Source organism: Malaclemys terrapin, chromosome 1, assembly GCF_027887155.1.
Source record: "Malaclemys terrapin pileata isolate rMalTer1 chromosome 1, rMalTer1.hap1, whole genome shotgun sequence".
NCBI classification, from domain to species: domain Eukaryota; kingdom Metazoa; phylum Chordata; order Testudines; family Emydidae; genus Malaclemys; species Malaclemys terrapin.
The window spans coordinates 94,080,008-94,142,277 of record NC_071505.1 but is presented as its reverse complement, the minus strand read 5'-3'; the positions used below and the strand labels follow the sequence as shown (position 1 = coordinate 94,142,277).

The 62,270-nt window shown below is 54.7% G+C and overlaps 2 protein-coding genes across 2 annotated transcripts; both read left to right on the top strand.

Annotated features, from left to right (window-relative positions):
• Window positions 1-4,107: 4,107 nt before the first annotated feature.
• On the top strand, window positions 4,108-21,178 carry GGA1 (golgi associated, gamma adaptin ear containing, ARF binding protein 1). The gene is made up of 17 exons (XM_054031873.1): window positions 4,108-4,372; window positions 7,092-7,176; window positions 8,890-8,965; window positions 9,693-9,791; window positions 10,368-10,491; window positions 11,076-11,176; window positions 13,064-13,144; window positions 13,720-13,857; window positions 14,030-14,111; window positions 14,603-14,710; window positions 15,064-15,219; window positions 16,320-16,375; window positions 16,983-17,155; window positions 17,279-17,568; window positions 17,774-17,943; window positions 18,681-18,791; window positions 19,021-21,178. Exons 1-17 carry the CDS (start codon window positions 4,342-4,344, stop codon window positions 19,129-19,131), a joined length of 1,992 nt encoding a protein of 663 aa, XP_053887848.1. The 5' UTR covers window positions 4,108-4,341; the 3' UTR covers window positions 19,132-21,178.
• Window positions 21,179-25,357: 4,179 nt separating this feature from the next.
• Window positions 25,358-61,826, top strand: SH3BP1 (SH3 domain binding protein 1). Its single transcript, XM_054010954.1, has 20 exons — window positions 25,358-25,806; window positions 27,896-27,938; window positions 28,738-28,842; window positions 30,076-30,152; window positions 30,469-30,580; window positions 30,808-30,884; window positions 31,483-31,618; window positions 32,627-32,695; window positions 32,986-33,076; window positions 33,649-33,791; window positions 33,878-33,989; window positions 34,376-34,457; window positions 44,060-44,140; window positions 44,632-44,748; window positions 45,737-45,834; window positions 47,416-47,545; window positions 48,824-48,924; window positions 50,051-50,472; window positions 59,183-59,870; window positions 60,700-61,826. Exons 1-20 carry the CDS (start codon window positions 25,745-25,747, stop codon window positions 61,023-61,025), a joined length of 3,072 nt encoding a protein of 1,023 aa, XP_053866929.1. The 5' UTR covers window positions 25,358-25,744; the 3' UTR covers window positions 61,026-61,826.
• Window positions 61,827-62,270: the final 444 nt, after the last annotated feature.

Genomic DNA, 62,270 nt, shown 5'->3' with positions numbered 1-62,270 from the left:
AAGGATACACCCTTTCTAAAAAGCTCCAGTGTGACTGTACCTAGAATACCAGGTTCCACTCTGGGTACCATGAAGATATTAAAGATTCTCAGAAATGCAACAAGAGGCATCAGGGGCCAAAAAGACTGACTCATAAGGAAAGATGTCCATGTGTTTGCATTTGGAAAGGAAGATGATGTCTGTCTGTATCTGTACAAGTTTTTTCATGAAGTTGATGGATTTCCACTCCATACGGCTAAATGCAGTGCCTTGCATCAGACTAACATGGCTGCTACTCTGAAACCTGTCATAAGGAAAGATTACACTAGCTAATGTATAATGTACTGGAACCCAGTTGGGGGAGAATATGGCAGCTGTCACGTATCTGAGAAGGGCATAATAAGGGAGAAAGGGAAATGGCCAGACATGGTACAATGGAGTAATGGGATAAAAGAAAGAAAAGAAATATGAAGGTTGAACACCAAGAACTATTTCCCAACAATAAGGCAGATTAGTCTCTTTCATGGCTAGAGGCATTTAAGATCAGCCTGACAGAACGTGAGAGAACACATGTTGGACAGTGGGGAGAGACACACTAGATGTGACCTAATAGGTCATTTCCCTTTTTTACACCCATGGGCCCAATTCTGCAGGCACTTACACGTGAATAACTCTACCCATCTGTAATCCCATACACATGAGTTCCATGTGAGCCTGCAAGATTGGACTTTTATGACTGAATGGACCCTGTAGGATTACTGGATTCTTCTTAGTGCTACAGCTGGTCCTTCAAGTCAAGACATGCTGGTGGGCAGAGATGATGCTTGGAGTGCCCCAGCCCATACTGTGCAGTATCCGTTCTACAAATAAGCAGAGGTCTTTAGTTTCCAAAGTTGTCAAGTTGGCACCTTTCACCAGCATTACATTTTTTTTTTTAAAGGAACTGTGTAGAGAACACATAATGTTCCCTCCAAGACCACTAGAGCACAGAAAATACAACCAGGGCTTACTAAGTGTCATAATTAGAGCCAGACTGGATTATTGAAGCAGTAAGGAGAAAAAGGACACATTGAATTTGATTTTTTTTCCAGGATTTTTTCCAGCAGCTGTTCAAATAAGGAGGAAAAGTACATTCCAAATTAAAAGAGAAAGGAATGCTGTTTAATGATGTATCCGGCCACTTTAAAGTAAGCCAGGACGGGAAGCAGCTCACATTCTGGTTTTTATATTTTTAAACCTTCATTTCCTATAACGAGTTCTCGCTCTTTACAGTAAATTAAATGCAACAGAACTGCAGTAAGATTGAAGACCTCACAAAATTCAAAGGGAAAGGGAAACTATCCACTTAAAAAACTGTCTGAAAATCTTATACTTAATATTGTTACAAATAATTTTTGTTAAGGGTAAAGGGGAGGAGAAAAGAATTTCTCCCTCATTCTGCTTCTTTTACATATTTGGCAGCACTTTGTGGGCAGTCAGTTTCAGTTTTCCCTCTCTATATTCAATCAGTTGTGGATTTAACTTACTTGTGTCTCCACAGCAACAGAAGAAAAATACTGAGATAGGAAAATGTTCTCAGAAAGCCAGTTTCCAGGGGAACTCAGGCAAGTTTAGTAGCTAAAATTACTGCTGACTCATTTTAAATTGATTAGATTTCAGGTTAGTATCCCTTTAAGGTTCCAGCAGCATCTGTGACTCAGCCCCTTGCACATACATTACAGTAGATGTCATTTTACAGCCCTGCAGATGGTGTGAACTTTAATATCTTAATATACAGGCTCAGTGTGGTCAAGCTGGCATTGTTGCTGGAGCGTGTACTTTAAATAAATCAGACGAAGGAAATGCTAAAGTTGCACCTGCATCATTTCAGATCTGTGCAATAAGTAACACAGAATGTTATTGAGCCCAAGAGAGAGGAGGGGGTGCATTAGCTATGAGTGGTTCAACTGGCAGCCTATGGTCCAAATCCAGCTCATGGGATGATTCTGTCCGGCCCCACACGATTTTGCTCTACAAGATGGGATCCTCCATGCAGCATGACCTCAAACACACACCGTACTGCATGATTATGCTGTATGGAGGACACCATTTTGTAAACCAAAATGGCATCCTCTGCAAAGCATGACCTTGCACCTTAAGTGTGAGGTCAAGCCACATGGAGGATGCCATTTTGCTTCTCTATGTTGCCTGTGGAAGTGCCACACAACTACCCCTGTGGCCCACATCAGTGAAAAGATTGGCCCACTGGTAGGGTGACCAGACAGCAAGTGCGAAAAATCAGGATAGGGGATGGGGAGTAATAGGAGCCTAAATAAGAAAGAGACCCAAAAATCAGGACTGTCCCTATAAAATAGGGACATCTGGTAACCCTACCCACCAGCAACCAGAGATATTGAAAACAAATGTTGGAATTGCCCTACAGGATCAAACATGATGTCAAACCACACCAATACCTTGTCTCTAAAATGTCTACCAGAATTCTTCTTAATGAAGCAGTGAAAAAAGGAGAACCAGTTGTCAATTTATTTAGATTTCAGCAGGAGGCCACTAAAGAAGCAAAGCAGTCATGATATAAGGGGTAAAATATAGTCCTGGTTAAAAAACTGGCTAAGAGCCAGAAAGCAAGGATTAGGATTAAATGATCAGTTTTCATCATGGCAGAAGGTTAGCCATGGGGGCACCTCAAGATTCTGTACTAGGTTCTTTATTGTTTAATATATTTATTGATGGTCTAGAAAGGGGGTGAGTAGTGAGGTAGCAACACTGGCAGACGACAATGTTATTTCGGTTACTCAGGACCAGAGAGACCTAACCAAGCTAGATGAATGAGCAAACAAACTCTGGTGTTAAAAGGCACACACACTGCAGGGGAAATATACCTCACAGGGTTCTAAAGTCACTTATCAACCCAAGAAAGGGACTGGGCATTATCACAGACAACTCAGTGAAAACTTCTGCCTAGTGCAGAACTGTGGTCAAAAACAGCTAACAGGGTTAATAAGGAATGGGATGGAAAGTACTACCAAAAATCATTATGATGCCTTTATATAAGTCAATCTCACCTTGACTAGTGCATGCAGTGCTGGTCACCTTATCTCACAAAGGATAGTGCAAAACTAGAAGGGTTTCAGAGAAGAGCAATGACAATGATCAGAGGCCTGGACAAATTCCATATACAGAGAATGAAAAGCATGAGGACGTTCTCCTTAGAAAGGAGACATGACAGAAGTATATCAAATAATGAATGGCACAGCAAAGATATCGATCCTGTTTTATAACACAAGAACAAGGGGCCACTCACTGAAATTAAAACATGGGACATTCAAATGGAAAAAGCAAATACTGATTTTTTTTTTTTAAGTGCAACCATAGCTTGTGGAACTCACTGCCACATGACATCACTGAAATCCAAGAACATCTTACAAGTCAAGGAGGGGGAGGATATTTATAAGGCGAGCAGGAACATCCTGGTGAAGATGCGAGGCCCTTCCCTGCAAGCAGGGAGGGGGCCCCTACCCCCCAACAGCCACACACCAGCTAGACCCCAAAGCACAAGAATGTGCAGCCCTATCACCCCCTTGTTTCAGGGTTAGCTCTGGCCAACCCCAGCGCTTGACTCGGATCCGCCTTGTGGCGGGTAGTTCCGCAGACCGGCTCTACACGGGGGCGGGGGGGGGGAGTTGCCTTTCACAGCTCAGAATTCCCCAAGAGCCGCCACCCCCACGCCTGGCCCAGACAGCGCAGGGAGGGGGCGGGAGGGTCCATTCCCCGACGGGGTTGGGCGGATGGTACCAATGACATCCACGGCGCTACAGCACCAGCCCCTACCCCCCAAACGCCCTTTTAAAGGACACGCGCCCCAAGGCGGAAGTTCCCCTTCCTCTCCAGTTTCTCGCCATCGGAAATGCCCTTCCTGCCCCAATCACAGGCAGCCAGCCACCCACCGGGACAAAGGTCCTCCCGGAAGTTGGCTCTATGGCGCTGCCCTGTTCCCGACGCTCTAGCGCTGTTACATGATCTCTATGGCACAGACGCAACGGCTTCTAGACAGTTCTTCCGCTTCGTCTCTTCTGTTGGCCCGTGGCGCGGCGGACTTGACCCGTCCTGAACTCTATGGTTTTCGGCGCTGACGCGCTAGGGGAGGTGGCAACTCTATTGTTCAGGCGGTGGCGCTCTAGCGGAAGGCTGAGCGGCTTTGTGATTCCCGAGACGCTCTACGCGGACGGGCGGAGCTCCATGGTCTCCGTAGCGGCGCTCTAGACGGTTCTCCCCGATCTCGATGGCTCCGCGCCGCCGGGCCGGGAGGGCGGAAGGGACGTTGCCCTTTTAAGCCAAGGGGCGGCGGGGGCCGCACGAGCCGCCATGGAGCCGGACGCGCTGGAGTCGTGGATCAGTGAGTGAGGCTGGGGGGCAACGGGGCCCTCCGCGCGGACACCCGGATCAACCCCCCGCGTCCTCCCGTCAGCGCCACAGTGTGATCCGGATCAACCCCCCCCCATCCGTCAGTGCCACAGTGTGATCCGGATCAACCCCCCCCCATCCGTCAGTGCCACAGTGTGATCCGGATCAACCCCCCCCCATCCGTCAGTGCCACAGTGTGATCCGGATCAACCCCCCGCGTCCTCCCGTCAGCGCCACAGTGTGATCCGGATCACACACACACACCCCCATCCCTCAGCGCCACAGTGTGATCCGGATCAACCCTCCCCCCCATCCGTCAGCGCCACAGTGTGATCCGGATCACACACCCCCCCCCCCCATCCCTCAGCGCCACAGTGTGATCCGGATCAACCCTCCCCCCCATCCGTCAGCGCCACAGTGTGATCCGGATCACACACACACCCCCCATCCGTCAGCGCCACAGTGTGATCCGGATCAAACCCCCCCCCAATCCGTCAGCGCCACAGTGTGATCCGGATCAAGCCCCCCCCCCCCCCCCCCCATCGGTCAGCGCCACAGTGTGATCCGGATCAACCCCCCCCCATCGGTCAGCGCCACAGTGTGATCCGGATCAAACCCCCCCCCCCCCATCCGTCAGCACCACAGTGTGATCCGGATCAACCCCCCTCGTCCTCCCGTCAGCGCTACAATGTGTTCTGGATCTCACTGTGGCGCTGACGGAGGGATGGTGGGGGTGATCGGAATCAAGTCCCCTCATCACTCCCTCGTCAGCGCCAGTGTGATCCGGATCAACCCCCTCCCCTCCCTGATCGCTTCCACAGCACGTTCCAGATCAGCTGGGCCGTCCACCCCTGGGGATTGCCCCTGCCAGACCAGAGAGCCCACCTCACCGCCTGGCCCCCACCCCCCAAATGCACCCACCCCTGCCGTGACCAGTTCCACCCCCAACTCTGATCTGTGAGGTGTCAGTGTCTCTCTCTTTTAGGCTTGTTCGCAAGCCACTGCACCCTCAGATACACAGTTTGTTATCCTGTTGATGTTAACTTGTGTTCCTCCGTCTCTTTGTTGTGTGCATCTGTTGTGTCTCAATCATACATTTTAGATTATAAACTCTTTGGGGCAGGGACTCTCCTTTCATATGTGTGTGCAGTGCCTAGTGCAGTGGGGCCTTGATGTCTGGTTGGGGCCTCAGTACAGCCACAATACAGATCCACCTGCCACCTACACTGTGATCCAGCTCCAGTCCCATCATTCATTTATGCTCTCCTGACAAGTCATTAATGAAGGATAATGGAGTGGACAGTATGCTTATAACATTTGTGGATTACGCCAAACTGGGAGGGGTTCCAAGCACGTTGCAGGACAGGATTAGAATTCAAAAGGACCTTGGCAAAGTAGAGAATTGGTCTGAAATCAACAAGATGAAATACCATAAAGACAAGTGCAAAGTACCTCAAGAAGGAAAAATCAAATGTACAACTACAAAATAGGGAGAAACTGACTAGGTGGTAGCACTACTGAAGAGGATCTGGGGGGCTTTAGTGAATCACAAATTGAATATGAGTCAACAATGTGATGCAGTTGTGAAAAGAGCTAATGTCATTTGGGGTGTATGAATAGGAGTGTCATATGTAAGACCTTGTCTACGCTACCGGGGGGAGATCGATTTAAGTTACATGAATAACGTAGCTGAAGTTGACGTATTTAGATCTACTTACATGCTATACGATGTTGATGGGAGACACTCTCCCGTCGACTCCCCTTGCGCTTCTTGTTCACTAGACCCGCTAAATTGACTGCTGATGCATCGATCGCCATGCATCAGTAAGTGTAGACAAGCCCTTAGACACAGGAAGTAATTGTACTGCTGTACTCTGCACAGGTGAGGCCTCAGCTGGAGTACTGTGTCCAATTTTGGGTGCCATACTTTAGGAAGGATGTAGACCAATTGGATAGCCCCTGGAGGACAGCAACAAAAATTATAAAAAGTTTTGAAAACTTGACTGTGAGGAAAGGTTAAAAAAACTGGGCATGTTTATACTTAAGAAAAGAAGACTGAGGGAGGACCTGATAATAGTCTTCCAATATGTTAAGGGCTGTTATAAAGCGGATGGTGACCAATTGTTCTCCATGTCCACTGAAGGTAGGACATGAAGTAATGGGGCTTAATCTGCAGCCAGGGAGATTTAGGTTAGATATTAGGAAAAACTTTCTAACTGGAAAGGTAGTTAAGCTCTGGAACAGGCCTCCAAGGGTGGTTGTGAAATCCCCACTATTGGAGGTTTAAGCACAGGCTGCACAAACACCTGTCAGGGATGGTCTAGGTTTACTTGGACCTGCTTCAGTGCAGGGGGCTGAAGTTGATGACTTCTCAAGATTCCTTCTAGCCCTACATTTGAGTGATTCTCTGGGGGTGGCTCTGATCCCCTGCCTGACTTCACCTGCAGGTAATGTTTGCAAACTTCCTGCCAGGGTATTTCACTAACTTCCATCTCAATTCCAGTTTTGACTCCTTTGCGGGAGGCATGTGGAGGGTCTGCTCTCCCCTCAGTGTGAACCTCTGTTAATGCAGCTTGTGAAAGGCCAGACTCCCGAGTTAGTGGGTGGTGTTAGTATTACACCCCACCCTTACAATCTGTGTAGCTGATCCTCGCTCGGTGGGAGATTCTCTTTCTGACAGGATACTCTCTTTTCTTCTCTCTCACATCCAGACAGGGCTACGAATCCTCTCAACAAGGATCTGGACTGGGACAGCATCAATGCTTTCTGTGAACAGCTGAATAAGGAGCTAGAAGGGTGAGTACACTCCCCTTCTCCTTCCTCCCTCTAATACAGTGGCTCTCAAACTTTCCAGACCACTGTACCCCTTTCAGGAGTCTGATTTGTCTTGGGTACCCACAAGTTACACCTCACTTAAAAACTACTTGCTTACAAAATCAGACGTAAAAATACAAGTGTCACAGCCACTATTACTGAAAAATTGCTGACTTTCTCATGTTTACCATGTAATTATAAAATAAATGAATTGGAATATAAATGTTGTACTTACATTTCAGTGTATAGTAGATAGAGCAGTATATACATTGTCTGTATGAAATTTTAGTTTGTACTGACTTTGCTAGTGCTCTCTACAGATTCGTCACTTCCGCCCCAGGCCCCGTATCACCCTAGGAAAGGCCCTAGCTCTCTATGTAGCCTGTTGTAAAACTAGACAAATATCTAGATGAGTTGATGTACCCCTGAAAGATTTCTATGTACCTCTGGTTGAGAAGCACTGCTCTAACAGCTCCAGGTTACACACCTGGATTCCAAATACACGATCTTGTAAGCTAAGCAGGGTCATTCTGAGTCTGTGCTTGGATCGAGGAGAACCTCTCAGGGAAAAGTCCTTCTGCGTCAGGAAATGGCATAAAAGCCCAGTAGGTGGCATTCTTTCTTCTCGCTGATGCAGTACTGTGCCCTGCTCCTCTTCGGCGATCCCTCAATGCCAAGGGGGTTCATTGGTGGGTTTTTAGGTGGCTGTGGAGCCCAAGTGGTGCCCTGCAGATTTTCCCACAGAAGTGACAGGTGTAATTTTGGAGGAGACATAGTTGTTCTTTCCTCCTTTGTCGCTTCTCCGTCTCATGAGCACGTCTGTTCTCCTCAAAGTGAGCTGTGGCTTGGAGTATGGTGTGGCGCCGCTGTGTTCTTTTCTGCGCCGAGTCCTCCCAATTTGTTGGGTTGATGCCTCCCTTTTTAAGATGTACTTTCAGTATGTCTTTCAAGTGCTTCCGCTGCCCTTACGTGGTGTTTGGGGGAGGAGAGGGAGGATGTTGCTACTTGAGGAGATGTAAAACTGAGGTCCTGGTTGCTTCTGACCCATGGCTCTTTTTGCGAGAACAGGAGTCCTGGCCAAATTCCTACAAGGATAGTTACATTCTGCCAACCTGAAAGTGCCTTTAAAGTTTCACATTGGGAGATCACTCTTCTCTTCCCCACCCCTTATGACTTTGCTGTGTAGCTTTGCTTGTGCATTCCACCCCAGAGGCAGCTGCATTAGTGGGGCAGTGAAGGATTCCTACAGAGATTTGTACAGGACTTTGAGATCCTTTGGGATTAGAGATGCTCTAAGGCCCCATCAGTTAATTAATGAAGTTGCCGTGTGCTATTGAAACTAGCCCCTTTGCCCCAAGCACATTGAGGGGCCCTTTAAGGACTTTGTGCATACCCAGTGGTATGAGCAAGAGCTGTGTCCCCTGGAGAGATGCCGGTCCATTTCTCAATAATACTTGTATAGAGGTATTTCATCAATAGATCTCAAAGTGCTTTACAATGGAAATCAGTATTATTGTCCCCATTTTACAGATGGGGAAACTGAGGCACAGACTGGGGAAGTGACTTCCCCCAAGGTCACCTAGCAGGCCAGTGGCACAACCAGGAAATTAACCCAATCTCCTGAGTCCCGGTCCAGTGCTGTATCCTTTAGGTCACACTGTCTCCCTACAACCACTGTGCTTTTTCCCCTTCCAGTCCCCCGCTTGCCACCCGACTTTTAGCTCACAAGATCCAGTCTCCGCAGGAATGGGAAGCCATCCAGGCCTTAACGGTAAGGGAGAGGCTCTCCAGACGGGTTAGACAGATTAAAGGCCAAGGCAGGGAGTGCCCTGTTTTGCTCTTTGGGCTGTAGGGACTCTCCCGTATTGCTCAGCTAAAGCCCTGGTGCACTCAGGCTGTCGGGAAGGGCTGGTAGAGCGCTGCCCATGGGCTGAAGGTTGTTCCATCTGAGTGAAGTGGGGGATCATACCCCAGAGGGAATCAGTGGGAGTGGCTTGAATGGGCCTTGGATCAGGCCCCTCATAATCTAGTCCGAGCTAGTGCTGTGAATGCCTCTGCTGTGAGCTCCCGTGTTTTCTGTGTCTCTGATGGATTTACCCCACCACTACCACAACACACACTCACGTGAGCACGGGGGTTCACTGCCTGTCTCTGGGGTGGGGGAGGGAGCCCAGAGGACATTCCCACCAGCTGTTTCTCCCCCCTCCTCCCCCGTGGTCTGCTGTGTGTTTCAGGCAACCACTTCTGCCTCTGCACCCACCCTTTGTGGGGACAGGTTATTCCCCTTAGTCAGAAGGCTGGCACCTGTGATATGGAATGGAAGGGGGGAACCAGCCTAGCTGCAACAGAGGCACCCAGGGGTTCCTCCCCAGTGGCCCTGACCCCACGAGCCAGGATGTGGGGCCTGCTCTCCCTTTCCCTCGTGCTGCGGGGTCAGTCCTGCCAAGGGGAGCCAGCTCCTCCTCCTGCTGACCCTGACTCAGCCTCTGCTCTCTCAGGTGCTAGAGACCTGCATGAAGAACTGCGGCAAGCGCTTCCACGACGAGGTGGGCAAGTTCCGCTTCCTCAACGAGCTCATCAAGGTGGTGTCGCCCAAGGTGGGTGCCAGCGCCCCGTTGGCAGGGCGGGGCATCAGGCTGGGAGGAGCCAGTGAGGGACATAGAGAGAGGTGGAGCTGGGGTAGGGATTTCCCCACCCCCCTCCCCAGCCTGTGCAGATCTACGTTACCTGCTCTCTGTGTGCTCCCAAAGGAGGCCATTGCTGGGAGTGAATGTATTGGGGGAGGAGGACTTGGTTTGCCTCCCTCTGTGTTCCATTGGGACATAGCAAGGCAGCTTCTTGTTGGCCACTATAAACTCCTCTCTACAGAGGAATCTCCCCATATGCACCTTCCCCTGCCTGGCAAATGGGACATAAACTGGCCCTTCATCTCATGGTGTCTGAGGGCTGCCCCACACTGGCTGGTACTGCCTGGGATCTCTCATAAACTCTGGCCCTCAGGGCCTCACCCACCCTCCCAGCCCCCCTATGCTGGAGGCCAACCACAGTATGGGGCATGTTGCAAGGGCTGTTACTCACTTCCTCCTTCCCTTCCATTGTCCGTTGGGAGCCATCTCACTTCTCCCTGAGAAGTTGGCCGTGTGTGGATCAGCTCTGCCCATCTCTCCCCTCAGTATCTAGGCAGCCGGACTCCTGAGAAGGTGAAGTTGAAAATCCTGGAGCTGATGTACAGCTGGACGCTGGGGCTGCCTCAGGAAGTGAAGATCACAGAGGCCTATCAGATGCTGAAGAAACAAGGTGAGAGCCAGGTATCTCCTTTGGGAAAGAGCCTTCCTCTGCTGTGGCAGAAGCTGGGTCCAGGCTGGATTCTGGCCTTCTCTGTGCTCGGGCCTGGTCTAGCAACTGTATGGGCTGCGCAGTTCAGAGGCCGGAGGGAGCAAATGGGAACTTTAGCAATCCAAGAAAGATGGGGAGAGTCACTGGTGGTCTGACCTCTGTGTGGGGTGAAGGGGGATGTGACATCTGTCTTCCTCACCAGCCCCAAGATGTGGCTTCATAAGAGGTGGTGCCATAGGAATAATACGGTTATGGCAGACCAGGACATGTGATGCATGGAATGACTGGGATGATTTCCTGCTAGTGGGGACTTGGAGATGCTGCAGACTATGCACAGCTGGAGCAGGGGGTGGGTGGAGCATGCCCCCCAACCCTGACGCAGAGCTGAATTGGACCGGCCAAAGGGAAAGAAGATGTCCATTGTGTGAGGCCTAGATCAGGGCTTCCTGGAGCGGGGTTAGCAGAAGAGCCATCTGGTAACCCCAGCACCGCCCCAGTGAGGTGAGGGCTGGGCCCGGTGATGTCTCTGCTCCTCTCCCCCGCAGGAATCGTGAAGTGTGACCCGAAGCTGCCGGACGAGGCTCCCTTGCCCCTGCCTCCCCCCCGGCCCAAGAACATCATCTTTGATGACGAGGAGAAGTCCAAGGTGAGGGCTCTGTGGGAGGAGGAGCAGAAGGCCAGGCCTTCCTGCGTCTGTGCTCACTCATCTCCGTCCGTGGGGCTGGCTGGCGCAGCAACAAGACCAGGAGCTCGTTCTCCTGCTGTGTGCTGTGCTCAGGAAGGGGACATGCTTAGGGCGTGCTCCAAAGCAAACCGCTAGAGAGATTCCCACTGATTTCAGTGGGCTCTGAATTAGGCCCTTAGAAAGAGAGAGACTTGCTGTTTGACCTATTGAACTAGATGCTGCTGGATACTGATTAGGGCAATAGCATGGGGACTAGTATGACCTCTCGTATGACTGAATAGCAGCTGCCATAATATCACCGAGGCGATGGCTCCTCTTGCCACGTGGCATAAACTGATTGCAGCTCAGAGCGCAGACGCTCTTCCTCTCCTCCCCCCAGGACACGTATGGCCCAATTGTTTAACCCTTCCTTGAACCATCCAGCATCGGCCTCCCTCACAGCTGGGATACCAGACGGATAAGCCGCCGCTCTGGCAGTGCTGTTGCTCTTAAAATGGGGAAAGCTGGAATGGGGCTCCTCTGGCAGCAACTCCATAGTCAAGGCTGTCCAGCTGTTTCCAGTGGCAGCCAGGTCGGGTTCCCAGCTCTTCACTGTGCAGCGCCCTGCACACGAGACTTGGCGGGAGGGTCCAGTGTTGATCGGACAAAGTATTTGTAGAGAAGCGTCTGGAAAAGTGGCCTTCCCCTTTTGCTGACAGTCACCCCTTGTTGGAACAACTCTTTGGTGATGACTCCAAAGGGTGGGTGTGGCTGTGAGGGTGAGTGGATGGGTGTGCGAGGAGCTTTCAGAGCCAGGAAGGCACTGGGTCTGAAGCTAACAGAGAGAGCTTTACTCCCAAGGGGTTATTCATTGGCATTAACGAAGACAACACTTTAACGAGTCTGGGGCATGGCTAAACACACGAGTTGTGGCACTTTGACGATACTGGTAGAATTAAAGCTGAACCCCACCCTCCAGCGTGGACCTAGTTCTGCCAGCATAACTGTGATGTGTGCTGACCTGTATAGCTATTCTCGTAGGGAATGGGGAATAAGGTAGGCCGGTGTAAGCGCCTTTATCATGGTATAAATGCAACCACTCTAGGGGATTGTGCTGCCATTCCTGGTACTAGGGAAAAGTCACTCCCCCAGCCAAAACAGCTGTACTAGGACCAAAAACTATGTGTAGACGGGGCCTCAGGGAAAATCCCTTCTGTCAGGTGTTGCTTTTCTCTGTTTAAATTTATGGAGATATCCTATTTCCTAGATCTGGAAGGGACGTTGAAAGGTCATCAAGTCCAGCCCCTGCCTTCACTAGCAGGACCAAGTACTGATTTTGCCCCAGAGCCCTAAGTGGCCCCCTCAAGGATTGAACTCACAACCCTGGGTTTAGCAGGCCAGTGCTCAAACCACTGAGCTATCTCTCCTCCCAATCAGGTTTCACTTCCTCTGTGCCGGGGAAGTCATTCTCCAGCTCCCCATACCGTCAGACAAGGCCGGAATTTCTAATGTAATAAAACAAGCCGGGAAAAAACGTGTTTGTGTGGAGTGTTGGGGGACCTTTGAGGTTCTTTAGTATGTATCAGAAAGAAGCACACAAACAAAGGCACACGCCCAGTTATGTTTCCCTTTGCCGCTCGCCTTTGAGGTCATTTGTGGCCCTTTAACTGGCCTCTCAAATGTTCAGGGTCTTCCCTGTGCTGAGGGCGAGAGTGTTCCGTTTATCAGCGATGCCCCAGCCTTAATTCTGTGTTAACAGAACAGTCTGTCTGGGAACCATCTGCTTTAGAGTGACCCCTGCTGCCAGCGACCCAGGCTTGGAATTGCCTCCTCTGCCCCAGTCCACGTGCCCCCCTGTCTCTCTTGCAGATGCTGGCTCGCCTTCTGAAAAGCTCCCATTCTGAGGACCTCCGGGCTGCCAACAAGCTCATCAAGGAAATGGTTCAGGAGGTGAATTTCCTCATACAGGCTGTCACCAGGGAAGGGGCACTGAGGATTTATCCGCTGCCACCCCCTGGGGAGGAGAAGCCTGGCACAGGATACAGAGAGGTCCTGGGATGGGGTGCAGCATATGGCCAGTGTGCTTGCATCCCCATATTGACCTGGCAAACAAGGGAGCCCATTTCCCATGACATCACGGGAGGGGCCAATAGGGGGGTGAGGAGAGAGATTCCTGGGATTTGGAAGTAAATTCTGCTCTCCCCAGTCAGGTGGAGGTGGAGGGGGACATGGGCCCTGGGCACAGAGGGCGTTCTTGGAGCACATACCCTGCTGTGGCGCCCTCTGCTGGTGCAATCCCAGCCCCTGTGCCATGCAGTGGGTGCTGGATGGTCACCAGTGTAAACTGAATCTCTTCACCCAAGCTGAAACCATTCCAGGAGAAGCCCCTCCCTGCCCTGCTCTCTCCAGATGTCATTCGAAGGGGGAAGCCGCTCTGTGCCCGCTGTCGTAGCTGTCCCAGTCCCAACTTGTGGGGCGGGAGGACATCCCAGACCCCCCTCACCCATCTGCTCCTCCCGCTCCAGGACCAGAAGCGAATGGAGAAGATCTCCAAGCGTACGAACGCCATCGAGGAGGTGAACAACAACGTGAAGCTGCTGACGGAGATGGTAACCAACTACAGCAAAGGGGAGACGACGGAGAGCAGCGAGGACCTCATGAAGGTGAGGGCGGGGACTGCCCCGAGTCACTTCCCTCTGTCTCACACACCAGGGTGAGGTAGAGGGGCCCTAGGGTGAAGTGGGTTTTTACTCTGCAGCTCCTGCCATCTCCCTTTCCCCGTCCCCTCCTGAGCGCTTCCCCGCCGCCCACCTCCGCCCCCTTTCTCTCCCCCAGGAGCTGTACCAGCGCTGCGAGCGCATGAGGCCCATGCTCTTCCGGCTCGCCAGCGACACAGAGGACAACGACGAGGCGCTAGGTAAGCTGAGCCACCCACCAGCGCAGCACAGCCCCCCTCGCTAACCCCTCCGCCTCCCCTTCAGCTGTGTCCGACATTGCATTGCTATGCACCCCGTCCCCACCCTGCCTGCTGTGCCATCCCCCTGGGATGAGGGGCGCTGAGCTGCAAGCGGGTGCTGGGGGAAGCCCAGCTGTGCGTCGTGCGTTGCTAGACAGTGAATCGGGGGAACCTATGTTCACCCCTTAGGAACATGCCATTGAAAGCTCAATGGTGGAGGGGGGTGTGGCAGATTGGAGGAGAACCCGGGCAATGGGCGATTGCTCTGGGGCACGGGGCTGCGATAACAAAGATGTCTTTGCCAAAGCAAAGAGTCAGTTTCCTGGCTCTCCTCTGCCCCAATCTATAGAGGGACAGGGAACGCCAGGGCCTGCACAGGGCACATGGCCGGGCTGCCACTTGACACCCCACCTCCTCTTCTGCCTTTGAATCCCATGCCTCTTCTATTGCAGCGGAAATCCTGCAGGCCAATGACAACCTGACCCAGGTGATCAACCTGTACAAGCAGCTCGTGAGAGGAGAGGAGATCAATGGAGAGACTGTGGCTGGCCCCCTCCGAGGTGAGGAGCCCTCAAGGGAGGAGGGGAGTTAAGGGGGAGATCCAGCCAAGGGAGGTGGCAGTCAGGTAGCCCCAGGGGAGGTAGAAGGGTGCAATTGGGGCCTGGAGCAGGGTAACTGGGAGGCTGAGATGAGGAAGACACTTGATAAGCCAGACGACATGCCGGAGGTGCTTTGGGAGGGAGAGATCAGAGACTGTGGGTGAGGCTGAAGCTAGAAGGGGGAGCAGAGAGGGGCGTAGGGGTAAGAAGGCGGATTGGTGACCGAGCCAGCTCCCAGCAGAGTGAGAAGAATAGGGGAGGGATTCTCTCTTTACAGCTGCTCAGTGATCAAAGCCTCTGTGTCTTCCCTACAGGCAGCACCTCAGCACTCCTGGACCTGTCGGGACTGGACATGCCAGCGCCGGGCCCCTCCTACCCAGCCTTACCCACCCTGTTGGGTGGCTCCATGCTCCCTGTGCCTGACCCAGCCAGCGCCGTCTCCCTGCTGGATGACGAGCTCATGTCTCTCGGTGAGGAGGGAGAAAACACTCAGCTGTTACTGCGTGGTTTGCAGGCGAGCGGCGGCTTGGGGGGATAGCTGCTGGTGGGAGAGGCTGATGGTGTCTTGACGGGGGTATGTCTGCACTGCAGCTGGCAGCGAGCCGCCCCACCGGGGTAGGACAGTCAGACTCGCGCTAGCAGGGCTCAAGCTATCGTGCTGAAAATAGCAGTGGGGACGTTGCGGCTCCGGCGGAGACTCAGGCTGGTGCCCCGAGCTCAGACCCAGGGGTCACTTGGGCGTGAGAGCCTGAGCGGCAACATCCACACCGCTACTGTTCGCGCCCGAGCTCGGCCCTGCTAGCGCCAGTCTGTCTACCCAGGCTGGGAGTGTAGACACGTCCTGGCAGGCCAAGAGGTTACTGCCCCGTGGGAAACCCCCGTTCACCTCTGAGCCTTCATGCCTTGCGAGCACCTGGGCCCTTCGCAAGCCGCTCTCGTTTCCTAGAGTGCAATAAACCTCTAGTGCGCAGACACAACATAGCACAGGAGCTAATGGTTATGAGCCCAGAGGGGTGGGGATCTCCGCCCTGGGGCCCCCCACTCCATCACTGGGGCTGCTGACATTGCCCCGGGGAGCTGCCTTGTACAGATATGTTGCCAACAGACGCTGCGGGCTGCCGATGCAGAGTAGATCCCAGGGAATGCAGCTCCCACGGAGGCTGCTGTGGGACATAGGCTCCTAAATCACTTAGGGGCTTTGAAAGATGTTCCCTTTAGTGATTGTCCTCTGTCTGCCTCGGGGGTAGGATCGCTAAGTGACGTTAGCGCTCTCCTTTTGAGGGGCCACCTTGTGCCATTGACTCTCTTGGGTCGCTGCCTGTCCCCTCTGTGCTGAAGGGCAACTGAGTAGCTTGGAACAAGAGAAAAAAGCTGATGGGAGAATGGGGAGTGACCAGACCTGATGGGATGGAAACTAGGGGCACTTTGCTTTCTTCCAGGCCCGCCATCCCTGCATGTCTTCTCCACCCCACCCAGCTCTGCTTGGCAGCTGCCCACCTCTCAGGTCATCAGCCCCCGCTTCAGTTACCTGCAGGGCTCTTTGCTCATGTCGGCTCTTTTCTTCTCACAGGACTGAATGACCTGGCCCCCCAGGCTGGGGACAGTAGTGGCTGGAACAGTTTCCAGGTAACTGCCTTTGAGCAGAGGGGTAGTAGTTTGTGAGAGGGAGGGAAGAGACTGTGAAGATGAGGCATCATGGTTACATGGGGCGGTGGTGTATACGCACTGGGAATGGTGGGGCAGCGTGTGGGATAGAGGGTGGTGCTGCATATGTGATGGGGACAGCAGGAGTGTGTGTGTGTGTGTCAGGGACGGCGGTGAGTGGGGCACAAGGGGGATGGCGGCGTGTGGCGGGGACGGCGGTGTGTGGGGCAAAAGGGGGATGTCGGCGTGTGGCGGGGACGGCAGTGTGGGAGGCAAAAGGGGGATGGTGGCGTGTGTGTCGGGGACGGCGGTGTGTGGGGCAAAAGGGGGATGGTGGCATGTGTGTCGGGGACGGCGGTGTGTGGGGCAAAAGGGGGATGGTGGCATGTGTGTCGGGGACGGCGGTGTGTGGGGCAAAAGGGGGATGGTGGCATGTGTGTCGGGGACGGCGGTGTGTGGGGCAGAGGACATGTGCAGGGAGCAGAGGCCCACAGAGTGCTGGGGAGCAGTGTTGTACAAACCCCAGGCACAGGCTGGCTGTTGAGCCAGGCGTGTCCCTTGCTGTAGTGCCCTCTGGCTGTCATTGCAGGATAGCAGTGAGCCCAGCTTGCCCTCCATCCCAGCTGCTCCAGCACTTAAAGCAGAGGCAGGAACACCCGCCCCGGGCCCTTCCCCTGTCACCAGTGGCCTGGATGACCTGGATCTGCTGGGGAAGACTCTGTTACAACAGTCCCTGCCTCCAGAGTCGCAGCAAGTCCGATGGTAAGAGCCAGGGCCAGGATCAGGGGTGAGGAACGGACGGGATCAGCCGGTCTTTCCTTTGCCCTCTTCCAAGCATCATGCGCTTGTTCCGATGGCCTGCTCCATTATCTCTTCCACCCCCAGGGAGAAGCAGCCAGCCCCCCGGCTCACATTACGGGACCTCCAGAACAAGACAAGCTCTGGCACCTCAGTGACTGCCACCAGCAGCACCCCCACCCTGCTCCGGAACATCTCCTCGAGCCCTGCAGCCCCCCTACCACCTCCTTTGGAGCAGCCTGCCGCTGCCACGCTTCCGAGAACCACTCCCACGCCAGCCGGAGCTATGCCGCCCCCACTGGGGCTCCCCACTCCCACGTCCCCCCAGGAGATCTCGCTGGCGAACATCACAGTGCCTCTGGAGTCCATCAAACCGAGTGAGTGAGGGGGAAGAGACCGCTGGCTGGGGGCAGCCAGTTATAAGGAATCCTCACCTGACTGGGTGTAGGAGAGGGCCCAGGGGGTTGGTTGTCCCGTCTGGGGGTTTCCATCAATCCCATGTCTGTATAGTATGATAGGCTCCAGCCAGTGCCCATCTCTCTGCTCCTACTGACACTGTTCCCTGGCCTCCCCTCCCTGCAGGCAGCATCCTGCCAGTGACGGTCTACGACCAGCACGGCTTCCGGGTCCTCTTCCACTTCGCCCGAGACTCTCTGCCCGAGCGGCCTGACATGCTGGTGGTGGTGATCTCCATGCTCAGCACAGCCCCGCTGCCCATCCGCAACATTGTCTTTCAGTCTGCCGTCCCCAAGGTAGCGAAGGCTGGATCCTCTTGGGGGGTGGGATGGGGGAGGTTCTTACTGCTCCTGACCCAATCTCGGGAGCTTGCAAAGGCCCACCCCTCCCACAGCAATGGGAATGGTCCACATGCTGCTCGTGGTCAGTGAACCAGCCTGTATCTCTCAGAAAGGAGGCTGGACAGGTCACCAACCAAGTGATCTCAGGGCTTGGCTGCTCCGGGGTGGGTGGGCACAAACCCCTGATCCTCCATCTATTTATGCACGCTGTAGTGAAGGCAGATTTGGGGTGGGGAGGGCTCCAAGCTGGGGGCTGAGTTCATTCCTTCTCTTCTCCCCACCCCACTGCTAATAGCTGTGTTCCTCCGCACCCAGTGGATGGAAATCTCTGGTCCAGGGGCTGAGCATGATCCCGTGAAGAGGGCCAGGAGATCCAGGCTCTAGTCCCAGCTCTGCCACTGACCTGCTGGGTGACCTTGGCAAGTCACTTCCCCTCAGCATCTCTCCGTAAAGCAGGGTGACGATGTGTCACTGTCCCCTGGGAAGCGCTTGGAGATCAGCGGGCAGGGAGGGCTGTGGGAGAGCAAGGGCTGGGAGTGACTGAGCGCTCTCTGGGGAGTTTCTGACTGGGGTGGCTGGCGTGGGGGTGCCTACCCTCATGGGGCAGAGTCTACGCTCGGGTTTAGACAGCCGGGCCCTATCACCCTCCTCTGGAGGTATTGGATGGTGATGCCCCCGGCCTCTCACCACAGGTGATGAAGGTCAAGCTACAGCCGCCCTCGGGGACAGAGCTCCCGGCGTTTAACCCCATCGTCCACCCGACTGCCATCACCCAAGTCCTGCTGCTCGCCAACCCGCAGAAGGTAAGGGCATCTCGCCTGCTGCACAGAGCCCCCTGGGGCGAGCATCTCCCTGTGCCGGGTAGCGCTGCTCTGGGACGGGGCTAGCACCTCTCTCTCTGACCTGCAGCTCCCTCTCTCATTCCCATGCTCATGCCAGCTCTCCCGAGCCCCTTCCGCCTTCCTGTGTGTGGGTCTCTCAGACCACATCCCCCAGCCCCACCTCCTGACCACGTTTCCCTTCTCTTCCCAGGAGAAAGTGAGACTACGATACAAGCTGACCTTCACCATGGGGGAGCAAACCTACAATGAAATGGGGGATGTGGACCAGTTCCCCCCTCCAGAGTCCTGGGGCAGCCTCTAGGGCCACGGCTAGGGTGCTTTTCCCGAATCCCAAGGACTCTGCATGCCTGCAGGACTGGAGTCCCCTGGGGCCGGCGCGTGGACTCTGGAACTAGCCACTGGGGGCCAGGGGGCAGCGGCAGTGTGTGTGAAGGCCTGCGGATGAGAGCAGAGCCAAGAGAAGGAGGGTGTCGGCTCAGTACAGGGTGGGGGACCGGGATGGAGCAAGAGGCTGCTCTGACCGTCTTCCCTGCTCTTGTAATCCAGCCTCCCCTCCTGCTCCTCTTCTAACCCCGCTTCCCCTTCAGCAGTAGGTATAGTGATCAGCTGAGAGCAACACTAACAAACCCTGGCCTGGGGGCAGAATCCGGGGATCCTCCTTCCTCTTCTGATGTAGGGCCTTTGCTGCTCCTGACCCCCCAATCTGCTTCAGACTCCCCATCCAGTCCCTACTCCTAGCAAACTCTGCTCTGGGACCTCTGGGGGTAACTCTTTGGGGGCTCCCCCTTTGCAGCCAGGCCCCAGATCGTCTCTTCTCACCCCGTCATGATTCCCTACCCACGGTGGGATCACCCCGAGATACCGTGTGGAGCAAGGCTGAATGGGCTGGGCAAGGGGCTCTGACCTCCCTTCACCGCAGAGCAGGCATCCGTCCCTGCTGGGGGCAGGTTTCCCAGAGTCCTTGGCTCTCGCCCAGGGGCAGAGCAGTGCCGGGGAGGCTGGCTGCTCTGTGACACGGAGGCTGTGTAATGCCAGCAGGGAGCTCTTCAGTTCCATGGCACCCAGGCTGCATCCTGGCTCCCAGCTGCTGACTCAAGCAGGGGGAGGGGGTTCTGGAACTGGCCATGCCCCGTCAGACCAGGTCCCATTGCAGCAAGCGGTCAGGGTCATGGTGGGGGCGGGGGCAACATTCTGTATGCGAGAAGGACTAGCAAGAAAGCAGCGTGGCCTTCTTGGGCAGCGGTGAGGAAGAGGAGCAGGTATTAAGGATGTCTCCACCCCTGGACTTGAATGAGGCTGTTCTGACCCGCAGGCTCCCCTCCCCTCCCCACCTGTTGCAGGAGCCTGGGGTGAGAAGCAGCTAAAAGCCCTTCTTCCATCGCGCCATTTGAACTCCTTGGTTTGGGGGGTTTATTTCCTTCCTCTTGTGAGGATGAGCCAGCAGGGGAGTCCCCCCCACCCACCCCGCTCACCACCCGGGAGAGTGCAGGCAGCTGCCTGAGGACTTCAAAGGGGAACCCTGCTGGTAGAGCCCCACATGTTGGTACGGGGGAGAGGAAGGGGGCATTTCTCAGCACTGTTCTGGGAGGAGCTGACTCAGTGCAGGTTAGTGATGAGGGAGCCCAGATTCCAGAGGGCTCTTTGGAGGGAGATGGGAAACCCCTGGTGCTCCGTTTGACTGACATAAGGGGCAGGTCTTTCTCCGTGCATCTGGGATTCCAGCAGTTCAATCACTGTGATGCAAAACTGGTATCTGCTGGACCATGATGCTGGTACAGAGGGAAACGGATGGATTAATAGTTGAGCTGCAAGCTACGTCCTTCCCCACTACACCCTCACCTTGCTGATCAGCTTGCAGGCTTCACTAACCCCTCTTCCCCTGCCCATCCCCAGGCAGGTTTCAGGCTCTGTGCTGAGAGAGCTCTGTCTGTTTGCAACTGACCTGCATGTCATAGGCAAAACCGCTCCTTGGAGATGCCTTGGAGAGAGAGTTCCAGCATAGGGACCTTGCCCATGAGTGAGGGCTCGATCCAAGTGTCGGAGGCCAACCAGTGGGGCTGTGCTCCTGTCTTGGGGGAATCAGAATTGCTCTGGGGGTGGAGGGTAGAGCATGGAGTGGGAGGATGGGTTGGAGGGAAGGCCTCTGTGAGGTGGGGCTCTGCTGTGTCTTATTTTCTTTTCTGGTCTCTTTCAGGGTTTTTGTATGGATTTTCTTTGCAGATCTTGTTGGTTCTCGAACAGACTTGTATATATTTTCAGTGCAAATTCTGTACATGGAAAAGGATTTAAAAAACCGCCCGGCGCGAAATCTGCTGTATTTATGGGAAATAAAGAGTGTTCTTTCCTGATGTCTGTGTTTCCTGAGTCAGACTTGGGCAGAGCGCCCCCTAGTGTCACCAGAGAGCCCCACACCTATAAGCCATGGGAACTCCGCCCCCTGCACTGTCAGTGTCCCTATACCCTCCCAGCTAAGGTGAGTGCCCCCTGTTGGTGCCAGGGAGACTTTTCCATCCCTGATGTGGGGATTCTGCTCAGTGCAGCCGGACCTGGGGAGAATGCTGTGCTGGAAGTGTCCCCATTCCCTCTGCCCATGTCAGCACACTGCAGCCTAGACAAATACAGCATGGATCCCCAGTAACGGGGAGGCAGGGGCTGGATGGTGCCCTCCACCCGCTTTGAGCTCTGTCTACGACAGCCAAACCTGGCCTTGACGCTCACCCTAGCTCTGTTAGCCTCGCCATGAAACTCAGGAGCCTCCCTGGACTTCGTTCACTGCCCTGCCCTGCGGGAACCAAGTGCCAGTGCAAACGAGAGCAGCGAATCCGCTTGCTGGCTAGTTGGAGCTGTTCTGGATTTCATGGTCTTGGCTCACTGGACTGGGAGCAGCACCTGCTCCTTTTGGAGCTGGAATGCCCCTCCCCGGTTTCTCAATTCCTTTTTCTGTGCAAGGCTGATGTCAGGAAGAGCTCCCTCTCACCCCTGCTGCTTCCCAGGTTGGAGGAGGAGGGAGGGGACTGCTCTGCAGGGCTGAGCATTCCTACCCTGGAGGGGATTGCTAGGAACTCCTGGTGCCGGGGTTAACCCTGACTGTCGAGCCCCCTGACTGAACAGTCTTGGGCCAGGTTCAAGTGCTGTTTGCAGCCAAGCGGCTCGGCTGGCTGCTAGTAACTGTCCCCACTTCCTCTTCCCCTGGGGTTTTCTGTGGGAGCCTCTGCAGCAGCTGCTGCAACGCGTCTTGTCACACGGTGTGCTGTGAGGCCCCGCTGGCCTCCCAGGGGGCTGGGAAAGATGGTTGGTTTTGGGAAGTAGCAGTAACGGTCGGGTGCAACTTGAGGGTGGGGTTTTCCCATCCCCATCCCTGCTGTAGCCCTGGGTCTCTGAGATAGTGGGGCTGGCTCGAGGGCTGTGTCCCTCCTGCCAACTCCCACCATTAAATGCCAGCTAGGGTGGCTAGCAAAGTCGATGGGGCACAGGTGGTTTGGATCCTCATTCCCAGGCCAGGAGTGTCAGGGAGGCCTCGTTAAATGGATCCCATAGCAGGCAGGAGTGCCCCCTGCTGGGGGTTTCCACCCTCTGTGCAACGGCTTCCCCTACTGCCCCTACACCTAGGGCCTCTGAGTGCAGAAGCTCAGCAAGCAGCTTCTTGGGCTTTGGGTTTGATCCCTGTGGAGTCTGGCTAAGGAGTCAGGGGAGGGAAGGGGCAGTCACGATGGTACCACACAGCCACCTCTTGGGGTTGCCTTGCCTTGGTGTCTTTGGCCACTGTTGCCCAGAAACCTCACTCTTGTTTGCCTATATTCTAATCCCTGTGGCTCAAGTATGGTCTGGGCTCTAGGGCACTGGATTGCAAGCGAGGAACCCTGGGTTCTGCTCCTAGCTCCGCTCTGGGGTACTAGGTGACCACCCCTCAGTTTTCTCATCTGGGAAATGGGGATGACGACACTACTTCAATGAGATCTCTGGGTGCAGAGTACCATATAAGGGCTCAGGGGCGCTGTTTATTTTAGCCCTGGGCCATGAATGGGGATGGTGTCAGATGGGCCACTTCTTCCTGCCTCTCTCCCTCCTTGACAGTTATACAGTGTATTTCTTTATATATATATATATATATATATATACACACACACACACACTCTCTCTCTCTCTGACCACTTCCTGTCCCAGCTTTTGTGCTTTCTCACTGACCGTGCAGGCTGGCCACAGCTCTTCCCTAGTTCTCTTTCTGGCCAGGCCGCTCCTGGCTGTGGAGGGCTTGGGGACGATCTCACAGCGGGGAAAGAAATCTCCGGTCTAACAGATTGTCTCCCTCTAGCATGCGAATGAAGTCAATGGGAGGGTAAGAGCTGGGCCCGGTTGCCGCATGTCCTAAAGCCCTGCAGCTGCGGCTAGGGAGGCTGGGTTCTGCAGAGGAAGGCACCAAGGGACTTTGCAGAGTTGACAGCTTAAGTGCTGAGCTGCCCACTGTGCTTGGAGCAGGGCGTTTGCAGCACTGCGGTCCCCTGGCATTGGTTTGCTGCAGACGTGTGAGTGGGAGGTGCTGCAGTGCACCTTACAGATAAAGCGGTGGTGAGCCCAGTGCCACAGCCTCTCTACAGGGTGCACATGCAACACCTAGGGACCCAGCCTAAGCCTGCAGCACCACTCTTACCACCCTGGGGGTGCAGAATAGAGTCCCCTTGCTGCAATGGCAAGGGGCTTGCAGATCAGGACTGGGGTGGGGGGTCTCAGGACAGGAATAGCAGCAGGAGCTAGCGTGACCAGATGTCCCAATTTTATAGGGACAGTCCCGATTTTTGGGTCTTTTTCTTATATAGGCTCCTATTATCCCCCACCCCCTGTCCTGATTTTTCACACTTGCTGTCTGGTCACCCTAGCAGGAGCTGCAGATCAGGCATGAGGTACACTGACAGCTGTTGGTAGATCTCCCAGGACTGCAATGGGCTATCATTTATTACTACAGCCACACCTAGCTGGTGCCTCATTGTGTAAGGTGCTGTACATAGAAAATGACCATCCTTGCCTTGTTAGAGGAGCCGTACAACAGGAGTGAGGCGGGGAGGAGATCATGGCTGCAACAGAAGGGACTGCTGCTGGCCAGGGCGGGGGCGGTGTTGGCAGAGCGGGGCTGCTGCAAGGGCAGGACAGGAATAGCAGCTAGTTCAGGGCAGGAGGGCGACGCACCGAAAGACCTGTGGGCGCGGTGTGGGGCTGGACTGGAATAGCAGGAAGTGCAGCAGGTCAGGAGTGGAGCTGGGTGCATAACTGATGTGCTGGTTTGCTGATAGTTTCAGGGGAAACGATGGTTTGGCTTGAATCAAATCTGAAAATTACAATCAGAGGAAAAAGTCAGCAAATTGAAAACAAATCCATTTGGGGTGAACGACGCATGGTGTTGGACCCAGCACGTTTTGGTTGAGGCCTTTAGAAAGCTTCACAAAACAGGAGAAGAAAGTGCACTCCTTATAACTTTCACCCATTTATAACGTTCAGGGGTGAGGGCATTTACCTGGGAGGTGAGAAAGCCAGGTTCAATTCCCCCCTCTCCCTAATGTGGAGAACGGATTTGAATTTGCGTCCCCCATATCCTGCGGGAAGACCCTAACCATCAGATTACAGAGTCATCCTCGCTTGGTATGGCTAGTCATTGTCATTATGAATGACCATAAGGAATAACAATGGATAGTCATCATGGGGGAGGGAACAGTGTGGGGGTTAGGGCGCTCACCTAGGTAATGCGAGAACCAAGTTCAAGTCCCTGCTCCAAAAGCTAATTATTTATACAAAGCGGAACAGCTTCAGTAGGAGAGCTGGAGTAGAGACTACCCCAGATTATCCCATAGCCCTGCAGCTAGGATGTTCACTTACAGGCTGGGAGCGCTAAGTTTGAATCCTTTCTTCACCTCAGGCTGAAGGGGGGTTGAACCTCCCACATCCCAGGGGAGCACCTTGACCACAGGGCTAGAAGAGGCTGGGGTTTCCCCATTTTATGAATAGCACCTCAGTCTCAAAAAAAAAAAAATGGCCAAAACGATGTGGTGAATTTGTGTCAAATTCACAAATGGTTTTGGGTCAACCAAAACTGCATTTTTTGGCAAATAAACTCTTCATCTGACCAAAAGACAGGAATGAAGGGCATTGACAGAGCTGGCCAGGGATTCCACGGCAGGTACAGCAGGAAGGCTGCGGGTCATGACTGAGGTGCGTTGGCAGAGCTGCTGGGAAGCTAGCGTGCCTCCTGCCCACTCCATCCCTGCCTCTAGCTAGTGGGATCAATCGCCTGTGTCCCCGAGTGAGTTTGACAAGGCGTAAGGAAGGCAGAGTAAGTGCCGGTGGAGAGAGCGTGTGGGAAACGAGAGGGAGAGCGTGTGGGCCCTGCGCTCTGGTTAGGCGGTGGCGGATGCTTGTTCTGCCTTGTTACGTGTTTGCTGTAAAAATATTTCCCCTTTAAGGCTTGGCTGAAGTTATTTATACTTGCGGGGTGGTGACAGGAACAGAGAGCAGCAACAGGAGCACTGACTGTTCTTACCTGCTCAGCAATGACAGGGTGAGGGTGAGGGTGGGAACCAGACCAGAGAGGAAACCTAGGAGAGAATGAGAAGGAAGGAGAAGTGAGAGAAGGAGCTAGAGGAGAAAAGGGAGGCAGGACACCCATGAGCAAGAAGGAGTGAGAGAACCGGAGGAGGGAGGAGAGAAAAGGGCGGGAGTCTGAAGCGAAGTCGGAGCGGAGAGAAAGGGGGAGAGAAAACACCAAGTGGGGAGGGAGGAGAGGAGAGAGGGAAGTAACGAGAAGCGCAGCGGGGAGGAAGAGGCAGCAGGCTCTATCTCCTCCGATGACAAGTGCAGCTGGCTGGTGCTGAGTGGGGGAAGCCACTCGTGGGGGAGGTCGGTGCTGCGCTCTCTTCTCCACTCCCAAGATGATGAAGAGGCAGTTTAATCGGATGCGGCAGCAGCTCTCCCATCCCAGCATCACAGGACGGTAAGGACCCAGCCCCAAGCCCTTCAGCTCTCCGCTGGCGGAGCTGCCGGGGAGGGCAGGAAGCTGCACCAGAGAGTGTTGCACCACCACCACCACCCAGCCTTCCAGCAGGTTGAAGGCTGGACGCGCGCCTGGCCCGGAGCCGGGGAAGAAGCTGTGACGACCACCGAGGCGCCGCGGTTGAGTGACCGTGGAAGGGGACCAGGGTCGCTCAGAGCAGCCCCCGTTGTGGGGAAGCTTTAGCTAACCCCCAGGGAGACTTGGTTAACTCGGCCCCCTTGGCTGGGAGAGCCGGAGGGACACAGCAATGTTGCTCAGTAGCGACTCCCTCTGGTCATTTATAAAGCCAGGTTAACAAAGTGCTGCTGGCTGGCTCCACTTGTCCTGCTGGCCCAAGCAGCAGGGCCCCTCCATCCAGTCAGGCACCGAATTGCCCTGTAAGCTCAGCTTCGATGGTGTGGTTCAGCCCCATGAAAATCAGGCCAAGTGGCGACCCTAAGCCTGACAGACTAGGCAGGGAGACCCTGTTGCATTGCACCCCTCTGTGCGACAGGATGGCAGCCAGGGGGTGGGGCCAGGGAAGTGCAGAAGTCAGCAGCAGAGGGAATCCCCCAGGCCCCATTGGGGTAAAGAGGAACAGGGATGCAGGGAAAGGAGTAACAAGACGAAAGGAACATTCCCTACCAGGGCTTCTCTCCCTCCTGGGCTGGAGGACCCCTTTGGAGCTGAATCCTCCACACGGTGTCATGGGAGCTTCTTCTTGTATCCCCCAGTGCCTCGGAAAAGCCTGCCTGAGGTGGAGAGGGGAACGGGGAGCGTCTCGGTAGGCTGATGAGAAGGGAGGGGGCTCTGGGCGTATGTTCTGCTCTCCTTTCCTCTCTGGGTCTCTAACTGTATTTCCATTCCTGCCGTTCCCCAGCCCAGTGCCACCTCTGCTTGATTGTTTTTCTCTCTGTCTAATTGTTCCTCTTGCAAAATCTTGAAAAGCCCTGGCAGGGCTGGGCTCTCCCGTCTCGGTTCTCACCCCCCCCACACACACACACACACACGTTGTTTATTTTAATGTTGAGAGACTGAGAATGGCTTAAACTCATCTCACTGTTTGCCTGAGCCCCCAGCCCAGGCAAGTGGGTCTTTCACTGGGAGCAGTAGGTTATGCTGCTGCAGGCTCTTCCCTCCTCCCCTTCCCCTTAACCCAAAGCAGTCCCCTCCCTCAATTCCCCCTCCCCCTGGGTAAGGACTAGGGCACTTGCAGTGCTTCTCTTCTCCCCACATCCTCTGCATTAAAGGGGTCTCCCAGCTGTGCCCAGCCAGGAGATTTCATTAGGACCTGACAGAGCATCAGCTTGTTCAATCCAGCTACAAGGCCCCCTCACAGGCTACAGATTCACCTCAGCGCCTCCCTTCCTCAACCTGCCGTGGGATCCCACTGACTCAGCCCTCTTTAATCACGGCCACCCCACCCTCCCGCTGCTGCTTCTCCTCTTCACCTGCCCTTCACTCTGGGCACAGTCCCTGAAAGAAGAAGACCCTGGATTGGATGGACTTTGGGGGCAGCCCCTGGTAGGAGGAGGAGGAGGAGAAGAACCAGAACTGGGGCCAAGAGCTGCCTAAGTGCCCACTGATTTTGGGTCCCCAACCCCAACATGTCTTGTTAGGGCCCTGATCACTAGAGAGCAGGAGCTCAGCGCCTCCTGACAATCAAGTGTCTCTGGTGGGGTGCCCCAAATCACTAGACACTTCTGAAAATCTTGGCCTAGATCCTTCATTCAGCTGAGAAGGAGCCAGCATGGACCTCCAGTGCTATGACTCTGCCCCGTGCCTGAGTCATAGCACTGGAGCCCCTCAGCCCCCTCTGTTCTCAGGTTGGGAGCCATTCCCATGCCTCACATCCGCTTCCCGTGGGCCCACCTGAAAGCTCCTCCTAGTCAAGTCCAGCCTTAGACGGGATGACCCAGGACCCACCATCTCCCATCCCTCTGGAACAACCCAGAGCAGCTGTGGTTCAGTGCCCTCCCTCCTGAGGAGGCTGGCTGGAGGTCACCAAGTGTAATAAGTCTCTCTCTCCCTCCCACGCCCTCTTCCCCAGAGCCCAAGAAACAGCCGAGTTCCTGACTGAAGACTTGCTGCAGGTAAGGCATGGGTTCGGTCCGTGGGCATGTGTGGGCCTGAGCCTGCATGTCGGGCAAACATCTGGTGTGTCTGCGTGTGAGTTACTCTCTCTCTCTCTCTCTCTGTGTTTATATCAAAGTTACAGGGCAGCCTCAGCCTGGATTTTTCTGCATCCTGGAACGGTACCTAGGTGCAGCAGTGGGTGATAGGCCTTGACAAGCCTCCCTGATTACATCAATGGGGAACAGAGCTAACCTCAAGCCCGAGCCCTGCCTCTCATGCTAGCTCTGCTGCTGAGGCCTTGTCTGCACTATGTCTCTAGCCATGTTCGGGACCCCAGTTACAACACAGCCTAGCCGCGCTCGAACATGGGTTGTTTTTTCCTGTGTAGATCAGACAAAACCGTGTTATAACCACATTAAGGAAACTATGTGACATCCACCAAAATGAAGCGGTGGTAGAACAGGCTCACCATGCAAACGGGCTGTACCTGTTGTGTAGGCAAGGCTTCAGCATCCAGCCCTCCAGCCCTCTCTGGCTGTGGTGTGGGATGGGGACACAACGCCTCACCAGATCCCGCACACACAGGGGAGGCACCAGAGGGACATGGATGGATATCAATAGGCAGAGGAGGGCCACCTCGTGCCCTCCGGAAGAAGGGAAGTTCTCTTCCCTCAATGCACAGCTACCTTCTCAGCTAGGAAACTCTAGCAGAGAGATCCCAAGGCGACCCTGGAACCTGGTACATTGAGGGGTGACTGGGGAAGGGAATCCCCCAGCCCAGCCCCACCTGCTTCCCAGTCTCTTACCTCTTTCTAGATTGAGCAGAGAATTGAGCCAGCCAAACGGGCAGCGCACAATGTGTCCAAGAGGCTCCAGGCATGCCTGCAGGGGCAGTGCGGTGCAGACATGGACAAACGAGTGGTAAGTGCCTCTTCCCCATGCTCCACTCCCTGGCAAGCTGCCTCTTCAGCCTAGCATGAAGAGGATGTCAGCCCCTCCCCCGGCGGCCCCGCCCAGCTGCTCCATGCAAGACTCTGCTGGGTGGAAGATGCTTCAAGGGTGCAAAGCGCCTGAGACCTGAGTGTTATAGCATCACATTTATTCCCCTCCACCGTGGAGGGTCTGGTCTGTGCTCTGGAGAGATCAGGAGGTGGTGGCAATGGGGAAGTGGAACACCAAACTTTCACAGCGAGGTCACTGCTTCTGCTAGAGCCTTGGGGTGAGGCTGTCTGTTACTGGGGGCTGGGAAGGGAATGGAGAATGTTTCTCCTCTAAGTCACTGGTTCTGATCTGCTCCCAGATTGGAACTACAGTGCTTAGGGGGCTGGGGAATGGGATAAAGGACCTTTCTCCTCCAAGTTGCCATGGGTTCTGAGCTGGTTTGGGAGACTGTATGCACAGAGGAATAAGGTGCAGAACCTTTCACCTCAGATGTGATGGTATTTTGACTTCCCATGTAGTATGCCTGTCCTAGAGCAAAGGGGTCCTGACCCTGAATAATCACACTCTGCTCAGGGTAATCTCCTCCTCCATGGTCCAGCTCCCTAGACTCCAGCATTCTGGAGTGGGGTTCACAGATCCGGACTAGCTGTTGGAGGACTCTGCACTAGGGGGACCACAACAGAGCAGGTGGGGCTTAGGGGGAGAAATGACTCAGTGGTTTGAGCATTGGCCTGCTAAACCCAGGGTTGTAAGCTCAATCCTTGAGGGGGCCACTTAGGGATCTGGGGCAAAAATCAGTACTTGGTCCTGCTAGTGAAGGCAGGGGGCTGGACTTGATGACCCATCAGGGTCCGTTCTAGGAGATGGGTATATCTCCATATATTATTATTAGTTGGAGAGAGTGAGGCAGGGTTATGGAGCCTTGAAGACGAGAGTAGCCATTTGCATCATAACCCCTCCCGTGTATCTCCTTGGTTTCTGCTTTGATTCTCAGGCTGGTGAGGAGGATTCTGAGGAGGGACTGTGAGGTGGGGACAGATGTGAAATGTGTCCTGTGTGAGGTGGCACTTCCTTGGCTGGCCCTGCCATCAGCAGGTTGTGGTGCTAAAGGTGTCTCTCCCACACTGGAGGGGGAGGGAGGATCTGACCTGTCTTCTCATTGTTTCCTCCCTCCCCTCCCCCCCCGCCCCCTCTCTCCTTGGCTCTGTGCAGAAAAAGCTGCCCTTGATGGCTCTTTCCATCACTATGGCTGAGAGCTTCAAAGAACTGGACACCGATTCCAGCCTCGGGTAAGTGCCCACAGTGAAGAGCCCTGAAAAGCATCAGTGCATACGGTACCATCGGCGCACACTCCCCAGGGCACTGGTTCAGAGGTTCATGCTCCCAGACTGAGCCTCGGAGCACTTGCGTCAAGGTTAACACTGCCAGCCACAAGGCGGCACCCCGCCTCTGAGCACGCGCATTGGGGGATTTGTGCTGTCGACCGCCGAGTGCAGCAGGATCTGGGACCTAGTGCTGGGACTGGCACTGCCTGCCTCCCGGGTGCGGGGGGAGAGGGGTAGGGTGTTTTGGGCCTGCTGTGATTCTCCCCTTCCATTCCTGCAGGAGAGCTCTAGAGATGAGCTGCTTCATACAAAGCATGCTGGCCAAAGTCCTGTCTGAGTTTGAAATCACCTTAGAGAGAGACGTCCTACAGCCTCTGAATAAACTGAGTGAGGTAGCCCTGATCTCTCTCTTACCTTTGCTTTCCCCATCCCTTCTTTGCTCACTCTCCCTCCATCTCTCCTGCCTGCTTGTGCTCTCTGGCCCACCTCTGCTCTCTCCCCCACCTTCTCACCTCTCTCTCTTTGTGATTGCACAAAATGCAGCATAAATGCAGCCATTCCTGGCAGCAGATCCCAGGGGTAGGATCTGTAACTAACTCCCTCATCCAATCTCGGCTAGGAGGAGCTGCCTGTCATCCTGAAACACAAGAAGAATCTTCAGAAGCTGATCTTGGACTGGAACTCCATCAAGAGCAGGTACTGAGCGAGGGGGAGCATGGTGGGTTGCAGCTGTGATCCAGATGATTGCCCCCTGAGAGTGGGGATTGAGGGGGTGAAGCTGACAGCTGCACTCTCAGATCAGAGAGGGTCTAAGTCCCTGACACACAAGGATGAGTCCAGGTCCAGTGTGCACTTGTGAAGTCCCTTCCTGTTAAAGACACTGTGGATTCTGCTATACAAGCAGAACAGGCAGTCACCTGGGGCAGCAAAATGCTCAGCCCTTCTTTGTCTGGGTGACTCCAAGTTGGTGCCTGCATGCCCAACTCCCTAGGACAGGTCCTGGTTCCAGGAGTGGTGGTGGGGGTGTTCTCTATGTTCACACGTTCTGAATGAGCAAATCCTGTGCCAGGGGCAGAAATGGAGGGTTTAACCCACAAGTAAATGCTCTGCCAAGGGGAAAGAGGGGGCAACCCTGCTGCTTCTAGACGTATTTACATATCGGTCAGAGTTCTGATGTGGATGGAGGAGAGGGCTGGAGGGTCTGTGCCTCTCCATTTAAAGTGTCAGCATCCCTGGTGTTAAATGCCATCAGGCTTCCAGGGTGTGGGCCTGATTCTTCTTTTGCAACCCAAAGGCTGAACCAAGCTGTCAAGAACTCCAGTAACAGCACTGGTGTTGGCCCCGGCCCCGGGGGGTCGTCCGCTGCCATCAAACTGGAGAACCTGAAGGAAGAGGAAGAGGAGGTGAAGCGAAGGGTGGAGCAGTGTAAGGCGAGTGGAAAACGAGTCTGCCCTCTTTGGGGAGGGGAAGCTGATGACACCAAGTGGGGGAAAGGAACCCAGGTCTGGGTTCATTCTGAGAGCTGGGCACCGATCCACTCATCTCCAGCGGTTCTGTCCCGGGAGGCCCCAGGAGCCAGTTGCTAGTTACAGGCTAGAGCTCTGAGTGAGAGGGTTGGTCCAGACGCAGCCAGCACCAGTGGTATGTTGGCCTTGGTAAGATGGCTGTGTCCCAGACTCCAGAGAGGGTAGACAGCCCGCGGACTCCAATGCCAACCCCACACCCCAGTGTAATAGAGTAGTAAAGGGTTTAGAGCAGCAGTGTGGTGGTCAGAGAGTAAAACCGCTACAGGAGAGCTTGGTGGGGTGCTCACCACAGAACAGAGAAACCTGCAGCAAAGAGGAACATATTGTAGAACAGAAGGTCCACCTTGTGGCTCAGGCACAGGCCTGGCACTCCGCAGATCAGAATTCAGCTCCCAGTTCTGCCACAGACTCCTTGTGGGACCTTAGGTAAGTCGCTTCAGTTCTCTGTGCCTCTGGTCCCTGCGGGTGATAACCCTGCCTTCCTCCCTGCCTGTGTCTGCCTTGTCGACCCAGACGGTGAGCTCCTCCATGCAAGGACCGTCTCTCATGCAGCACCCAGCACAACGGGACCCTGATATTCGCTGGGGCCTCAACCTCAATCATAATAACAAAGAGGAAGCATAGAGACTTATTTCCTGGGGGGCTGAAGGGAGAATGTGAACACTGACCAGTGTAACCCCAAATCTAACAAACCAGCTCCTCTGGGGTGCTATCTTCATTTGCCTCCGCTCCAAACACCAGTAAGACCCCCCTGCATCTCTTGATGTAGCCTGCCGTGTGTTCATGGCCCAGATCTGGCTATGGGAGCACTGTCTGGAGGACTGGGGGGGTTAATGATGAGGACTGATGGGGGGCCCCTTCATTGTGGTGGTGCTGAGGAGAAGGTTAATGTTCGCTCTATCTCCTCTCCAGGATGAGTACATGGCTGACCTCTATCACTTCTCCACCAAGGAGGACAGCTATGCTAACTACTTCATCAAAGTAAGTCCCGCCCCTCCGTGCTATTCCCTCGCCCCCAGCTCGTTCCCATTGTGTGCAAGTCCCCTAGGATCTCCATGTTGCTCTGGCCTCGTCTTGGTCCCATCCCACCGCCCGGCCGCTGCTGGCAAAAGAGGCTTCTCCCTTGCTGTTCCCGCTCCGTCTTTGCCACTTTCCTTTGCATCGCACGTCCCATCTGAAAGCACACATCCCTGTCAAATGCCCTGGGACCCAATGTCTCTGAGAGACGCTATGCAGAGTAAAGCTGTGTTTGCCTGTGATCTGTCTGGCAGCTGATGGAAATCCAAGCTCAGTACCACCGGAAGTCTCTGGAATCTCTAGACACAGTCTTGGCGGAGCTGAAGGAGACCCACAGCCAGACAGGTGGGTAGGACAAGCCGGGCCGGGGCAGGGTTTTGTGGATGGCAGTGCGAGTAGCTACACACGGAATATAGGCAGAAGAGGTCGATTCTCTCTACTGCTTCCTCAGGGTCTCTCCAAGCTCCCACTGAGCCTGCTCGCTGGGCAGCTCTCTTCCTTACCCCGTTACGCTGGGATTGTACGAACGCAACAGGGTGAGCTTTGCACACCAAACTGACCCCTGCTGACGTACCTCAGCCCTCACTGGAGAGACCAAAGCTAGGAGTGAGAGGAGAGTTAGTCTCCCATGGCTCATTTGGTCCTCAGCCTCCCTGCTGGGACTGCCAATCAGAGGGCAATTTACAGACAGGCATAGTGATGGCGGTTTGGTGATATGGAGCCTCTGTCCTGCTAGGAAATGGGCTGACACCTCTCAGCTCATTTACCACAGAGCTAGTTGTTGGACGGTGATGAGCACTGATCCTTCTCCAGCCTGAGCCTGGCCTAGAACCAGAGGACTAGGCGAGAGACTCCAACCGCCCTCTCCACTTGGGGTTTGTCCTCCACCCCCTCCTGATCTCTCTCCTCTTTTCCAGAGCCCCCTTTCCCCATAGATACCCCGGTGTCGGGGTATTATGGAGTGCCTTTGGAGACACACCTGAGGACTTTGGGTCGGGAGATTGCCCTCCCCATTGAAGCCTGTGTCATGATGCTGCTGGCGTCGGGCATGAGGGAGGAGGTAGGTGCCGCTTGCTGCCCAACTCCTTCTCCCCACCACAGCCAGTCTGTCCTGCTGTCATGCTGTCTCTCACCTCCCTCCTCTAGGGACTCTTCAGGTTGGCAGCAGGGGCCTCGGTGCTGAGGAAGCTGAAGTGCAGCTTGGCCAGCGGGTCCAACGCGCTAGAGGAATTCTACTCTGACCCACACGCTGTTGCAGGTACGTGCTGGAGGCCCAAGGTAAGGGCCCCGGAGACATGACTGGACAAGTGGTAGCCCCAGAAGCATGGTGTTATCTTTAAAGCAGCAGTTCTCAAACTGGGGGGTGGGGTCATGAGGTTATTATGGGGAGGTGGCAAGCTGTCAGCCCCCACGCATGGACAGGGCTGACAGCCAGAGCTCTTCAGAGCTGGGCGGACAGACAGCAGCAGCTGCTGGCCGGGTGCCCAGCTCTGAAGACAGCACAGCCCCCAGCAGCAGTGCAGAAGTAAGGGCGGCATGGTATGGTGGGGTCATCAAACCCTGAAATAATTTCAAAGGGGTTCAGAGCAAAAAAAAAGTTTGAGAACCCCTTCTCTAAAACATGACCCTTTGCCTCCATCTCAGGTGCACTGAAATCCTACCTGCGAGAGCTGCCCCAACCCTTGATGACCTTTGAACTCTACGATGACTGGTTTAAAGTAGCCTGGTAAGAAATAACCAGAGAGATGGACATTCTTAGGCAGGCTAAATTATCAAAAGGACCCCTCTGATTATGGACTCTTCAGCAGTGGTGTCAAACATAGGGGTCCCTAGGCTAGATCTGGCCCGCATGATGTATTGATAGCGTTCTGCCAAGAGGCACTGGTGACTGCATCAGTCACAAACCTCTCTGAGACTGGACGGAACACACTCTTCCATTAACATGACTTCCAGGAGGAGTTAATCCGAAGCCCCCCACCAACACAAATGGGCATTGTGAATCAGCCTCAGAAGTTTGGACTGAGGGGCAGAGGGCTTTTGCTGAGTATTGTTGTGTTTTGTGCGTGTCTGTGAGGAAAGGAGCAATTGAAAGCACAGTGTCTAGACAGTCTGACCCTGGAAGAAGCCTGAGGAGAGGTTTTTTGGGTCAGGCGGCAGGCTGAAAAGGGTATTCTTAGTACGGTGAGAAAAAGGTGCTGTTTCCTGCTATTTGATTCCTTCTGCTTTCAGAGGCACAGGATTTTGTACATTCTTTGTTGTAACTAAACAAAACTATCTCAGAGAAATACTTGACTACCACCAACTTCTGCTCTCAACTGAACCATGCCCAAGGCCTCACATTTTGTGTTGAAAAGGGGCAACACTCATGTCAGGAGTGGGATATGGTTTCCAAGGAGAGAGCTGGTGAGCTGGGAACCATGATGGAACAAATCCCGGAAGGGCTTGCAGAAATCAAAAATGGCTAGCAGGATTTAAAACAAGCCCTCAAACAGGAACTGGAGACGTCCCAAGAGCTGAAGGTTTCCCAGAAAGGGATCAGAGATGACTTGGAGGCTGAGATGAGATCCCTGTTGGAGCACCAACGATGAAATTCCCGGGCAGGTTGGCAAAACCGGCTGCAACACACCCAGGCTGGAATGAAACAGATTGATGAGGTGACCAACAATCGGACTGCCATAGGCCAGAAGTTTTCCCACAAAACAGCGGAACCAAGCAAGCTTTAGCCAACTGGTAATGGGCTAGCTGAGATGAGCTGCAGGAAGGACTTAAGGAGCTGAAAATTCAGGTCCAGAGGAATTCAAAGGGTTGCTGACCACAGAGGAAGTCCGCCGCCTGAATGAGGAATTGAGCCAGCCACAGGATGTGGGGAAGGTCGGACATTTACAAGTTTTCTACCCGATTTGTAATCCACAGCGGCCCAGAGGGAAGAGGTTGGTCTGTCCCAACTCAAATGAGGCAAAACCCCCTATCGTTGAGGGAAAAACTCCCTGGGAAGCTTATGTGGTTCAACTCAACATTATAGCGCCAATGAATGGCTGGGAGGAAGGGGCGTTACTCACAACATGGGTGGCCCAGCTCTGATTGTGCTGCACGCAGTGGCATAGCCAGGTTCTAAGAGCAGGGGTAGCAAACATAAAAAAGGCGCCCCCCCCCTTGGCCCCTCCTCTGGCCATGCCCCCCCAGCTCCTCCGGCCACGCCATGCCCCCTCCCCCCTTGGCTGGCTCCTCCAGCCACACTGCGGCCATGCCGCCCCCACCCCCCGTGGCTGGAGAGGGAGGCTGGCAGAGGACAGGGGGTTTGAGGGATGTAGAGGGAGGGTAGCAGGGGACAGGGGGCTTGAGGGGAGGTGAAGGGGAGGATGTGGAGGGAGGGTGGCAGAGGACAGGGGTACGAGGGGAGGTGAAGAGGAGGATGTGGAGGGAGGGGGACAGGGGGTTTGACTTGAGGGGAGGATGTAGGGAGGGTGGCAGAGGACAGGGGTACGAGGGGAGGTGAAGGGGAGGGAAAGGCAGGGGCATGGGGTACATGGGAGGGGTACATGGGGTATGGAGCTTGGGGAGGGGTTACCGGGGATGGGAGTGGGCTGGGGTCCCCGGGGCTCTCTGTGCAGAAGGGACTGGAGCTGCCCCTGGGACCGCGAGAGCCTGGGAGTCTGCTGCCTGCCCTTCCACTGCTTTTTTCCGGGGCCCGGCCGCTAGGCCCGGCCCAGCCAGCAGCAGAGAGCAAACCCCATCATGGCAAATCTCCCGGCAGCCCCGAGCACACGGCAAATCGGTAGCCAAGATCGCACATGGCTCAGCGGCCAGGAGCCGGGGGAGCTGTGAGATGCCGCCTGGTAGTGGATGGAGACGGGCAGAGGATCCTGTTCGGGGCCCTGGTCCGGGAGCACAGAGCCATCGTGGTGTTCGTGCGGGTGAGGGGGGAGCCGCTTTTTGTGTCATCCCTAGGGTTACCATACGTCCTCTTTTTCCCGGACATGTCCGGCTTTTCGGCAGTCAAACCCCCGTCCGGGGGGAATTGCCAAAAAGCGGAACATGTCCGGGAAAATGGCGGCTCTGTTTAAGAGCCGGGCTGCCTGAACGCTCCCGGCTTCGGGCAGCCCCGTGCCTGGAGACCCTGCGCCGCCGGAGCCCGGGAGGGGAAGTGCCCGGCTGGGGGCGCAGGGTCTGGAGGCACGGGGCTGCCCGAAGCCGGTAGCGCTTGGGCAGCCCGGCTCTTAAACAGAGCAGGGGCGGCTGGAGCCTCCAGCCCCCGGGGCTCTGTGTAACTGACCCAGTGTCAGTTACACAGCGCCAAAGAGGAGAAAAGCCTCCAGCCCCCGGGGCTCTGTGTAACTGACCCACTGTCAGTTACACAGCGCCAAAGAGGAGAAAAGCCTCCAGCCCCAGGGGCTCTGTGTAACTGACCCAGTGTCAGTTACACAGAGACAAAGAGGAGAAAAGCCTCCAGCCCCCGGGGCTCTGTGTAACTGACACAGTGTCAGTTACACAGAGCCCCAGCCGCTGGAGGCTCTGTTTAAGAACCGGGCTGCCCGAGAGCTACCGGCTTCGGGCAGCCCCCTTGCCTCCGGACCCTGCGCCCCCAGCTGGGCACTTCCCCTCCCGGGCTCCGGCGGCGCAGGGTCCGGAGGCACGGGGGCTGCCCAAAGCCGGTAGCGCTGGGGCAGCCCGGCTCTTAAACAGAGCCTAAGAGGAGCAGAGCCTCCAGCTGCGGAGGCTCTGCTCCTCTTCGGCTCTGGGTAACTTATACAGTGTAAGTTATGCAGAGCCGCCGGAGCCCCGGAGGGGAAGTGCCCGGCTGGGGGCGCAGGGTGCGGAGGCACGGGGGCTGCCCAAAGCCCGAGCGCTACCGGCTTCACGGTTTGCTGGGCAGCCTCCAGACCCTGCGCCCCCGGCTGGGCGCTTCCCCTCCCGGGCACCAGCTGCGCTGGGGAAGCGCCGGCTGGGGGCGCAGGGTCTGGGGGCTGCCCGGGAAACCGTGATGCTGGTAGCATTGGGGCAGCCCTTTCCCCCTGGCTGGGAGTGGAAGGGAGGAGGGGGCGGAGTTAGGGTGGGGGAAGGGGCGGAGTTGGGGCGGAGCTAGGGGTGGGGAAATGGGCGGGGCCATGGCCCGTGGAGGGTCCTCTTTTTTTATTTATGAGATATGGTAACCCTAGTCATCCCACCCTCTTGTGCAAGCGGCTCTTGCGTAGCGGGGCACCGGGGCATCTCCCCACTCAGTTCTGGTCTCCAAACCCACATTTGGGGGGGGGGGGGGTAGGCTGGCTGCAAATTGGGTTCCCATGGTGCCCCTCACGCTGTCACTGCCTCGGAGGGGCTCGCCGCATGCAGCACCAGCCCAGGCTCAGCGCTGACCCTACCCTTGCGGGGTGGGGGCAGAAGGCAGCGAGCCCTGCCAGGAGCGGTCCGAGCGAGCTGCAGCCTGGCTCGCCCGCTCAGCCCGGGGGCGCTGCCCTGCCCGGGGCTGCTGGCGGAGCCTGGCTGTGGGCAGGTCGCGCTGACAGGCCGCGGCGGGGGGAGGGAAGCGCTCTCCCCTCCTTGGGGGAGTTTTATTCCGGTGAGCCGAGGGCGGCGCCGAGGCTCCTGCTGGGAGTGACCGGCCGCGGGTCCGCCCAGTGTGGCTGCCGCAAGGAGGCGGGGGGAGACCCTGGGGGTGCCCCGGGACCCGGTCAGTGCAGGAGGCGGGGCGGGCACCGAGCCACCCTCACAGCGGGCTGTGTGTGCAGCTTGCCATGAGCAGCGCAGAGCCGCGGCGTCCGCTCCTCCACCATGCACGGGCTCTGCCGCTGCCTCTGCTTTGCAGCCGCGCTGGCAGGGCTCTCCTGGGCCAGCAGGAACTGCCCGGACCTGATCGTTGACAGCTGCCTCTACACCGCGGAGCGCTCCAAGGGGCCCGGCTGCCAAACCCTCCACATCAAAGTTGTCTGCAGCGGGGCGGGGGGAGTTGCGGACCGCCATGCTGTGCCCCCCCCCGCTCCTCCGGCCGTGCCGCCCCCTCCACATGGCTCCTCCAGGTGTGCTGCCCTCCCTTGCCTGCAGGAGCCCAGCGCCGCCTGGCAGACCAAGCTTCAGAGCAGAGCGTGGGCCCCGCCTGCTGGTGCCATGGTAACCCCTAACTAAGGCGCCGCTTTTGGAAAATGTGCTGAGGGGAAGACTGTGTAATCCAGACCTGGTACAAGCCCTTGACATGTGATTTGGAGCTAGCCATCAACCTGAGCTGGCCAGGGCACAGCTAAGAGCTAGAAAGAGAGGGAAAGAAGAAACCCCATCTGAACTGGCAGAGGTTCCTGCAGAGACTTGTGTTCATGGCATATCCAGATAACACCAAGGCCTTTTAGGATGGGCTGGCAATGGACCAATTTATAGATCTTCGGCGGGACTTGGACTTGCAGATCAAGATCAGCAAAAGGAGGCCAAAGACACACCGAGAGGTTGGGGGAATTGGCCGCAGAATTTGAATATTTTCTTGCAGCACTTCACCAGACAAGGAAGGAAGCATCTGCTAGTGAGGAAGAGGGAAACTGCTTGCCATGTGCTCTGTAAGTACAGCTCTGCATCTGATATGTCTGATGAAAGAGGGGATTTTAATCTGGTTTGTGACCGTATCGAATGATGACAAAAACTGATACATTTGGTTTGTAAAAGAAGAGAAATTGACATGTATGCAAAAATTAAAGGAAACGGTTCAGTTAAACGCTGGTACTGTGACAAAACTGGCCACAAAAAGGATTGTTATAAATGTCAGGCAGACCAACACAGACTGCCACAAGTGGCTAGTGAAAGTCTCTCTCTCGCTCCCAGTTTGGGGAATGGGGGTACCCCAAGCTGAAAGGGCAAAGCTTGGTGGAGGTACCAGGATCAGCCCCACCATTTTTGTTTAGATGTGGGCATTTGAACAACATGGGAGTTTGACTACAGTAGGATCTGCAAAATGCACAGCGGTGATTGACACTGGCTCAGACACAGCTGTTTATTAAACCAGATACACTAAAACGTCTTGGGAATCAGGGTTCCAAAACCGAACCACCTAACTGGTTTCAAGTGGAGACGGTGACTGGGGCAAGGGCACCTGTCCCAAACTGGGTCTGAAGAATGGACCTCTGGAATTCGAGCAAGAAGTCTGGGTGGCTGACATAGGGCATGAGCTCATAATTGGCTTGGATTCATTATGGCTAATGCCTGTGGAATCAGTGCCAGGAAAGGTGACTTACAAAGTCAGTCTGTGGAAATTGCCCTTTAAAGATACGGGCCAGGCAGGTGAGACAAATGGTGTGTAGGCAGTTTGAGTTGCAGTGAGTGAACTGTCCTGCCCCCAGGGGCAGAAACCATTATAACAGGTACAGGCTGTAGTAGCTTTCCAGCAAGGGAGTGGTTGAAACCTGTTCTGAGTCTCAGGGAATTCTTAGCTGCTCAAGCTCTTGTGACTCAATAGCCAGGAAGTGATTTCTGTTCATTTGCTGAATGTTTCTGACAAGCAGCAAATAGTGAAGAAGGGAAACTGTTTAATTGGCCCTCAGGGTGTGATTTAGCATTTTCAGAGCTGAGAAAGGCACTGGTGATGACTGCTCCTGTCTTGGCCTATCCATGTTTCAAAACCCCTTTCATGCTGGACACAGATGCTAGTGCTTATGGTATGGGGGACAGAGCTTCAGTTTGGCTCTTCCCACCCACCCCCTCCCCTCCCAGATCTGAGAATATAGCTGTGGAAGTTGAGGCTGGAAAAGTTGTTACAGAGGTGAATCCCCCATTCAAACAGAATAAGCAGGGGCTGGTTCAGCCAGAAAATTCCACAGAAACAACAGGCATCCCTTACGGGGCTGACTGAAAGGGATCCTCTCCCTGGTTGTTTAAGGAAAGACCATAGTGGGGGGGGGGGGAATCTGAGTGGGATACTGGATGGGAATAAAAAGCAATTTGGACTGGTGATGTGAAAACATCTAGACAGAAGGCCACTGTACCTATATAAATCATTAACCTTGTATCACTTTTAATTTGCTAAACTGTTTATTTGCTTTCTGTTTGGGATGGGTCACACAGGGCGTCACCATTTTGGGGCATCATCAGGATGATGGGCAGAGCTAAAATGGGGGGAGTGTTATGCTGAGAGGTACTGGTGGCTTCCCTCACAAACCTCTTTGAGTGTGAATACGTCCTTCAGTTAACATAACTGTCAGGATGAGTTAATCAGAAGCTCCCCCACCTAACACAAAAAGGGGTTTGTGAACCCACCCGGGAGTTTGGACTTTTGGGGGAGGAGGGGCAGGCTGAAAAGAATGTTCTCTGTGCTGTGAGCAAAAGAAGCTGTGTCCTGCTATCTGATTCCTTCTGCCTTCAGAGACACAGAACTTTGTACATTCTTTGTAAATAAGCAAAACTGCACCAAAGAAATCCCTGACTGTCACCAATTTCTACATGGATGATATTTTCATCCTCTGGACAGACAATTTAAACTCTCTCGCAGATTTCAACCACAACTACAACTACCACCACCCATCCATTAAACTCTCTCTGGGACTCTCCCACACTAGCATCAACATGCTAGACACCATGATCGGCTTCAACAATGGAACCCTACAGACAGCTATATACAAGAAATGCACAGATCGCCACACCTACCTTCATAGATCCAGTAACCACTCCAAACATACCAAGAAAGTTATCTACAGCCAGGCACTCACATACCGCAGAATGTGCTCCGGGATACGCACCTTAATACACTCAAAACCGCCTTCATCAAACAAGGACACTCCACCAGAGAAGTAGATCGCATCATGGAACAAGCCACCTAAATACCTTGAGAGAACCTGCTTCAATACAGAAATAAAATCCCCTCCCACCACACACCCCTAACTGTCACCTGTCACCCCACACTGGAGGAAACCATACAGGGTATTATCAAACAACTATAACCATCAGGGCAGGCTCTGGCTTTCTGGCCGCCCCAAGCAAAAAAAAACCACAAAAAAACGCGGCGGCCAGAACAGCAAAGCAAAAAAAAAAAAAAAACCTGCGGCGCGGCCGGAGCCAGGGTGCAGGGGGACTCCCTGCCCTGCAGATGTGCCCCGGCTAGCGGGGGGAGGGAGCGGGGGGAGAGAGAGAAGGGGGGCGGCCAGGGCTTCAGCGGTGCGCTGCCACGTGGCCCCTCCCGCCGTGCCCCCTGCCGGGAGGGCTCCACACCGCTCAGGTCGGCTGGGAGGGAAGGACGGGCTGCCCTGCTGGGCTTGCTGCAGGGCGCTCCCGTCCTCCACGCCACTGCCCCCCACAGGGCGGCCAGAGCGGAACAACAACAACAACAACAAAAAAGCAGCCGTGCCGCCCTAGGATTGGGCAGAACACTGCCTCCTACAAGCTGCCGCCCCAAGCACCAGCTTGCTCGGCTGGTGCCTGGAGCCGGCCCTGATAACCATACTCGATGGAGACCCCATCCTGAAAGAAATCTTTCCTGAACCTCGTCTTCTGGCCTTCAAACAATCCCCCCAACCTCTCCAAGCTCATCATCAGAAGCAAGCGCCCCTCAGACCAGGACGCACCAACTCAAAGTGGTATTAGACCCTGCCAGAACAATAGATGCAAAACCTGCAGACATATCTCCATTGCTACAATGATCAACACCCCTCATAACACACCTATCAAGATCCATGGGTCCTACACATGCCTATCACAACATGCGGTGTACCTCATCCAGTGCACTAACTGTCCCAATAACAATTATCTGGGTGATACCAGACAATCACTACGCTCTGTAATGAACTCACACAGGAAAAGGATAAAGGATAAAAACACCACATCACAAGTGAGTGAACACTTTTCTCAGAGCAGTCACTCAATATCTGACCTTATCAGTCCTCACTCTCAAAGGAAACCTGCCCAACACCTTCAAAAGGGGGGAAGGATAGCTCAGTGGTTTGAGCATTGGCCTGCTAAACCCAGGTTGTGAGTTCAATCCTTGAGGGGGCCACTTAGGGATCTGGGGCAAAATCAGTACTTGGTCCTGCTAGTGAAGGCAGGGGGCTGGACTTGATGACCTTTCAAGTTCTATGAGATAGGTATAAAGGACAAGCCTGGGAGCTTACATTCATTACTCTGCTAGACACAAAAAATCATGGACTGAACAGAGACACTGGATTATTGCAACAATCTGGAACCCACTAACAACTCTCCCCCCACCCCACCTTCTTTTCCTCTCTGTGACTCAGAGGGGTGCAGTTATGTTGTAGCCATGTCAGTCCCAGGATATTAGAGAGACAAGGTGGGAGAGGTAATAGCTTTTATTGGACCAACTTCTGTTGGTGAGAGAGACCAGCTCTCCAGCTTACACAGAGCGCTTCTTCAGGGCTGGGAAACTTACTGACAGGACAGGTCCACACTACAGACTTGCACTAGCACAGCTCTGCCATTGGCTTAATAATTCCACCTCCGTGAGGCGTCTTCACCAGAAGCACTTCAGCGCCTCACCCACCTCATCCCTCTAATACCCTGGGACTGACAGGGCTGCAACATCACTGCAAACACCAGTTTCTGCTCTCAGCTGGAATGTCCCCAGGGCCCCAAACTTGACTAGCTGCTCAGGTTGAAAGGGGGCAGCACTATATTTCCACTGCCAAAAATCTAAGCTTTCCTTTTAAGAAAGAAAAATATGTTTCTAGCTCCCTTGATTGTGGAGAGAATGTTCCACATGTGAACTGAGTTGAAGGCATGCAGTGCTGTCTGCCTGAGTGTGCAGAGAGCCTGAAACAAGGACTCAGGGGGGTGAAATCTGCTGGACTCTATTCATCTGATTGGAGTATCAATTTTAAAGTCCAGTGATGATGATGCTTTGTCAACATTAGCTATTTAATGGCTGGTCATTTTAGGGGATGGAATGGGGGTAGGGGTGGTGGGAGTGAAGCCAGTTGGGTTGGCATTTGGGAATTGCTGCAGGGAAGGAAATGCAGAGGAAGGAACAGAGGAGATTCACGAAGACAGGGAAGGGAGAGAGAGAGAGAAAGGCGATGGGGAAGGAAGAGAGACAAAGGGCGGGAATAGCGGTGATCTAAATAGAAGCAGATTTTCTCCATAGTGAATGCAACAAGAAGGCATTGAATAAATAATAAACAGCTGGATTCTCCCCTTGATCCCTTTGCAAGCCCCTGCTGACACCAGTGGGCTTTGTGGGGAGCACATTCACATAGGAATAAGTTCAGCCCTCTCCCCAGATGAGTCTAATCCGCTGTTCTTCAGCCTGTACTGGAATGGAGAGAGAAAGGGGGCTCTCGCCTCTCCCTCTGACACTGCTCCGTCCTTCCTTTTCTCAGGCCACATTAAATCTCTTCTTTTCCCTCTCCTCAGTTTCAAGGAGCCAGAGGGCCGTCTACAGAGCCTCCAAGACACCTGCAGCCAGCTCCCCCAGGACAACTACAACAACCTGAGGTAGGGGGCAGGGATCCGTCAGTCTCTAGGCTTTGTACTCTGCCCATCTCCGTGGTATCGCAGTGCCTCAGCTGGTGAGTGATCCCCGGTCTTCTGAGACCCGGGGCTAGAGTCCCCAAAGCACCCTGGCCTCAGCTTCTGCATGGCTCCCAGGCAGCCAGAGACCAGGACGGGGGGTGGGGGGATCCTAAGCTGAAGTTGGGTGTGTTACAGTGCACAATGCCAGCCCCTCAGACAATGGGCGCAGCCTTTGCCGTGCCCCCTGCCAACTCCGGGAGTGGAACCCTGCTCTCCTGCACGGCACTCACACTGAGACCAGAGCCTGGTCTCCACGCTTTTGCCAGCCCCACTTGTTCTGAGGGAGAGAGAGAGAGAGAGAGACCCAGTTGGGAATCCCAGTCTCCCCGTGTGGCAATGCAGAGCACTGACTCCTATGGCCAGGAGGGGCGGCATTCCCCTGATATTTACTAACCTCCTGCCTTTTGCAACAGGTATTTGATCCGGTTTTTAGCTAAGCTGGCTGAACATCAGGAAGTGAATAAAATGACCCCTAGCAACATCGCCATCGTCCTGGGCCCCAACCTGCTGTGGTCACAGCAGAGCACAGGGTAATACATGGGACTCCCCAGGGGGTGATCTAGGGCACGAACCTCTCCACCACCACCTCTGAATGTTTCCTCTACCAGCCTCCCCACAAAACAAGTGCTGTGGCTGGGAAGCAGCACCAGCCCTGGCTGGGATTTATTAACCATCAAGGGCAGTTTGAGAACTTTTAAAGAAAGGGATTTTTTTTAATACCAATGGTCCATAGAGCTCAGTACTGACTGGCAGCACCTGCTGCTATTCCCATCCTACACTCCACTAATGTACCACACTCCTGATCTCGCCCACACCCCGCTGTTCCAGTCCTACACCCCTGCCCCAGCTCTGCAAATGCACCCCAATTCTCACTGGATGCACCTCTTTCTGTTCCAGTCCTGCCCCACCAGCCAGCTGTACTAATGTACCTCACTCCTGGCCTTTCATTGTCCTGCCCCCATCCCACACCTCAGCCTCTTCACCTGTCCTGACCTGCAAACACCCCCCGCTGTTCCTGTGCAAGGATTGGCCCTCTCTCCCTCAGCTCTACCGATTCAACTCCCTGCCGACCTGCGCCTCTCTGCCAAGCCTCGTCCCCCAGCACATAGCTCTGCCAATCCACAGGGGGTTTGTGCAAGGGGGGCAAATGTCTATTGGGCAGTGGCTGAGACCCAGCACGCTTGTGGCACATGTGACCTATGACAGGGCTTGAATCCAGGTTTTTCAAGGTGAAAGGGGCAGTGTACTCATTGCACACAGTGCCACGTAGCCCCCACCTCAGAGCTGCAATCCTCAGCTGTGCTTTCTCCTGCGAACCCCTGGTGCTAATAGCACCCCGCGAGTTTTTGACTAGCAATAAAATGGGTTCATCTTGCTGCCTTCCATGATTCCCCTCCAAACAGGCCCCGTGTTCAGCAGACAGACAGTCGCAAGTGCTGTTGCCAGAGGAGAAGCAACAGCTCATTAATTGTCCATTTCTAGCTCCATCCTAATGGCTCCTCTCTCTCTGTCCCTCAGAGACCCATTGCAGCTAGACATGGCCTCCGTGTCCTCCATCCAGGTGGTGGGCATCGTGGAGGCCCTGATACAGAATGCCGACGCTCTCTTCCCTGGAGGTAAGGCAATGCTGGTCTAGATCCTGGCTTCTCTTAGGGCAAGTCCAGTGGGGCCAGTGCTGTGATGCCAGTGTCGAACAGGTGGGAGTGAGTGCTATTCAGAATCAGGCCCTGTGTGCTCAGAGTCCGAGATGAGAAGGGTACAAAGACAAAGGAGTGAGCTATGCTGACATGAAGGGGTGTCCTGTCCAGGGCAGTTCCCTTCTCCTCCCCTGCCCTTGCTGGTAGGCTGGCGGCTGCAGTGCCGAACATGAATGGTTTAAAGCCGGGCAAGTGGGAGATCTCTGAGGCGGTACAGCTGGGCTCCCCACCCAGCCCTCCCTTTAGGCTCACTGGGAAATCTGGGGTCCTGGTTTCAGAATTGGACAGGTGAGAACCAGGAGAAACCCTTGGTAGCCTCATATAGTGACAAAAGGCTGCCCAGGGGCTCCAAGCCAAGCTAACGTAGTAACATTGGTAGTGACCTGTCTTCTGGAGGGTGGTGTCCTTCTCTCACCTACACCGCACTCAAGGCACCAGCCCCCAGGACCTGCTGTGCATGCTCTTGGGAGGCTGGGGGACTCTTGGGGAATGATGTTGTGCAGGATCTGGAGAGTCTATACTGATGGGCACTGTCTGAGTCCAGGCTGCGGGACGATAAGGGGGTAGCTGTTCTCTGGAAGCTCAGTGTATTGTGATGGGGGCACTGCCCGCTCCCAGACTTGAGGCCAATACACTCGATACTCCTGGGGGAATTCTGCGCCAAAAAATTAAAAATTCTGCACACAATATTTTAAAATTCTGCATATCTTATTTGTCAAAATAACACAATGTAATCACACGTTTCAATTATTTTTGTAATTTGTTTCAAAACACCTGTCAGCCACCCCACCTTCCCCATCCCCATGTGGCCCTGCACCTCTTTACCAGCTGTCCCAATCTGTCCCAGCACCCCCAATCTCATTCCAGCTCAATGCTGTCACCCTACTAGCTCCTGTGCCCCAGTCCCACTCTGTCCCCATACTAGCCCTTCTGAACCCCAATCTATGTGACCCTCCCAGCAGCCCTGTGTGCCCCTCACTGTCCGTCCTCCCGCGCCTCCCCCACACATATCCTGTGCTTCCTCACCTGGCCCCACAGGCAGGGCACCGTGAGGAAGGCAGCCACTGCCCACTCCCTCTCCATAGCTGGCTGCTCCAGTTCTGAGCCAGCTGCCCTCTCTTCTGGTGTCACAGCAGCCACTGGTGGGCAAAGGTGTAATTGCAGTGCCTCCCTGGCAAAATCTATTTTCTGCGGGGGACATGAATTCTGCATGTGTGCAGTGTCGCAGAATTCTCCCATAAGTAACTCGAGAAGAAGAGAGTGAGGGGTCCCTGTGGGTAGGTGAATGGGTTCTGCAGGATGGTCTGTGTTGGCTGCGCTCTCCCAGTACACAATCCAAAGCCCATTGGAGTCAACAGGATTCTCCCAGTGACCTTTGGATCAGGCCCCTAGGACTCTGCATGGGATGGTTTTGCTTTGGGTGTGGGGAGTGTCTGTGCAGACACCAAGGAGGGTGCTTCTGTGCCGCATTAATTCACTTTATTTCTTTATTTTTTAAAGAGATAGACTTCAATGTTTCGGGTATGTTCACTCCCCCCCCGGAGATCAAACCCATCGAAGCCCCTTCAGTGGAAGAGCCCTCATCTCAGCCCCTTCCTGCCAGCGCTCCCTCTCTAACACCTGGAGAAGCGTAAGTATCTGCAGGGCCGGCTCCAGGCACCAGCCCACCAAGCTTGTGCTTGGGGCAGCACCTGGAGGGGGCGGGGCAGGGTGGCGCGGCGCTCCGGCCCCAGCCGGGCTCGCCGCCCACCCCCCGGCGCTCTGGCCATCGGGGAGAGCGGAGCCCCAGCCGGGCTCTCCGCCCTCCTCCCGGGGCTCCGGCCGCCAGCAGAGCCGCGGCGGGCTCGCCGCCCTCCCTCCGGCACTCCGGCTGGTCAGGGAGAGTGGCCCGAGGCCGGGCTTGGCGCCCTCCCCTGCCGCGCTGGGTGGGGGGGGCACGGCGGGAGGCTTTTTTGCCTTGGGCAAAAAAGCCAGAGCCGGCCCTGAGTGTCTGGCAGTGAGTGAGGCTGTGCTGTTCTGTCTGTCCCCTGCCTGCTGCAGAGAGATGGGGTCCCCACATCATAGCCAGTGGCATCTTCTGTAGGCGACTCTAGATACTAACTGAATCTTCCTCCCTTACTTGGAGGTTTGGCATGCACAGCCCCCCACCAGAAGAGAGAATGGCTTCACACTGCCCCGATATGTGCTTCCTCTTGAGGCAGGGCAAGAGGAAGGATGGTCCAGCATTACTGTTCTAGCCTGGGATTCAGGAAACGTGGGTTCAATTCTTGGTTCTGCCATAGACTCCCTGTGTGACCGTGGGCACCTTACTTAATCTGTCTGCAAAATGGGGATAATGGTAGTGCCCTATCTCATAGGGGTGCAGTGAGGCTCAGTACATTGATGATTATAAAGGCACTCAAATGCTATGGTAAAGGAGGCCATATAAATAGGTCCTATGATAGTGATGTTCAGTATCTTCTCCTTTTCTCTCTGTCCCCCTCCCTCAGTGTCCTGGATAAGCTGCACTGCTGACCTATGTTAGTTGTATAGCTGCCTCTGCATCCCACACCTTTGTCTCCTAGCTATATCCTACCCGGGTGTCTGAAAGGGGAACCCCTTGCCACCAGTGTCACAAGAGGAGAGCTCCATCTGCTTCCCCAGTGACGTGTGTCTTTAGCACAGTCACCCTGCACCAGTAACTGCTCACCACATCCCACCTCCCGCTCTGTACGACTCATCCTGAAACTCTGCACATGCGCATTTACAACCCCATGCAGCTAACAGCATAGTCAGATGCTAGGTGTGTCACCCCATGTGCCAGCCGCATTCACACGATGTCTCTCTGGCAGACACACGGATTTGAGGCCCATAGTTCAGGTCTCTGGCAGATGTGATTACAGAGACCTGACTTGCCCTTTCCCCACAGCAGAAGAGACCCCGAGATGTCCTCTGGACCAGTCTCCCCAAAGACGACCAGAACTTCTCCTGTGACTGTGGGCCCCTCGGCTGATGACACCACACGCAAAAGTAAGCCTGGCAGGTTGACACACCTCAATGCGTACGGTCTGTCTCGCTTCCGGTGCATGGCCCAGGCACCGACATGCTGCCGATGGAGCTGCAGCTCAGTGGGCTCACCCGTCTGCTGAGGGGTATGTCTCAGCTGGAGGAGGCCCACACTGGGGTACGTTGGTATCAAGGTCCTGCCTGAGTGGCACCACCAGTGCTGGCCCCCATCTCGTCCTGTTCCAAGGTTGGCTTCCCCTCACCAGCCCTGCTTGTTCTGGGAGTGAAAGGGATGCTGGCAGGTGATCAGGGCTGGCTCCAGGCACCAGCGAAGGAAGCAGGTGCCTGGGGCGGCCAATAGAAAGGGGCGGCACTCCGTCCGTTATTGGGGCGGCACGTCCTGGTCTTCGGCAGCAATTCGACAGCAGCTCAATCGGGTTTTTCTTTTTTTCACCACTTGTGGGGGCAAAAAAGCTGGAGCCGGCCCTGCAGGTGATAATGTCGGGGACTGTCTCTAAGCAAGGCTATGACGCAGAGATGTGGGGAAAGGGGCACTGGCCCGGGGACTTGAGCTGGTCCTGGCTGGGCATATTGGGATATAACACGCAATATGGAACTGGGAGCATTTATCGAGCTGGGGCAGGTGAGCTCTGGCTGTTGGGCTTCTCCCCTGCCATAGGACTAGCCTCTGTCATGCCACAGACGTCCCTAATGCAGTTTGACTTGTGGCCCAACTAGTGCAAACAGAACACCATTGTGGGGCATTAATGACTATAAGCCTCTCAATTTACCCATCCTGCCCCTTCTGTGGAGGCAGCAAGCTCCTCCCCTGGCTGTGGGGAAGGTCTTGGCATTCTGCACTGGTGCCTCTGGCCAAAGCTACTATGGGCAGTCCCCTAATTATTTGTGGGGTCCCTGTCAGGGATTAGGACCCCATTGGGCTGGGCATTGTATGAATACATCATGGAGAGCTGGATCCTGCTTTGTCCAGTTCAGACTGGCTGGAAGGGGAGGAACTGTGCCATGGGACTTGGGCATGGGAGCACAGGATGGGAGAGCCAGGAGTCAGGCTGCAGGCCTGCCATGTAGGGACTGTATGGATGGAAAACAAGCTGGTAAAAGGAGTTTTGTTTCCCTGTTTGCTTTGCAGTGAAGCGAGCTGCCCCAGTCCGACCCATGGTGCCCCCACCACAGGTGCAGCCTCGAACCCAAACTTCCACACCTCAAAACCCACCTGTGCCTGAGAGCACTGCCATCCCCAAAGTCTTTCCTCGCCGAACGGTGAGTGGGTCTATGCGAGCTCCCGCTGTCCCACCTCCACTTCCACCCCAGCCTGCCAGACGCCAGAGTCGCGGTGCTCCGCTGTCCCCAAAACCCCCATTGACCCCCAAGTTGCCTCCAGACACCATGAGGGATGAGGGCTCTGCAGCTGGCCAACATTCTGCACATAGTGACAGTACAGAAACCACTGCAGACTGCACCCCAGAGGTAGAAGAGCCGGAGGAGCCATCATATACAGGAGGGCCAGGCTCTTCAGCCACACCCCAGCCAACGGTCCAGTCCCCAGAAAATGACTGAGACTCACTGGAAGCTTTGAAGGCATCAGTTCTGCCTGCCTGCCAAGGATCCAGGGAGGAGGAGGGAAGTGGGACTGGTGCTCCTCCAGAGTCCAGCACACCACATCCATCAAAAATCTATCTAGCAGCTCAGGTGGGACCTTGTGAAGATGGACCAGGATGATCCATGAGACTGTGTTTCCTGGGAAGGTGGTTCACACATCTCCAGCCTTGAAAGTGTTCCCCTTTCCTCTATGTGCTTCCCTTATCTCTCTTCCCAACACTCCCTGCATGTGCGTCTCTGTGCTTTCCAATCTCTCCCTTGAAATAGGGAATCCCACGCTTCCCACTGCTTCCCTCGTCTCCTTATTGGCACTTCATTGCCTATGCCTTCCCAAAAGTACCAGTGAACTTGCTCTTTCCTCTCCAACTACCAGAAACTTTCCATAGGAAGAGACAAACTCCAGCTCCTGGAGTTCTAGGATCCTGCCACAATCTAAGGAGATAGGGGATCATTAGATGCTTATCTAGCATTCCCCTTCTAGCCTTCCCAAATGATTCTGCTTCATTCAACTAATCTCAGGTTTCATAAATCCCCTCTCGCACTTTCAAAGGACCCTGCAGACTCTAGAGAGCAAGGAGTTCACGACTCGTCCTTCTTTTTAAAGACTGGATTTCAGTTACAGGAATCTCGTCTGTATCCAGAATGGTTTGGAGCCATTCAAAGCATAGCCAGAGAAATGGAGTGTATGCACTGAATTGCAACTGATTCACACAGCAGAGGCCATGACTGAGATGAATTTCCAATGAACGAGGTTTGGATACACAGGGTTGTTCTGACGTTTTCTACGTATGTAATGCAATAATTCTCTATCTTTGGGACCAACTTTGCCTTCAAATGAGTTCTGATAAACTCCTCCCACTAAGAATCTCTGACATTGACATAGTGAGGTTTGGGGTAGGACTATTTTTTTAACATGTTGCTGATAAGTTATTTAAAGACTTGGGGCCAAATTTATAGTTGGTGTAAGCAAGCACAACTTAACTAACTTCAGTGGGTTGATCAAGTCTGCATTCATCAAGTCTGAATTTGATCCTGGGATTGTACGTGAGAAAACCCAGTAAAATAAATGCTGCTTTCTGTCTATTGTGTTTTGCGGTATCTCACAGTTTCCTATGGTAATGTACTTTTACAAATATATATGTACATATATTTTAAAGAAAAAGTCTCAACTTTGTCACACTTAATTCTTGCAGGGCTGATCCCTTCTTTCCCTTTGCTTTTCCACCTCTCTTCTCGGAGAATACTAGGAGGTGGGAGACCATCCCAGCACTGAGTTAACAATGGGTTCCCCCATCCCCACCTGTAGTTTTCCCCTAGCCTCTGGGAATACAACAGCATTTAGTTCTCTATAGTGCATGAAAATCACATAAGCTCTGGGTTTTCTCTCCTCCTAGGCAAGCCAGAAATTATTACAACTCTTGGGATAGGCGGGGTGGTGGTGGAAAATCGTATTTAAAGTGCAGGATACAGGACTGACCCATAAGAATTGGGATGGGTAGTGCACCTAAATATGGTCCTGGAAGGTACCAGCTGGGCAGCTTTTGGGTAATATTACAGTCACCATGGGTTAGAACTGTTAGATGACTAATGGGGGCAAGTCCCAGCCTCCTGTGACCTCCCATTCCCCACTCCTAACGTTTCTTCCTGCTTTTATGTGTATGGGCCAGTGGCCATCACCTCTGAGAGGGCCTATGGTTCTAGGGGGTGGAAAATCACAGTATGTGTGGGTGCTTGGTCCATGGAGGGAGGGGAACAAAAAGGTGAGAGGTGACTGCTTAGTGGGTCCATAAGAGTGGTTAACTGCATCCCTTTTGCGGGGCTACCCGGACTCCCTGGTTTGAGCTCTCTGGCAACACTCAGCCCCCAAACAGCACTTGTTTCCTTCCGGCTGCTTTTGCTATGTGCCCGGCCAAGGGAACTGGCCAATTTAGTCTATGGATTTTGCCACTTGTGGTCGCCCCATCGTGGCCAAGCAGCCGCCCCTGCAGGAGCATATCTGTCCACCTCCACATCTAGCTACTTCCAGGGCCTTCCTTGTAGTAGCTCTGAGCACCCTGCGGCCCACTGGGGGCTGTAATGAGCTGGGGTGGGACGGAGGTCACAGCTGCTAGCGTGTAGGACATCCACCCCCTTGCTCTGCTGACTTGGCTATTCTAGGGTTACCATATTTCAGCAAGCAAAAAAGAGGACGGGAGGAGCCCCGCCCTAGCCCCACCCACTTCCCACCCCCCTCAGAACCCCCAACCCTCCCCCCCCGCTCCTTGTCCCCTGACTGCCCCCTCCTGGGACCCCTGCCCCTAACTGCCCCCCCAAGACTTCACCCCCTGCCTAAGCCTCCCTGCCTCTTGTTCCCTGACTGCCCCCTCCTGAGACCCTCCCCCCAATCCTAACTGGCCACCTAGGACCCTACCCCCTACCTGTACCCTAACTGCCCCAACCCTTATCCACACCCCCACCCCCAGACAGACCCCTGGGACTCCCATGCCCCATCCAACCACTCCCCACCCCGACAGCCCCCCCCAGAACTCCCGACCCATCTAAACCCCTCTGCTCCCTGTCCCCTGACTGCTCCGATCCCTCTCCCCACTCCTGCCCCCTGACAGCCCCCCCCAGAACTCCCAACCCCCCCCCCTGCTCCTTGTCCCCTGACTGCCCCCTCCTGGGACCCCTGCTCCTAACTGCCCTCCAGAACCCCACCCCCTACCTAAGCCTCCCTGCCTCTTGTCCCCTGACTGCCCCCTCCTGAGACCCTCCCTTAACTGCCCCCCAGGACCCTACCCCCTACCCGTACCCTGACTGCCCAAAACCTTCTCCACCCCCCCCCAGAAAGCCCCCCCCAAACTCCCGACCCCCCCTCTCTTGACTGCCCCCTCCAGAACCTCCCTGCCCCGTCTCCTGCCCCCTGGCTCCCTTGTCGTTGGCCTTCGGTTCGCCTAAGGTCTCTCTGGCCTGGTCTACACTACGACTTTAATTCGGATTTATCAGCTTTAATTCGAATTAACCCTGTAACCGTCCACACAACGACGCCATTTAATTCGATGTAAAGGGCCCTTTAAATCGATTTCTGTACTCCACCCCAACGAGCGGAGTAGCGCCAAAATCGATTTTAGCAATTCGAATTAGGGTTAGTGTGGCCGCAATTCGATGGTATTGGCCTCCGGGAGCTATCCCACAGTGCATCATTGTGACCGCTCTGGACAGCAATCCGAACTCGGATGCACTGGCCAGGTAGACAGGAAAAGCCCCGCGAACATTTGAACTTCATTTCCTGTTTGCCCAGCGTGGAGAGCACAGGTGACCACAGATACCTCATCAGCACAGGTAACCATGCAGGCTGATAATCGAAAAAGAGCACCAGCATGGACCGTGAGGGAGGTACTGGATCTGATCGCTGTATGGGGAGAGGATTCAGTGCTTGCAGAACTTCGTTCTAAAAGACGAAATGCAAAAACTTTTGAAAAAATTTGCAAGGGCATGATGGAGAGAGGCCACAATAGGGACTCTGAGCAGTGCCGCGTGAAGGTCAAGGAGCTCAGACAAGCCTATCAAAAAACAAAGGAGGCAAACGGTCGCTCCGGGTCAGAGCCGCGGACATGCCGCTACTACGCCGAGCTGCATGCAATTCTAGGGGGGGCTGCCACCACTACCCCACCTTTGTTCGTGGATTCTGGGTCGGGGATAGTCTCGACGCCTGAGGATTCTGCCGATGGGGTAGAGGAGGAGGAGGAGGAGGATGAGCTTGCAGAGAGCACACAGCACTCCATTCTCCCCAACAGCCAGGATCTTTTTCTCACCCTGACTGAAGTACCCTCCCAAGCCTCCCAAGCCAGTACCCAAGACTCTGACCCCATGGAAGGGACCTCAGGTGAGTTTACCTTTTAAAATATAAAACTTGTTTTAAAAGCAAACGGTTTTTAATGATTACTTTGCCTGACTTTGCATTCGCGGTCAGTTCAGCTACTGGAAAAGTCTGTAGCTACTGGAAAAGTCTGTTAACGTGTCTGGGGATGGAGCGGAAATCCTCCAGGGACATCTCCATGAAGCTCTCCTGGAGGTACTCCGAAAGCCTTGCCAGAAGGTTTCTGGGCAGTGCATCCTTATTCCCTCCTCCATGGTAGGACACTTGACCACGCCATGCTTGCAGCAAGTAATCTGGTATCATTGCCTGACAAAGCCTAGCAGCGTATGGTCCCGGTGTTTGCTGGCATTCAAGCAACATCCGTTCTTTATCTTGTTGTGTAATCCTCAGGAGAGTGATATCACTCCTGGTAACCTGGTTGAAATACGGGAACTTAATTAAGGGGACAGAGGTGGCCGTTCCTACTGGGCTGTTTGCCTGTGGCGGAAAATAAATCCTTCCCTGCAGTTAGCCAAGCGCAGATGGGAAATTGGCCCTGAAGTTTTCCGCGTTTGGCTAGCAGGGTTCTTCCCTGTTACCAGCCACGCGGTGGGGGGAGGGTACCGTGATCATCCCAGAGAATTCATGGCGAGGGGGGGGGGGTCGGCGGCGGGGGGGGGGGTAGTTTGGTGCCTGCAGGGATCTTCCCTGATACCAGCCATGCGGTGGGGGGAGGGGTACCGTGATCATCCCAGAGAATTCATGGCGGGGGGGGGGGTTAGTTTGTTTTCTGGTGCTGCTGAATGTTAACAGAAAAACCGCAGCACTCTACTTGCCTGAAGGGGCCCAGACAAGCCCCCCCACACTGCCCCCCCCCCCCCAACTGGCTGAGATTGGCCAGGCTTCTGCAGCACTCTACAGGCTATGCTTGGTATGTGGGAAAGGAGGGTGCAGAAGCTGTAAAACAATGGCTTACCATGGCCGCATGCAAGCCGAATTCTGTTGCCCAGACCTGTGATCTCTAGCAGCAAAGCCACAAGCACTCAGCATTAAGAGGCAAAATGCGACCTTGCACAGAAATCACATGTGCTATGTAATGTGAACAGTGTTGGTCACCGTGAAAGAGTATAAGCATTGTTCTGCAAAATGTAGCTTTTAAAACAATTCTCTCTTTTTTCCCCTCCCTACAGCAGCTGCAAATTCCTCAAGCCTCCCTCCTCCATCCCGAAGGTTATCACAGATAAGGCGTCGTAAGAAGAAGACGCGGGAGGACATGTTTTCTGAAATTATGCAATCCAGCAGGAGTGACAGAGCTCATCTGAATGAGTGGAAGGAAACAGTTTCAAAGTATAGGAAAGAAGTCAGTGAACGTGAGGAGAGGAGGGACCAACGTGAGGAGAGGAGGGACCAACGTGAGGAGAGGAGAGACGATCGAGATGAGAGATGGCGGCAGGAAGACCAGAGGATGAAGGATGCAACGCTGGGGCTGCTCCGGCGTCTGGTGGAGGTTCAGGAACGGCTGCTGGAAAACAGACTGCCGCTTCAGCCCCTGTTCCACCCTCCCCCCTCCCCATGTTCCGTATCCTCCTCACCCAGACGTGTAAGAACGCGGGGGGGGAGGCTCCGTACACCTTCCCATTCCACCCCAGTAGACAGCCCAAGCAAAAGGCTGTCATTTTTTTAACCTTTTCTTTGTGGCTTTTTCCTTCCCAGCAATCCTCCTCCCAAATACCACCCGGGTTCCCTCCCTCTTTTTCTAATCTATTAATAAAGAATAAATGATTTTTAAATGATAGTGACTTTATTTGGTTTGAAAGAAAGCTGGGGGAAGGGGCAGGGTGGGTTCCTTACAGAAAATCAGTCAGTAAAGGGGGAGGGTTTTCATGAAGGAGAAACAAACAGATATTTCACACGGTAGCCTGGCCAGCCATGAAACTGGTTTTCAAAGCTTCTCTGATGCACAGCGCTTCATGGTGTGATCTTCTAATCGCCCTGGTGTCTGGCTGCGCGTAATCAGCAGCCAGGCGATTTGCCTCAGCCTCCCACCCCGCCATAAAGGTCTCCCCCTTACTTTCACAGAGATTGTGGAGCACACAGCAAGCAGAAATAACAATGGGGAGATTTCTTTGGCTGAGGTCAGAGCGAGTCAATAATGAACGCCAGCGACCTTTTAAACGGCCAAATGCACATTCTACCACCATTCTGCACTTGCTTAGCCTGTAGTTAAACAGCTCCTGACTCCTGTCCAGGCTGCCTGTGTATGGCTTCATAAGCCATGGCATTAAGGGGTAGGCTGGGTCCCCAAGAATAACTATGGGCATTTCAACATCCCCAACGGTTATTTTCTGGTCCGGAAAGTAAGTCCCTTGCTGCAGCCCTTTAAACAGAGTAGTGTTCCTGAAGACGCGAGCGTCATGAACCCTTCCCGCCCAGCCCGCGTTGATGTTGGTGAAACGTCCCTTGTGATCCACAAGTGCTTGCAGCACCATTGAAAAGTACCCCTTGCGGTTTATGTACTCGGTGGCTTGGTGCTCCGGTGCCAAGATAGGGATATGGGTTCCGTCTATTGCCCCACCACAGTTAGGGAATCCCATTGCAGCAAAACCATCCACTATAGCCTGCACATTTCCCAGAGTCACTAACTTTCGTAGCAGCACCTGAGTGATTGCTTTGGCTACTTGCATCACAGCAGCCCCCACCGTAGATTTGCCCACTCCAAATTGATTCCCGACTGACCGGTAGCTGTCTGGCGTTGCAAGCTTCCACAGGGCTATCGCCACGCGCTTCTCAACTGTGAGGGCTGCTCTCATCTTGGTATTCTGGCGTTTCAGGGCAGGAGACAGCAAGTCACAAAGTTCCATGAAAGTGCCCTTACGCATGCGAAAGTTCTGCAGCCACTGGGAATCGTCCCAGACCTGCAACACTATGCGGTCCCACCAGTCTGTGCTTGTTTCCCTTGCCCAGAATCGGCGTTCCATGGATAGAATCTGCCCCATTAACAACATGATCTCCAAAGCACCGGGGCCTGTGGTTTCACTGAATTCTGTGTCCGTGTCCGTGTCCATGTCCTCATCATGCTTGTCGCTGCGCTGCCGCCGCCGCTGCCTCCTCGCCTCGTTTTTCTGGTCCTGGCTGAGCATAAACTCCACAAGAACGCGCGAGGTGTTTGCAATATTCATGAGTGCTGTCTTGACCTCAGCGGGCTCCATGCTTGCCGTGGTATGGAGTCTGCAGTGTTCACCCACCCAGGAAAAAAGGCGCGAAAATGGTTGTCTGCCGTCCGTTGCTTTCATGCAGGGAGGGAGGGAGGGAGGGAGTGAGGCTGTACCCAGAACCACCTGCGACGATGTTTTTTGTCCCATCAGGCACTGGGATCTTAACCCACAATCCCAATGGGCGCAGGAGACTGCGGGAACTATGGGATAGCTATGGAATTGCTACCCACAGTGCAACGGTGCAGAAATCGACGCTAGCCCCGGTACTTGGACGCACACCACCGAATTACTGTGCTAGTGTGGCCGCACTCATTTCGACTTTATACAACCTGTTTCTCAAATCCGAATTATCTAAATTCGGATTAATCCCGTAGTGTAGACATACCCTCTGGGCGCTTGCTCAGGAACTGTCTGAGCCGTTCTCCGGTACGCTGGGCAGCAGCGGGGGAGGAGCTCCAGCCTGCCGGAGAGGAATGCAGGGAGGGAGGGAGTGAGCTCTGCTGCAGGGGGAGGAGGGACTGTCTCGCTGTCGGAGCCCCATGTAAATGGCACCATCCGGCTGCCCTGTTAGCCGCGCGTGCTCTGCGGGGGGGGGGGGGGAGTCGGGACATTAACAAATTCCCCCCGACGCTATTTTTAGTTCAAAAATCCGGACATGTCGGGGGAATCGGGAGGAATGGTAACCCTAGGCTATTCCAGGTGCAAGCCGGCGGGGGCGGCCTCCATGGTGTTTGTACAGCGCCTGGCACAGGGGTCCCCTCTCCCGGCCGCCCTGCTGCTTTAGGCGGCTGCTGCGGGCCCGTACCCAGGCGGGAGGTTGCAGACGAGCCGCGGCGGGGCCGCTGAGCTCAAGGAAGCCTCGCGCTCCCCGCACAGCACGCGGCCCCGCGCACCGAGCCCAGCCCTATTGGCTGCGGCGGGCCTCTAGCCTCGACTCCCTCTTCGGCCCCCTCTGTCCGCCTGCCAATCATCTTCTTTTGCCCCGCCTCTCTATTTTCTCGGGTATTATTAAATTAAACAGGCCCGTGGGTCTGTCACTCTCTTAGCCCCACCCCCCTTCAATTTTACGAGCATCTCATTGGCCGCTCGGTCACTGAAAGCCCCACCGGCAGCTGTCGTTTCACCCATTCGCCACCTGCTGAGCATTTTACAATATTTGATAGGCTAATAAGTCTGTCAATCTTTACTGCCCACGCCTTCTCGTTTATTTCCTGCTATTTGAGAGGCTAATGTAGCCGCCATTTTTGTTTTGCCCGCCTCCCTACAGCTTTCTCCCCCTGTAATAGGCTATGGCGGCTGGGGGTTTCCCGACTTCTCATTCAGAGCGGCGTGTGGGCGGACGCTGATTGGCTCTGAACACCTATCAATTCTTCCCTATCTTCCCTCTCATTGGTCCTCGAGGAAACTCAAACACAATCCCTCCTTGCTGTCCCCGAGTCGCTTTTCCCCTCGCATGGGCGCGGTTAATTCTCCCTGCCCATCAAACCTGTCCGCACTAGTGATTGGACGCTGAGGCCTCGCCCCCGATTGCGGTAGGGCTATCGTATTTATCCGTCACGCTTCCCCCACCTCCCGCGGTGATTGGACGGCACTGTCCAGCCCCTTCCAGGTGGGCGGGCCGCGGGCCTGCCCATCAGGCCGAGTGCGCGCGCTGATAGGTGGCGGCGCTTCGCCTGGCGGTGACGTCATTCCCGCGGGAGAAAGCAGCATGGCGGCCTGCAGGCGGCTGAGCGGGGCGAGCGCGCGGGAGGTGCTGGGCCCGGCGCAGGGGCTGCTGTTCGATTGCGACGGGGTGCTGTGGACCGGCGAGCGGGCGGTGCCCGGCGCGCCCGAGCTGCTGGAGCGGCTGAGCCGCAGCGGGAAGGCCACGTTCTTCGTCAGCAACAACAGCCGGCGCTCGGTCTCCGAGCTGGAGCAGCGCTTCAGCCGCCTGGGCTTCCGCGGCGTGCGGGCCGAGCAGGTCTTCAGCTCCGCGCTCTGCTCCGCGCTCTACCTGCGCCAGCGGCTGCTGGGGGCCGGCGACGACGCCTGCCCCGGGCCCGGCCGGGTCTTCGTGCTGGGCGGGGAGGGGCTGCGCGGGGAGCTGCGGGAGGCCGGGCTGCGCCTGGCCGGGGAGGGCGACCCGGCTGGCGGGAAGGACGAGCCGCCGGTGCGCGCCGTGCTGGTCGGCTACGATGATCAGTTCACCTTCGCTAAGCTGTCCGAAGCCTGCGGCTACCTGCGCAACCCACAGTGTTTACTGGTGGCCACCGACCCCGACCCCTGGCACCTGCTCAGCGACGGGCAGTGCACCCCGGGTGAGAGGCCCGGGAGCTGCGATCTCCAGTTGGGGGGTCTGTGGGTCCCACCGCTGCGGCCTCCAGGCACCTAGAGACTCCAGCCTGCCCCTTGCTGGGTGCTGCTGTTTCTCTTGTCACACTGAAGCTGCTGGGCTGAGCCCCAGGGTGTTCCCTGGGCAGATGCAGCTCTGGCAGTTGCCCTGATTGCTGTGGGCCAGAAGGGAGTCAGATGGCTCAGTCCCTTCCTGAGAGTGACAGCCAAGGAGGCTTGGCATCTATGGTGATGGGGCCATGTTACAAAAAAACACCTATCCCACTAGAAACTGCACCAAGAGCTTTAATTCATTTCCCATAGCTGGACTGGGCCAGGGACCTATATGTGAGAGGTGCCATGCCCCATCCCTAGTAGCCCCTTCAGATGGTGATGACTGACCGTGGTTCTCTCTCTTTATCTAGAAAAGATGCATCTAATCCTTAAACTTCACTGAACCACCAGTGGTTGTTATGTGTTATGGGGGCAGTGCCTAGAAGTGCCATTCATGAACCAAGACCCCATGGTGTGCGGTGGTGCACAAACCCACAATAAAAAGATGGTGCCTGACCCTGACAATAAGGGCCTATCTCAAATAAGAGGGACAGTGCTACCCCTCAAACTCTGGGTATAACGTGCACTGAACCTCAAAGAGGCAAGCAGGAGATTTTTGAATTCCACTGACTGGCAGGGATGCTAACTCCCTGTCTGTCCTGGGATAACAAGCATTTGTTCTGAGTTTCTCCCTCCTGGCTGAGCCCCATAGTAGCTAAAATCTCATATTGATTTGTGAATGCCTGTTTCTCTCCTTCCCAGGGACAGGGAGTCTCATGGCTGCAGTGGAAACAGCCTCAGGGCGCAAGGCGGTGGTGGTGGGGAAGCCGAACACGTATATGTTCGACTGCATTGTAGAGCGCTTTGGTGTGGACCCTTCCAGCACCCTCATGGTGGGCGATCGGCTGGAGACAGATATCCTGTTCGGCAAGAACTGTGGGCTTGCCACGGTCCTGACCCTGACTGGTGTGTCCCGCCTGGAGGAGGCACAGGCCTACATGGCCAGCGAGAGCCCTGCTGCAAAGGACCTGGTGCCCAACTACTATGTGGACAGCATTGCAGACTTGATAGAAGGCCTGGATGAGTAGGGGGTGGGGTGGAGTGTGGGGGGGTTCCCAATCCCAGTCCAGATTTCCACCCATTCCCATTCTTCTCTCCCTTCTTTCTCAATTCCTGGCTCTACCCAGTCCATTATTTATGCATTTATTTTGCAGGGGGGCAGGGTGTGAGTAGTTGTCTTTCCTCCTTTATCCTGCCAAGAACAAAACTTGCCTGATAGAATCCTTCCCCTTCAGTTAAACCTGCTACCACTGACTCTAAAGGAGAACTGGAAGCCTTGTGTTAAAAGCAGGGCGGGGGCATGTGCAAGCCAAACCAGTGTCTGTTTGCTCCCCAGTGGGGTGAGGGCAGGCTGTCTTATTTTTCTTTTGTATATAACCAGTGGCGGCCTTTACTGCTATGCCCTCCACTCTCTGTGGAAGAAAGTGTAGGGAAAAGGCTCTTCTGGCCAGACCAGTGAAGTGTATCAGTAACGAACTGTGTAGCTTTTGCCTGTGTCTGATGGGTTGTGATCCCACTACTACAGTGGGAAAGGGATCTGTGTCCATACCTCACTGCTATTGTGTGGCTGTGCACGAGATAGCGTTGGTATTGTCAGTGCTGTGAACGTGCCACAGCCCCGGAAATCATTCCTTGCTGCTTTGTCTTTTTACAATTTTATTTATGAATTAACTTATTTATGGAAGTTTGTATAAATTATTGCTGATTGGCTGTGCCGGGGGTGGGGACGGTGCCTTTGGGCCCCACTCACTGCTTCTGTCCCATATTGTTGTGGTTCTTTGACACTCGCCATTTTTCAGTATATAATAAAGTGCGAGCGTGAGCTGGAATTGGCCTCCTTCATTCCCCTATCTCTGGTGGGCGGAGGGGTGGGAGGGAAAGAAACACGACAAATGTAGGACTGAAATTAGGAGGTCTTAGTCAAGTTTCTAGGGGGCAGGAGTTGTTGGTCCTTCCCCTTTTAAGGACTGAGTGGATTATGCAGTGGGAACCCCTTTCTCACTCTAAGACATGGGCGGGGGGGCATTTTGGAAGCTTACGCTACTGCTGCCTGGCATGATGAAGGCCTCTGGTTGGTGGGGCTATGTGGCACCTTTAATAGCACTGCACCCACGCATCCTAGGTGTCTGAATTAGGCTTGGTTGGCTTACATCTGAGGGTGGCTACAAGAATACAACCCAAGCTCAGTGGATTGGCCATGTGATTCTACTGCCTCTTTCCTTCCCATTCTGGAGAAAGCGATGTCTTGGCCGCAGATCTTCAGGGCTCTGGCT

Coding starts and splice junctions, on each gene's coding strand:
- GGA1 (XM_054031873.1), top strand. CDS start 4,342: ATGGAGCCGGACGCGCTGGAGTCGTGGATCA. Junction 15,220..16,319: donor TGACGAGCTCATGTCTCTCG/GTGAGGAGGGAG, acceptor TTCTTCTCACAG/GACTGAATGACCTGGCCCCC. Junction 17,944..18,680: donor TTCAGTCTGCCGTCCCCAAG/GTAGCGAAGGCT, acceptor CTCTCACCACAG/GTGATGAAGGTCAAGCTACA.
- SH3BP1 (XM_054010954.1), top strand. CDS start 25,745: ATGATGAAGAGGCAGTTTAATCGGATGCGGCAGCAGCTCTCCCATCCC. Junction 28,843..30,075: donor CAGACATGGACAAACGAGTG/GTAAGTGCCTCT, acceptor GGCTCTGTGCAG/AAAAAGCTGCCCTTGATGGC. Junction 47,546..48,823: donor TCTCTAACACCTGGAGAAGC/GTAAGTATCTGC, acceptor CTTTCCCCACAG/CAGAAGAGACCCCGAGATGT.